Source organism: Rattus norvegicus, chromosome X (assembly GCF_021556685.1).
Source record: "Rattus norvegicus strain SHRSP/BbbUtx chromosome X, alternate assembly SHRSP_T2T, whole genome shotgun sequence".
Classification (NCBI taxonomy): Eukaryota; Metazoa; Chordata; class Mammalia; order Rodentia; family Muridae; genus Rattus; species Rattus norvegicus.
The window spans coordinates 151,854,363-151,926,451 of NC_141554.1; positions in this window are offsets into that span (position 1 = coordinate 151,854,363).

Below are 72,089 nucleotides of genomic sequence, written 5' to 3' on the forward strand. Positions count from 1 at the left end.
TGAGAAGTACTCCATTGTGTAGATGTACCACATTTTCTGTATTCATTCCTCTGACGAAGGGCATCAGGATCTTTTCAGCTTCAGGCTATTATAAATAAAGCTGCTATGAACATAGTGGAGTATGTGTCTTTGCTGTATGTTGGAGCATCTTTTGGGTATATGCCCAAGAGAGGTATAGCTGGATCCTCAGGCAGTTCAATGTCCAATTTTCTGAGGAACCTCCAGACTGATTTCCAGAATGGTTGTACCAGTCTCCAATCCCACCAACAATGGAGGAGCATTCCTCTTTCTCCACATCCTCGCCAGCATCTGCTGTCACCTGAGTTTTTGATCTTAGCCATTCTCACTGGTGTGAGGTGAAATCTCAGGGTTGTTTTGATTTGCATTTCCCTGATGACTAAGGATGTTGAACATTTCATTAACTGCTTTTGGGCCATTCAATAATCCTCAGCTGAGAGTGGTTTGTTTAGCTCTGTACTCCATTTTTTAATAGGGTGATTTGGCTCTCTGGAGTCTAACTTCTTGAGTTCTTTGTATATTTTGGATATAAGCCCTCTATCAGATGTAGAATTGGTAAAGATCTTTTCCTAATCTGTTGGTTGCTGTTTTGTCCCAATGACAGTGTCTTTTGCTTTACAAAAGCTTTGCAGTTTTATGAGGTCCCATTTGTCAAGTCTTGATCTTAGAGCATAAGCCATTGGTGTTTTGTTCAGGAATTTTTCCTCAATGCCCATGTGTTCGAGACTCTTCCCCACTTTTTCTTATATTACTTTGAGTGTATCTGGTTTGATATTGAGGCCCTTGATCCACTTGGACTCAAGCATTTTACATGGTGACAAGAATGGAATGATTTGCATTCTTCTACATACTGACTTCCAGGTGAACCAGCACCTTTTGCTGAAAATGCTATCTTTCTTCCATTGGATGGTTTAGCACCTTTGTCAAAGATCAAGTGACTATAGGTGTGTGGGTTCATTTCTTGGTCTTCAATTCTGTTCCACTGATATATCTGCCTGTCTCTGTACCAATACCATACAATTTTTATCACTATTGCTCTGCAATACTGCTTGAGTTCAGGTATGGTGATTACCCCAGAAGTTCTTTTATTGTTGAGAATAGTTTTCGCTATCCTGGGTTTTTTGTTATTCCAAATGAATTTGCAAATTGCTCTGTCTATCTCTATAAAGAATTGAGTAGGTATTTTGATGGGGATTGAATTGAATCTGTAGGTTTCTTTTGGCAAATTGGCCATCTTTACTATTTTAATCCTGCCAACCCATGAGCATGAAAGATCTTTCCATTTTCTGAGATCTTCCTCAATTTCTTTCATCAGAAATTTGAAGTTCTTGTCATACAGATCTTTCACTTGCTTTGTTAAAGTCACACCAAGATATTTTATGTTATTTGGGACTATTGTGAAGGGTGTCACTTCCTTAATTTCTTTCTAAACCTGTTTATCCTTTGAGTAGAGGAAGGCAACGATTGAGTTAATTTTATACGAGGACACTTTGCTGAAGTTGTTTATCAGGTTAAGTAGTTCTCTGGTGGAACTTTTGGGCTTGCTTAAGTATACTATCATATCATCTGCAAATAGTGGTATTTTGATTTCTTACCTTCCAATTTGTATCCCTTTGACCTCCTTTTGCTGTCTGATTGCTCTGAATAGGATTTTGTAGTGAGCCATATTGGATTTGGGCCTGGATAGCTCAAAGTGGCTATGTGACTCTTGGCCACACATACTCTATGAGAGCCTCTCCCATGTATTTATGGCACAGGAAGAAAAGACCAAGTAGTAAACACTCAGTGTCTCCACTGCATGACCTCTGCTGAGCCCGGCAGATGCATGTGGAACCAACACACCTGGACCACACCTGGATGGTGGTCAATTTACTTCTGCCTTTTTCTTCCTCAGCCTTTATCCTTGAAATTTGGGCTGGTCTTCTCGGATTTCTCCTTAATTAATTCAGGTCTCTAGTAGGTCTTTTGTTACCGAAGTCATGAGCCAGGGTTTCCCACTGTGCTTCCCAGATATTTTCTACCTGGGGAACTTGGGTATATAAGTGGTGAATAAAGCTACAGGAGGGGCTCTCTCTCGCTTCCTCTCCTGGCTTTACACGAATAACCTGTGTGTGTGTGCTTCTTTCATCCCAAAGGCTTTCGCCCGATTCTCAGTACCAGCTCGGTGCTGGCACCAACAGGATTTCGAGAACTATATTGAATAAGTAGGGAGAAATTGGGAAGCCTTTTCTAGTCCCTGATTTTAGTGGAATTTCTTCAAGTTTCCATTTAGTTTGATGTTAGCTACTCATTTGCTGTATATTGCTTTTACTATGTTTAGATATGGGCCTTGAGTTCCAGATCTTTCCAGGACTTTTATCATGAGGGGGTGCTGAGTTTTGTCAAATGCTTCCTCAGCATCTAATGAAAATATCATGTGGTTTTTATCTCTCATTTTGTTTATATAGTGGATTACATAATTGGATGGATTTTCATATATTAAACCATCCCTGCATGCTTGGGATGAAGCCTACTTGATCATGATGAATGATTGTTTTGATGTGTTCTTGAATTCAGATTGCAAGAATTTTATTGAGTATTTTTGTGTCAGCATTCATAAGGGAAATTGGTCTGAAGTTCTCTTTCTTTGTTCGGTCTTTGTGTGGTTTTGGTATAAGAGTCATTGTGGTTTCATAGAAGGAATTTGGTAGTTCTCTGTCTGTTTCAATTTTGTGGAATAGTTTGAAAAGTATTGGTATGAGGTCTTCTATGAAGATCTGATAGAATCCTGCACTGAACCCATCTGAACCTGGGCTCTTTTTGGTTGGGAGACTTTTAATAACTGCTTCTATCCCTATAGGAGTTATGGGGTTGTTTAGATGATTTATTTGTTCCTGATTTGACTTAATAGTATATGATGCTGTAGAAGGAGTTAATAGGGGGAAAATCTTGGTGATTGTAGGATCATGTTTAATCCTTGTTTTTTTAAAACAGGTGTCTCTTCTAATATATATTTTCTTTGTGTAAAAATAGATGTCTTATATATTTTGATAATTTTATACATTTTTACTGCTGCATATGGGTTAATTTTCAGAAAGATTATCATGACTACACGCTAAAGTTCATTGTTTTGTATAAATAAGCCTGTTTTGCCCAAATTGCATGACCTAGCTCTCCACAGTGTGGGATGTCCTCATGCAGGAAAGAGGCGTGTGTGTGTGTGTGTGTGTGTGTGTGTGTGTGTGTGTGTGTATGAGAGAGAGAGGGAGAGAAAGGAAGAGAGAAAGAGAGAAAGAGAGAAAAAGATTGCAATTTAAAATAGCCCTGAAAAATGAACAGAATACTTCATTTACTTTTAAATTATTTTTCAAAGTGTAATGTACACTAGTAGTGTAAAAAGAAAATACAGTTCTCTTCATTTTTTGTCAAATAATGGTTATACATTTAAGAATTTGTTGCTTCGATAGGTGAAATATTTTGTGTTTAGTTTCAACATCTTTACTTTTATTAACTGTAAGTAGATCATTTCTTTAAATTCTGACATGTAATTTCTATTTGGTAAACTGTTGAACCAAATAGTTTACCATTTATTCTACTACTGATATTTTTTATTGTTTTCCCTCTAAACTGTTGAATCTTTGATTGTGTACTTTAGAAGATGAAAGTATAGAGCTGTTTTTAAAGATTTTCTATGCTCATATATGAACTGATAAATGCTGCCTCCTGAGCTTATTTTGCCTAATACTGTTTTCTCGAAATAATTTTTACCATGTATGAGTTTTTGAATTTAAGAGGTTATAGGTGGTACTTTTTAATCATAAAAATTATGACACACATAAATGCATATATATGCATAAAAGAAAATCTCTCTCCCCTTTCTCTCTCCTTCTCCCCCAGTTTTCTTATAGCTTGGGATCAGAGAGAGAAAAGTGAATGTTATAATGGATGATCAGTTCTCTGTCTTAAGCATTAAGCACTACTGGTATTTAGAGTTTACAAAGATAACACAAGTTGTACGTATCTGACAGTTGAGAAGAATTTCAAAATACTAGAAAAATTCCACCATTTATATTTCATTATATGAATCCGTTTGTTTTATTGAGGTTGTAGATAAATTTTGATCCAGCTACATGGCTTCTCTGGCAAGTTATCACATCCAAAGACCTAGGTCAATATGATCTATCTGGAATGTACAGGACCCCCTGGATTACAGCATGATTCGGCTGGAACACAGATTCTCCCTTACTATACACTTTTCTTCCCTAAAAATGAAGGTAAGGTTAGTTTATAGAAGAAAGAAGCCATGTCTTAAAGAGACATTTAACTGAGGAGCAGACAATAATATATAGGAGAAAGGTTTGACAGAATGAGTCAGAGGTAAGATATGCCCAATGCCTAGGAGAACAGCACTGAAAAGAGAGGCTACTTAAGAAAAGTGAATGAGAGAAAATGTGTTGCATGTGTGTATTTCAGTGCTTTCATGACAGTTTTATAGAAACAGGTTGTAAGTAGATCAAGATAGACAAAGGTGAAGACAAAATGAGAAGGAACCAGAAGATTAGAACATATTGCCAAAGTTCATATGGGGGCAAGAAGAGCAATTCAGTCAGAAGCTGAGAGAAGCTAGATTGAATCAATCAGCTTGAAAGAGTAGATTATATGAAGGCTAGACACAGCTTGGCTTTGGCTCTAATATCACCTATTCATCTGTGGAAATAAATGTGATATTTGCAATGTATATTGATTTTTTTTATTTCCATGTATACAAATGAGGAAATTGCACTGTGCTTCATAACTAAATCTGGCCTTTTTTAACTTGTGGATTCTAGATGTCTAATGATCGAAAATATTAGAAAAGTCAGAAAAAAATAAAAAATGTGAATTTCATAATAATTTTTTCATGAATAAAATCCTTTTTATGTGCGAGTGCTGCTTGTGTTGGCTAACCATTAATTTTATAAAAACTGTGTATTTGTACTTTCACAGGTCTACTTCATTTGGCTGCCACCAAGAAATATTTGACATTTACTATTTTGTGTTAACCACATTATGTGCCACCTTATGAAACTTCATTTTTTCCAGAGCCCTAATATTTTATTATCAATGATGCTATGACTAACCTTGACCTACACGTATATTTCCACTGAATTCATTGAGATACCTGTGCCTGATCTACCACTAATGTCATTTCTGCATTGTCTAACAACATAACTCCTGGTTTCTCTCAAGGTCAGAATAATCTTCTCTCAGTTCTCTTCTGGAATGCTTTATTTAATTAATCTCTCCCAAATTTGTAGCATAGTTATTTTGGAATTCCAATCTAATATTTTTGTGGAATACCTTTCTAAATAATAAAATTCTCATATAGATGATGAATCCTGTGGGATGGGGACATGTTCTTAAATTGATAAACAATATCCTAAATTTAATAACACTGGTATACTGAGATATTTGTATCATTGATATATTCTTATATTTAACTTTTTAAAGTAGACATGATGTATAATTTTTATAGATGAATATTGTGAAGCATAAGATATTAAATGTTGGGTGAAAATCCATACCTTATAGAACTATCAGATTAGTTTTATTCCAAAACCCATGTTCTTTTTTAAAAGTAAGCAAAATAGATCACATATTTCATGGAGAACAATAACAAATACTGGGCAATATTTTTTACAATAAAATATTATAAGATTACTTTCTAACATGATTTCATGTAATATCACTGCCAGGATTGTGTCTGAACACACAATTTCTGATCCATTGTTTTGAAGAAAACAACTACTCCATAGGTAACTCAAAATCAAAGAGTAATTCATTTCATAGAAAATTGAATTCAGGTTATTGTTTCTTGTTCATCCGGCTATATCTGTATTTTTCTCTGAAAATAATAGTGAAATTCATGTTTTCAACACTTTTTCTCTCAGATTAAGTAAGCTGTAGACCTGGAAAAATAATGTTTTTACAAAATTTTATTGATTTTTATTTAGTGCATACATGTGTTCACATTTGTCCATAAACTTATGGAATGTTGAAAGTGTGGAGCTTAGTAGAAACTTGTGGGAGTGGGTCCTCATCTTCTAACATGCAGTTTTATATGGACTGATGTCAAGTCATCAGGTTTACATGTTTAGCATTTTTCCTGTAGAACCATCTTGTTAGTTCCTTGAAACATGGTTTTCTGAGCTTACACATAGTTCTTTAGCTATTTTAACCAAAAATTTAACCACCTGGTTACTGAGCTGTAATCCAGTCATGCCCTCTTTCTATAAACCAACACTTGGAAGGTTGAAGAAGCAGAGGTTGGAGGTCAAAACCAATATTAATCAATATTTCATCTATCATTTAAACAATTAATGAATGGATCTTTATGTATTATCAGCTTTAAGATGAAAGTCTTGTAAAAGTTAAAGATTCTTAGAAAGTAGAGTCAAAACTAATAACTTAAAATTCCTACAGAAAAGGATTAAAGAAGAATATTTGCTAAACTTTCAATGATGACACCAACTGCATTTTTTCAAGTTTTATTGAATAGATTTGCCATTCAGATGGTGGGTAATTTAGAACTGGGTTAAAAAAAAAACACCAATAGGTTAGTTGTTAGGGACAGGACTTACACAATTTAACTGGGGAAAAAAATCTATATTTTCAAGTTATAAAAGGCTAATTTTTTTACCTGTCAGAGACCATCTAGATAGGCTAACATCATGCAGGTGGCTTTCCTGTTAATGGCCCACAATTTTTGCATGGTTGCTATGAGTGTCTGAATTGCAGGGCCTTCAGAAATTTCATCCCAAGCTTGCTTCTTGCAGTTGATATGCCTTTTCTCATACTATTACATGCTGTAGTGATTGCTGGGCATTAGCCTAGCACACCCCCTATTAAACAGTTTTCTTTCAGATCAACATAAGATGAACTTCCATGTTTACATGAATTAATGATTTTAAAGAATTCCTAATTTATTCAAATAATTTTAGGAAAAAAGTTCTAAGAGATCATTTTAGTTGGTTTGCAGGAAAGATAAAATATAGGATTAAGTGTAGTTAGAATCTAGCATAGCATGTGCCTATTCATAATAGAATAGTAAGTAAAGACTGCATAATAAAGAATATAGCAAGATACAAATCTGTGATCAAAGAAAAACATTCATTCTAGGCCAGATCAAGAATGAAGCCACAGGTATACACCATGTGATAATTTAATGTATTCTCAACTTTAAGACTAAGGCTGTGTAACACTGTTGCTTTGAACTTATAATGAGGTTATAGAATCAAACACTGCTTTAAACTTAATAACATTATTCTGTGACTTCTTTTCTGTGTAATATTTTATCTATGAGGTAATTTCCTAGGATTTTTTGTCTATAGAAATGCCAGAGGAGGCACTTCCTGTTTCCAGCTGGGGCCTGACCCTTGCTAATCTCCTGCCACAGCTCCCTGTTCCCAGATCCCTTGGGAAAGAGAGTTCACCTCCCAGACAGGTGGGCACTCCTGAGACTGCAGGGCAGGAGAGACTGCCAGCATTGCCACACCTGCCAACATCCCTGGCACAAGAGGAAACTGTATAGGGCCTCTGGGAACAGGAAGATAGGGGCACTCAACACTGCGGACTGGACATCGCCCGGATCTGAAGGGACCCAGTCAAACAGCTCCCTGCACCCAAATCCCATAGGAGGGAGAGCTAGACCTTCACAGGGGCAGATATGCCTGGGAAGCCAGAAGAGACTATTCTCTGCCCATATTTCTGACTCTAGAGGAAAACACCTAGCACCATCTGGGCCCCCTGTGCAAGGGTCCCGAGCGAAGGTGGGACAGGCCCTTCTGGTTGCTGCACTCACGGAGAGCTGAAACCTGGCTTTGAGAAGCGACTCTAGGTTTGAGACCAGAGGTAAGACCAACTTTTCTGCTGCAAGTGACCTGCATGGTGGACTCAGGACTCACAAAGGCAAAATTCCTCTGGGACCAGGCACTTCCGGTTTCTATCTGGGGCCTGGACCTCACTGATCCCAGCCCACAGCTCCCTGGTTCAAAACCCCATGGGAGAGAGAGCACACTTCCCAGACAGGTGGGCACTCCTGAGACTGCAGGGTAGGAGAGACCTACAGTACTGCCCACCCCTACCCATATCCCTGGCCCAAGAGGAAACTGTATAGGGCCTCTGGGAACAGGAAGATAGGGGCACTCAATGCTGTGGTCCAGACACCACCTGGATATGAAGGGACCAGGTCAAACAGCTCACAGCACCCAATCCCATAGGAGGGAGAGCTAGACCTTCAGAGGGGCAGACACACCTGGGAAGCCAGAAGAGACTATTCTCTGCCCACATTTCTGACTCTAGAGGAAAATGCCTAGCGCCATCTGGGCCCCCTGTGCACAGGGTCCCTAGGAAAGGTGGGGCAGGCCCTTCTGGTTGGTGCCCTCACAGAGAGTTGAAACATGACTCTGAGAAGCGACTCCAGGCCTGAGACCAGAGGTAAGACCAACTTTTCTGCAACAAGTGACCTGCCTGGTAGACTCAGGACACACTCTCACAGGAACACCTGAAGACCAGTAGACAGGAACGACTATAAGCCTGAAAGCAGAACACTCTGTTCCCATAACTGACTGAAAGAAAACAGGAAAAACAGGTCTACAGCACTCCTGACAGACAGGCCTATAGGATGGTCTAGCCACTGTCAGAAATAGCAGAACAAGGTAACACCAGAGACAACCTGATGGCGAGAGGCAAGCACAGGAATCTAAGCAACAGAAACAAAGAGGACAGGGAATCAATGGAGTACATCTCTCCCACTAAAGGAAACACTGAATATCCAAACACACCAGAAAAGCAAGATTTAGAATTAAAATCACATTTGAACATGATGATTGAGGACTTCAAGAAAGACATAAAGAACTCCCTTAGAGAAACACAGGAAAACATAAATAAACAAGCAGAAGCCTATAGAGAAGAATCAAAAAATCCCTGAAAGAATTCCAGGAAAACACAAACAGGTGAAGGAATTAAAAATAGAAATGGAAGCAATAAAGAAAGCACAAAGAGAGACAACCCTGGATATAGAAAACCAAAGGAAGAGACAAGGAGCCATAGATAAAAGCATCACCAACAGAATGCAAGAGATAGAAGAGAAAATCTCAGGAGCAGAAGATTCCATAGAAATCATCGACACAACTGTCAAAAATAATGTAAAATGGAAAAAGCTACTGGCCCAAAACATACAGGAAATCCAGAACACAATGAGAAGATTGAACCTAAGGATAATAGGTATAGAAGAGAGTGAAGACTCCAACTCAAAGGACCAGTAAATATCTTCAACAAAATCATAGAAGAAAACTTCCATAACCTAAAAAAAGAAATGCCCATAAACATACAAGAAGCCTACAGAACTCTAAATGCCAACCAACCAGAGCTTCCAGGACTAAGCCACTACCCAAAGACTATACATGGACTGACCCTGGGCTCCAACCTCATAGGAAGCAATGAATAGCCTAGTAAGGGCACCAGTGGAAGGGGAAGCCCTTGGTCCTGCCAAGACTGAAACCCCAGTGAATGGGATTGTTGGGGGGAGGGAGGATGGGGAGGGGAACACCGATATAGAAGGGGAGGGGGAGGGGTTAGGGGAATTTTGGCCATGAAACCAGGAAGGGGAATAACTCAAGTTAATAAAGATGGGGGGGTTAAAAAGTTATTACTGAAAAAAATAATAAAAAAATAAAAAATAAAAAAATAAAAAAAGGCTCTGAGTGCCTGCAGAAACAGGAGAGAGCCTATATCAGTAGTTTGAAAGCACACCTAAATGCTCTAGAACAAAGAGAAGCAAACATACCCACGATGAGTACAAGTCAGGAAATAATCAAAGTCAGAGCTGAAATCAGCCCAGTAGAAACAAAAAGGACTATACAAAGAATCAACAGAACTAAAAATTGGTTCCTTGAGAAAGTCAACAAGATAGATAAACCCTTAGCCAGACTAACCAGAGGACACGGAGAATGTGTCCAAATTAACAAAATCAGAAATGAAAAGGGCGACATAACAAAAGAGTGAGAGGAAATTCAAAACATCATCACATCCTACTACAACAGCCTATATGCAACAAAACTTGAAAATCTGGAGGAATTGGACAATTTGCTAGACAGATACCAGGTACTGAAGTTAAATCAGGAACAAATAAACCATTTAAACAACCGCAAAACTCTCAAAGAAATAGAAGCAGTCATTGAAAGTCTCCCAACCAAAAAGAGCCCAGGTCCAGATGGGTTCAGTGCTGAATTCTATCAGACCTTCATAGAAGACCTCATACCAATACTATCCAAACGATTCCAAGAAATTGAAACAGATGGAGCAATACAGAATTCCTTCTATGAAGCCACAATTACTCTTGTACTTAAACCACACAAAGACCTAACAAAGAAAGAGAACTTCAGACCAATTTCCCTTATGAATATCAATGCAAAGATACTCAATAAAATTCTGGCAAATGGAATACAAGAGCACCTCAAAACAATCATCCATCATGATCAAGTAGGCTTCATTCCTGGGATGCAGGGATGGTTTAATATATGGAAAACCATCAACATAATCCACTATATAAACAAACTGAAAGATAAAAACCACATGATCATTTCATTAGATTCTGAGAAATCATTGACAAAATTCAACACCCCTTCATGATAAAAGTCCTGGAAAGAACAGGAATACAAGGCCCATACCTACACATAGTAAAAGCCATATACAGCAAACCAGTAGCTAATATTAAACTAAAAGGAGAGAAACTTGAAGCAATCCCACTAAAATCAGGGACTAGGCAAGGCTGCCCACTCTCTCTCTCTCCTTATTTAATATAGTTCTTGAAATCCTAGCCAGAGCAATCAGACAAAAAAAGGAGATCAAAGGGATACAGATTGGAAAGGAAGTAGTAAAAATATTATTATTTGCAGACGATATGATCCCAAAAGTTCCACCAGAGAACTAATAAACCTGATAAACACCTTCAGCAAAATAGCTAGGCATAAAATTAACTCAAAAAAAAATGAGTAGCCTTCCTGTACACAAAAGAGAAACAAGCAGAGAAGAAATGAGGGAAATGACACACTTCATAATAGTTCCAAGTAATATAAAATACCTCGCTGTGACTTTAACCAGGCAAGTGAAAGATCTGTATGATAAGAGCTTCAAGCTTCTGAAGAAAGAAATTGAACAAGATCTCTGAAGATGGAAAGGTCTCCCATGCTCATGGATTGACAAGATTAATATAGTAAATATGGCCATTTTACCAAAAGCGACCTACAGATTCAATGCAATCCCCATAAAAATTACAACCCAATTCTTCATAGAGTTTGACAAAACAATTTGCAAATTCATCTTGAATAACAAAAAACCCAGGGTAGCTAAAACTATCCTCAACAATAAAAAGACTTCTGGGGGAATCACTATCCCTGAACTGAAACAGTATCACAGAGCAATAGTGATAAAAACTGCATGGTATTGGTACAGAGACAGACAGATAGACCAGTGGAATAGAATTGAAGACCCAGGATTGAACCCACACACCTATGGTCACTTGATGCTTGACAAAGGAGCCAAACCATCCAATGGAAGAAAGATAGCATTTTCAGCAAATGGTGCTGGTTCATCTGGAAGTCAGTATGTAGAAGAATGCAGATCAATCTATTCTCATCACCCTATACAAAGTTTAAGTCCAAGTGGATCAAGGACCTCCAGATCAAACCAGATACACTCAAACTAACAGAAGAAAAAGTGGGAAAGAATCTCGAACACATGGGCACTGGAGAAAATTTCCTGAACAAAACACCAATGGCTTATGCTCTAAGATCAAGAATTGACAAATGGAATCTCATAAAACTACAAAGCTTTTGTAGGCAAAGGACACTGTTGTTAGGACAAAATGGCAACCAACAGATTGGGAAAAGATCTTTACCAATCCTACAACTGATAGAGGGGTAATGTCTAAAATATACAAGGAACTCACGAAGTTTGACTGCAGGGACACAAATAACCCTATTAAAAATGGGGCTCAGAGCTAAACAAAGAATTCACAGCTGAGGAATGCCGAATGGCTGAGAAACACCTAAAAAAATGTTCAAATCTTTAGTCATAAGGGAAATGCAAATCAAAACAACCCTGAGATTCTACCTCTTACCAGTCAGAATTGCTAAGATCAAAAATTAGGTGACAGCAGATGCTGGCAAGGATGTGGAGAAAGAGGAACACTCCTCCATTGTTGGTGGGATTGCAGACTGGTACAATCATTCTGGAATTCAGTCTGAAGGTTCCTCAGAAAAGTGGACATTGAACTACCTTAGGACCCAGCTATACCTCTCTTGGACATATACCCAAAAGATGCCCCAACATATAACAAAGACACATGCTCCACTATATTCATAGTAGCCTTATTTATAATAAGGAGAATCTAGAAAGAACCCAGATGCCCTTCAACAGAGGAATGGATACAGAAAATGAGGTACATCTACACAGTGGAATACTACTCAGCTATGAAAAACAATGCCTTTATGAAATTCATAGGCAAATGGATGGAACTGGAAAATATCATCCTGAATGAGGTAACCAAATCACAGAAAAACACACATGGTATGCACTTATTGATAAGTGGATATTAGCCCAAATGCTCAAATTACCTTAGATGCACAGAACACATGAAAGTCAAGAAGAATGAGCAAAATGTGAATGCTTCACTCCTTTTTAAAAGGGGAACAAGAATACCCTTGGGAGGGATTAGGGAGGCAAAGTTTAGAACAGGGGCTGAAGGAACACCCATTCATAGCCTGCCTCACATGTGGCCCATACATATAAAGCCACCAATCTAGATAAGATGGATGAAGCAAAGAAGTGCAGGCTGACACTAACGGATGTAGAACTCTCCTGGGAGACATAGCCAGAATATGGCAAATACATAGGCGAATGACAAGAGCAAACCACTGAACTGAGAATGGAACCCTTGTTGAAGGAATCAGAGATAGAACTGAAAGAGCTTGAAGGGGCTTGAGTCCCCATATGAACAACAATGCCAACCAATCAGAGCTTCCAGGAACTAAGCCACTACCCAAAGACTATACATGGACTGACTGTGGGTTCCAACTGCATAAGTAGCAATGAATAGCCTAGTAAGAGCACCAGTGGAAGGGGAAGCCCTTGGTCCTCCCCAATCTGAACCCCCAGTGAACCTGATTGTTGGGGGGAGGGCGGTAATGGGGGGAGGTTGGGTGGGGATCACCCATATAGAAGGGGAGTGTGAGGTCTTAGCGGGGGTTTTAGCCGGGAAACTGGGAAAAGGAATAACAATTGAAATGTAAATAAGAAATACCCAAGTTAATAAAAAGCAGGAAAAAAAAAAAAGAAATTCCAGAGCAATGAAATAAAGTGTTGCCTTGGGTGGGGAGCTCTGTGCCATCCATCCAAATGTATATGTATGTTTATACATGCTTAAGTATATGTGTAGGTATGTATGAACACTTGTGGAGTAGATTAGACAGGTATTAGGGCCTGATTAGTGTGTGTGTGTGTGTGTGTGTGTGTGTGTGTGTGTGTGTGTGCGTGTGTATGTATGTGTGAATGTTTGTGATACTGATTTTTCTTTGTCTTCTCTCTACCTCTTGCCTGACCCGTGAGAGACTTCCCAGCAAGAGACAAAGAAACACTAACAATTAATCCTTTACTTAATTCCATAGTGTTGCCAATGGAATAAATTATCAAATGTACATCTGTCTGCTTATCTATATGTATGTATACTTAAGGGTTAAAAGTGTTCAAAATTTCTTGGTGAGCATTCCTGCCAGCCCCAGATAATTAAATTTTGTTCCATTAGTAGTATTGAACCCATACCATAAATCACCCATCACTGTCACTGTGCCCCATCTGCCATCAGTTATGACCCCAATCACCAATGCTGCTCCCCCATTTGCTGCCCTCCTTGGAAAACACTATGGATGACAACATGGTCCCCGGCAGTTGCCTGTAAAACACAAAGATCAGAATTAAAATATATTATAAACAATTTTAGTTTATCATTAACATTTTCCAATAGAAATATGACTAAAATTACATTATTTTTTCGAGCTTTTAGACAACTAAGATCATTTTTAATGTTATGATTATAATTAGACATATAAGAATTTGAAGCATTCATTGAGACTGAATATTTATAAAATATATATCCAAACACCAACAAAACTGAAAAGTATGAAAAAAAAAAACTACCTTCAGTTAGCATTTCAAAAAGAAGCCATTTTACAAATGACATAGTATATGTCTCAGTAAGTTCAGTGTAACTACAGCCAAACAGAAACAAGAGAAAAGATGTGTTCTAATTCTTCTCTAATCAGCAATTGTTGAAACTGAAGTGGAGAAGAAAAGGAGATGGCTTGACATGTTTAATTCCGTAAGTCCTAAAATAAACCAAAACGAGGAACTGAAATTTAAGGATATCCCAGATTGCAGACCCATGCTAGAAACATGGGCTGGCTCAGGCACAGACTACGCTAATAATGTAGTGAATGACTTCAGAGCTTACTATCCTCATTTGCTAAATGGGATTATCTCCCAGGAGATTTCAAATTTAAAAACATCTCACAGAAAATTTCATGACCTTACTCTTTTGGATGATATTTGTATTTTCATACTATCTTTAAAGTACTTTAATGAAAGAAAATTTAAAAAAAGCTTCCTTCTCAGTTGGAGTTGGTGAAGACCCTGGTTGAGTATCCTCAAAATCAGGACTATTTTACCATTTTTCTCAGAAGTGGGACAAAGTTCAGAATATGCCATTTGGCCAAGCTTGAAATTCCAAGGATCTGCAAATGGAACAGGTGCAAATGTAACTGGTGATAATTGATGGCTAATTATGCAAGCAATAACACACCCCAGGGTACAGACTTGTCTGCCAATACATACAAGCCTTAGGTGTGAGTCTATTAGTAGGCAATACACAACTAGGAAATGGTATTGTAGAGAGAAACTACCTTTGAAATCAAAAGCCAGTTGGAAAAATATCATATAAATTTCTTCATTTTCCTTCAAAAATAGACATTAATGAAGAAAATTAATGTGTGAGAATGTATAAAGTAACAGTAAGAAAATGCTTTCTTATAAAACACCAATTATCATTTTTTTCCTTTTTGCAAAGCAGGGATCTCTTTATATAGTCTTATTGTCCTGGAACTCACTATGTAGTACAGGTTGGATTTGAACTGACAGACCTCCATCAGTCTTTGCCTGCCAAGTGATTTTTATTAAAGTCATGTACTACTGAGAAAGGTTAAACCGTCAATTATATTTGACAATTATGTGATAAATTATGTCCTTGTCATTGAAGATGGACTTTGGCCCCAAAATTGGTAGTTAATGGTCACTAGAAAAATATGTCTCTTAGATGAGAAGAAATTGGTAGGAAAATAGTAATTTTTAGTAGAGATATTCTTTTATTTCAGTAGTTAGTATATTATGTATTCATAAATTGTAAGAAATAAAAGAGTTTTCCTTTCTAAATATTTTGTAGAAGAACTAGTAACATATACACAAGAATTATTGGACCTCAGTTCTTCTTATGAGTAACATTTCCCCCCTCCCCACATCCAGGATACTTGTTTACTCACTCAGCAGACAGGGATGGTATTGGTCAGATCTTGCAATTCCTCTGTTCTTGCTGTTCTAAGGCCTTACATCCCAGTCAAGTGAACAGTCTATCCTCTTAACAGCAGACTATAGAGAATATTTCATAGTACTTTTATACTCTATCTTCTTCCTCTCTTAGTCCTTCTTTTGTTTCTCCCTTAGTCACACTGACTTCTTTCTTGGTTTTTAAAAGTAATTTTTTTATAATACTTCAACTATGTTATTCTGTCTCTTCCCTGTGACAGAACACTCGTCTCTGAAGTAATATATGTCTTGATCCATTATTTATACCCAGATAGGTACTTAACTGATACCTCTGTGAAAATTTCACTGAAAGTTTTATCATCCACTCTATATTGAACTTTTTACCCACTCTGTGTTTCTTACTACTGGAGAACCAAGATATTAAGATGCCACTCCAGCATGTTTCAAAAAATCTCTGAGCTTGGCACAAAATGGAGGAACCCCTTTTTCAGAGGGGCTTTCCTTTATCTGCTTAATCTTACTTGGAAAGTGTCTCTGAAGTAAGAGTGACCCTGTGAAGAAGTCTCTGACTCAGCACATAAGTCCTGATCTAGCTTTCTGTTCTTATGATAATTAAGTACTGTGGTGATTATTCCAGGTTGTCAACTTGATTACATCTGGAATGAAATACAATCCAGAAATGAAAGACAGAACTATGACCCAGACCTTGTGGTTACAAGATACAGGCTTCTGATCCCTATCTTGACATGAAGATCTTGAAACATAGTGACCATGAAAAGCTTAGGCCCAGGTAAGGTAGTACATGCTTTTAATCCTAGGAGACTGAGGTAAGTAGATATCTGAGTTAAAGGTCAGTCTAGGCCAAAGCAATTTCCAGATCCAGGCATGGTGGTACAACCTTTAAGCTGTGCCACACCTTTTGCTGGAGGTCTACATAAGGATGTTGGAAGAAGGAAGATTTATCAACTATTTGTACTTACTTGCTAGCACGTGTGTTGGGACCTACTTCTTCAGGATTCCAGCTTATACAGAATACCAGCTGAAACAACCTCACAGCACTGAGCAACTACTATATTCTTAGACTTCCTATTCACAGTTGCCTATGGTTGGGTTAGTTGGACTGTAAATAATTACAATAAATGCCCTTTATAGAGATGTTCCATAAGTTTTGTGACTCTGGGGAACCCTGACTTATCCAAGTACTGTGTTATGACCAATCAGCCCTTTCCATGCATACCTCTAAGAGTCTTTACATACCCTACCCCAGGAACAATAAAATAGAGCTCTCTGAATGAAGCTACCTCCAAAAGTCCTCCTATCATATTTAGAGCTGTTGAAACTCTGCTTGCCACTTCTGTTTCCTTTGACCTCTTGGGTTGGTGGCCAACAATTCCCCGAGGAAAAGGGAGCCCCACACCTTAATCTTTCCTTATTTAAGTGTCCTCTGTGTTCCTTAGTACCTGCCTTGAAATCATATTATGTTATTCAGTGTTTGGTTTATTTACCCTTTGCTTGACAAGACTGTGAATTACAGCAGGACATGGCTTCTTATCTATTTTGTTCTGTGATAAAATGCAAAGCAATGCCTAGTTAATAGCACTTGATTATGGAATATTTGTTTAATTAATGCACAGAGCCTAGTACATAGAATTTCATAAATAAATCTTTGTGGAAATATAGTAAAAAATGTTTTATCATCTGAGGTTGTAGCAGAAGAGGTGATCAAATTCGAACACTAATAATGTGAGTCCTAAATTATATTTTTTCAAACTCTCTTATGTTTGTCAGGATCATGGGATTCACCAGGATGTTTGAAGATAAATTGTATATGAAAGTGCAGATTAAACCAACTTTGGTTTGGCTGCCGCCACCAAAAATGTGATGTACATTTCATGTATAAGATTACTAAATAACTAAGCTCATATTTTTATTTTATTATGAATGTTTCATGAATTTTACATGGCACCCATATAATTTTTATTGCACACTAGAGACACAGAAGTGATTATTAGAAATGCAAAAACAACAAAAAAAATGTGACTTTATGTTACTTTTGAACTAAAAATATTTAATTAATACTCTTCTCTTAGTGAAATCTCATGTCATTACAGTGGACTACAGAATCCTACTCAGAATAAAGAAACCAGGTAACTATGTATCCAGATTAAAACCTTGAGTTATCATTGGTCACAGTTTTGAAATATAATGGTTCTTTCCAACTAGACCATGCATTATGATGATATTAATCAAAATGTGCTGGTATTATTACCACTAATAAATAGCATATGCATTATTTTGTTGTATACATATTTGAGGTAACTATTTGGTATCTGAGCCCCACTAAATTAATCACATGAAACATTTTCTGATTCATAGATTTGCTTTACAAATAGATGTTGCTCTACCAGTTCAAGATGCAATCTCATGAAGAACAGTGGCAGTAGTTTCTGAAAACAAAATATTATACTCTTCTGCAACATTGATGTACTTTTGGTCTCTGACATTCATATGATTTTAATTATTGATTTCTTAGAGAATATTGAGATAATTTTTTACACCTAGTAGACAATGTCCTAGAGATATATTCAGGAAATTAAAGTAAATTAAAATTTTCTTAATGCTATATTGGGAAATAAATTTACTTTCAATTTATCACTTGTCAAAGTCTGTATAAAAGGGAAGTTTTCTTTGATTGCTATAAAACACAAATACTGTTTAATCTTGCCATGGAACATTCCAAGATAATTGCAGCTGCAGGAAGGCAGCACAGGTGGTGGCTTTCTTCGAAAATAATGTACAATTTCATGAACAAGCATTTGGCAACTGTCTCTGCCAGGTTCCATTCCATACTAAATGACAATCAGAAATGCAAAAGCACTGGCAGAAAGTACAATATTCAACAATAGAATAGGAAATTCTTATTTAACAGAAGACACACCTTAGGCTTTTCTGTGTTATTCCGCTGTGCTTTATTTTCCCCTCCTATGGACTCATCTTTGAAAGTTGATAACAGGAAAAAGTGAACTGAATGCTAAGAGTCTGTCACAGATCACAAAAATGCATAATTTATGCCCATATATATTGATAATCTAATTTCAGAGAGTGACATGAAATAAATGCTATTATCACATCTATGAAGGCTTTCATATTTAACAGAATTCTCAGAAAATTATAAGGTATATTTTATCTTCTGGAAGAGATTCTCTGTTAATTTATTTGACTGAATTTATATCATTAAAATCAAGTGGGAATAGAGATAACCAAAAATTTATCTTAATATATAAATTATAATTTCCATCCTATGGTAATAAACTAGTTTAACAGAGCTTATATATTTGTCATGTTATGAATTTGATCACATATATATGATCTACACAAAGACCCAACTATACCACACCTGGGCATATACCCAAAATATGCTCTACCATACCACAAGGACACATGCTCTACTATGTTCATAGCAGTCTTATTTGTAATAGCCAGAAGCTGGAAACAATCATGATGTCCTTCAACAGAAGAATGGATACAGAAATATGGTTAATTTACACAATGGAACACTCCTCAGCTATTAAAAATGAGGACTTCATGAATTTTGCAAAGAAGTGGATGGAACTAGTAAATATCATCCTGAGTGAGGTAACTCAGACACAAAAGAACAAACATGGTATGTACTCACTGACTAGTAGGTATTAGACAAAAAGCTCAAAATAATCCTTGATACAATTTACAAACAATGTGATGCATAATAAGAAGGAAGGCCCAAGTGTGGATGTTTCAATTATACTTAGAAAGGGGAAAATAATTATGAGAGGCAGAAGGAGTGAGGGTCATGGGTAGAAGAGAGAAGGGGGAGGAGAAAGGAGTGGCAGGATCCAGTATGGTGGGAGACAGGACAATCCACTGGAAGTAGACTTCTTTATAATATATTTTGGTTATGGTTTCCTTTCCCCACCTTCTAGATGCTCAGCTCTTCCCAAGCAATCAATTTTATCTTTCTATCATTAAAGGACTATCTTTTGTGACACTAATCAATCATGCCAACTAGGAGAATATGTTTTAAACTTAGTGAATTCTATTGGCGTGTCTTTTTCTTTATTTACTTTTGGAAGGAGATGTCTTCATGGATAAACTCTGAACCAATTGACCATTATTTGAATGTTCAATGAAGTTGTTTATCAAATTTAATATTTGCAGGTATATCTGCTGATTACCCTAATTTTAAAACTCAAAAAGAATTTGGAATGACAAATTTCTCAGACTCCTGACTGTTTTTGTCTATATATCTAATCCTAGTCCCATCTGCTACATTTTTAAATTCATTAGTCTTTCTGTGTGTTCAACCCTCAAATATTGAGACTGTAATTAACACAATGATGCAAATTTTGATGACATGGGAATGATCTATTAAATGGAACAAATCCACCCCACCTATGCAAAGCCATATTCAGCAGTGAAGGAAATAATAAAGTTTGTTCAATGAAAAAAGCAATTAATGAATAGTGATAATAATTAGAAGAGCTGGCTCTAGGCATATTCATGAGGAGGAGAAAATATGCATTGAATTTAATTTATTGGAAAATATTATCAAAAAGTAATAAACATATTTCAAAAGTAAAATATTAACTAATTAACTGAAAGTTTAAAAGTTAGACATGTCCAGTACAGTTGAGCCATAAGTTTCATAAATCATCAGTTGTGCAGATTATTAGTGATTATTTCAGCTGTCTTCTATCCACTTTTCCCATACATCAGCTTTCCTGTTAGAAACAAAATGCTCTATTAATTCTGTTCCTCAAATAAACACAAACCTGTTTAACCTTAGTAAATCATACTGGATGGAGTCATTTTCTCTAGAACACATTGAAAATGGATAATGTACTTTCAACTACAAACTGTCATTTCACCAACTTCAATAAAGGTAAGGAATTGTATTTATTAATAATGCTGACAGAATGAATGATTGTTGGATTTTCTGCTATAGAGTTGTCATAAATTTTAATCAATTTAGTGATACATTTGTCAAATATTATTGTGGCCATTCAATACTACATTTGCCTAAATTGTGTCTAATTTTCAAAAGTCCAAACTAGTCATTGACCATATTAACTGGTCAGTGATTACAAATATAGAAATATCAGTTGTTTTATATGAATTTGTCCTTGGAGAATAAAGTAATTTATTTCAAGCATTGTCTGCCTAGAAATTTGATTAATAAAAACAATTACACATAACTGCCTTTCAAGTTACAACCCTGGTCTTATTTGAAGTAATAATTTGAATTTATGTATCTCCTATCAACATTTATTCTAGAATTTTCCAAACTTAATTAAGTGACTTTTTATGTTTTCCTCTTTGCTTTATGCACCTAAACCTAGGGTTAATTCACTTTCTATCTAGTGCAGCCGAAGTCTTAAACAATGATTGTTCAAATACATTGCTCATCAATTTAGCAGCAACTATGTTCTAAATGTTCTGTTTATATATCAAAACATGTTATCAGGAGATTCACAGCAATGTGATGAATGCTATTATACACACACACACACACACACACACACAAACACACACACACACACACACACACACACACACACACATGACCACCTTGGGAGATGTGCAAATCAGTGGTATAGAAAAGATAGCCTAGAAATGCATCTGATCACAACCACTAATTTGTCTTCTTCAGGAACCCAAGAGGGCAAAATAGAATAAAAAAGCATCATCTTTCACATGAATAGATCTAGGAAAGTTGATCATCATGAGACAAAAACATAAAATCTATAAATGTCTATCATTAATGCAAACAACGCAGAGGAAAAATTATATTTAAAACTTAAAAGATACAAATTGTAGAAAAGGGACTGTAGAAATAGCTCAGAAGTAGAGAGAAATGACCACTCTTCTAGAGAATGTGAGTTTGACTTGCAACACTTACATGGTGGCCCACAACTGTTATTTCAGGGTATCATATTACTTCTTTTAACCTCTATGGGTACCAGGCACACATGTGGTATATACACTTACCCACAGGTGAAACACTCATACATGTAAAGTAAAATAAATTCTATAAGGAAATCTTAAAGAGATTCACTTTGAGATTAAGTCTACTTACATTTTAGATAATAAAAACATGATATCTTAGATGGTAATTATATCCAGAAATTATTTGGAGAAAATAGTCATATGTTAACATAATTCTACCCTTCTCAAAATAATTTATGTTTATGTAAAAATATATTTTGTTTTTATATTAACAGGAAGATTACACTGAAATAGGATGCATGATTGCAAATGTGGAAATATATTATTATTGGACATGTTCTTGAAAAGATTTAGGAGGGAGAAAAAACAAGGACTCAAATAAACTGGGAAGATGACTGACTGCGGTAGCTTGACTGTACTCCACAGCACTGAAGGAGGACCTCGAATAAAGCTGAAAAAAAATGTTATCACTTGAGGATTGGGATTTCTATTCATAAAGTATTTTAAACTCTTTGATGGAGACATTATATTATAAAATATCTTTTACGATCAAATTAATTCTGTTTTAAAAGTCAAGTGTTATGGTTTTTATCTGAAGTATCAGACAGATTCTCAAGGTATGATTTCTTGTTCCTCAACTGATGGCTATTTTGGGAGAGAATGGAACCTTTGGTAGGTAAAACAAGGCTAGTGGCAATAGGTAATTATGCCCATTCTTTGAGTATTATACAACAGCCCTAATGATAGAGGTTTTTGTTTTCCTGGTTTCATATAATGTGAACATCCATTGTCTCATGTTTTTCCCACCTTCTACCATGCTTTCTCTGGTATCATAATGGCAATTAAATTATGAGCCCAAATATATGTCTTACCTCAAATTGCTTCTATTATGAATTGTGAGCATAGTGAATGCAGGAATAAAGCATCTAATGGATCTGGTAGCCCTTGCTTGCATTAGTATTCACTCTTGTCCTACATGCTTCACTCTTGACATTTTTGAACAAGGATTTCCTTCTTAATTTGTTTATGAAACTCTCATAAATATATGAAATGCTTTGTGATTATGTGTGTTTCCATCATCCTTCCTTCTCCCTCTTACCACTGTCAAATACCACCCCCATCCTGGTGGGTTCATTCATGTGCCTGTAAGTAGAGACAACAAATATTTCTCTTCCAAAATCTATCAGTTGCCAATTGTTTTCCAGGTATGTTTAGGAATCTGTGAACTTTTCCCTCAGCAATAGCTAACTGTTGATAAGACCAGTCTTATATAGTTCCAGTGCTGGTAACATAAGCTGATCTAACTTCAACTATGCATAAAACAGAGAAAGCTGTGACCCAATGCTAAAGTATAGTGAAGGTTTACCTTTATATAATAGCTCTTGTAACTTAATCCCTTTCAACAGATGTTCATTAAGTTATCTATGTGTATAGAGTACAATACTCACTCATGAATTTTTGACTAGCATATAATGGCATGCTCATTGTTTTTCTTCTTACTACGTGCTTACTTTTTTATGCAGCATGATGCTTTTCTGCAAGATAATAAATGGAGGCAGTGCATACCTGGACAGATGAAAGGGAAAAATTATAGTTAAATGCATCAACACCATATTTTTATATACCTCTTATTAATATAACTGTAAGTTTCAAATCTTTCCATTTGTTAACAAATTGTATTTAATTAGAGAAAATTATCCCAAATCAAAGGGATAATTGCAAACTAAGAACACAATGAAAGGCAAAGGGATTATAATCATGTCAGGATTTAATTTGTTGTCACAGGTTGATATTGTAAAAAGATACATTATAAACACATTTCAATGCTTTGGGGAAAATATATATGCTATAACCAAAGAGGGATGAGGAAAATGTTCTCTAGTGAATGTATTTTATTTTAAATACAAGCTTCATTGTGCTAATAACTTATTTTCCTGGCCTAGTTGTTTTGCCAACTAAAATTATAAATAGTGTACAGTAGAGACAAAGGAGAGAAAGTAAGAGGAAAACCATAAAGGCATTAAAGATCTGCTCTTTCAGTGCTTGCATTATGATGCTCTCCAATATGCTATTACAATTTCAATAGACATCAAGGAGGATTGCATTATCATCAACATGAGCAGTCACAATGGCTCTTTCAAATCCATTATTATCTCGAATGTCAGAGTCTTTAATGTGTTCATTTTCATTTCTGAGCCATCTCACAACTAAACTGCTTTTATTTTTTAGACTACACGTTCAGTATTATGTCAAGTTGAACAAGTGCAATCCTTGTATCCCTGGGAGGAACACAAAATCTCTTTTTCAGGTCTCATCGATAAAGGAGTGTAGAAACAGGCATAAAAGGGAACCTGAAGATAATTTATAGGAATCAGAGAATCAAAGGTTATACTGCACAATAACAGAAACAATATTTAGGTATAGGTAACTGCTGGCAGAAGGAAGTGGAGGAGAAAGAAGAGGTTGAGCTCTGTGAGTTTGAAATAAGAAAGCAGATAGTTTCCTCTACAAAATTCTATTAGGGTGTTCAGCAAATGGTGGGATTTGGGGAACACAAGATTACATATCTCACATAAACACAGTTATTACTGTCATTTCCTTAACTGTACATTTTGGTTTAGCATGTTTCCAAAATGATTTAAAACAGAATTTTATCTTTGGTGAAGGAGAGCAATTCACAGAAATCCCTACTTTCTCATGTCATGTAAAGCACCTGTTCTCTTTATAAAAACAAGTGATCACATATACCATATCACTTGTAGAGATTGTTAAAGACCATTGACCATGCTCTCTGTTTCAGATGATATGGGTATATTGGCATTCTGATATTTCTCATGGTGTCTGGGAATGAGCTAAGAGAACCCTTTTTAATTTATATACCTCCTAACTAATAATATACTCTATAATCTACAGTTCTAAATGTCAACTAACAGATATTCTGGCAATGTGTCACATGACCTACCCAAATTTTTAATTATACTAAAATGGAGAAACTGAAAAAAAAACCTAGAAAATGGGAAGATCCTCACAGTGTCCATGAATATGCAGGATTAATGTGGTAAACATAACAAGCTATTCTATTTTATTTTCCCTTTGATGAAAATAATTTGAATAGGCAATGGTTTATTTTCTTTCAGGTTTCAGTATATCATTAAGAGAAGTCAAGGAAGGAACTAAATAACAGACCATGGAAGAATGCTGCTTACTACCTTGCTTCCTCTGGCTTTTTCAGCTTGTTTTTTGTGTAGTACAAGCCTACTTGCCTAGAGATATACCTTTCATAGTGGGATGAATACTTTAGGATCAATCAATAGTCAAGAAAATGCCATATATACACGCTATACATTTTAGTCACAGGGCTAGGAGAAATTAATTTGGTATTAACTTGGAAATTTCCTCTTTGCTGTTTAGCTTTCACAGTATTGAAATGTACTGTAAAGCCTGTAAGGGAATAAAGATCAACAGAATTACTAAGTTGTACACACTACAACTTAAACTAATAACCATCCTGGCATAATATGCTTATCAGTCCACTAGTACTCTGATGTTATGTGGATAAAAACAGCTTCCTCATTCATCTCTCTAAGTGGAAACCTATGACAGATACAATAACCCTGGCCAAGAACCCATGACTCAGGAGGTCATAAACTATAGAAAGAGTCTACCCTATTATTCTATTAAATGAACATAACATCACATTTTTTATAAATATTACTTCTATCCTGAGACTAGTGAATGTCTAATAGCTCATAAAGAAGCATTTTATGCACCAAGTAGAAGTTCAACACAGAGATTCAGAATTGCTTCAAGTATAGAGAATAAGGGACTGGTATGCTCAGTCCTAACTAGAATACCTAGATCATAAATCTTCCTACAAAATGCTCAAGGAGAGCAGAAAAGTGGTCAAAAAGATTTTTCAAGCCAGAAAATGTTTTCTGAACATGACAAGGTCTTTAGACTCATGGTCACAGTATCTGGTTACCTGTCTAAGACTTGTTCAAGATAAAAACTTCTAGACATTCCTGCATGGATTAAGGAGGGAGTTCATGGAACCCTGCTTCTAAATGAGGAGGTACTGGAAGGTGATGGCTGCTGAGGAAGAGAGACTCAGTGGATGTTTTCACTCCCACACACATTTATGTAGCACTAACTTTGGATTCAGTAGGGGATAAAAAGAACTAGAACACATAAAATTATTAAAGAGATTTTGATGTTCAGAAGAAGTTACAGTAGAAAAGGGCAGTGTTATTTGAGATACATTGAACTCTTGTATGAAATTACCACAAAAAAAGTAATAAAAAAGATGGAAGAAAAGCAACAGCTGCTGACAAAGGAAGAAACAAAAGGGAACCCTAATGACAAGATGTAAACTAGTTCAACAAATATGAAAGACAGTGTGAAAGTTCACTGAAACATTTTAAGTAGATAAATCATATCCACATAAAATATGAAAATATGTGGAAGGCCAAGCCTTACAACTCATGGGTACATATACAAAGGAATCTAAATTAGCATACAGCAAACTCATTAGCTTATCCATATTTGTTGTGATACTATATACAATAGCAAGCCAGAAACTCAGCCTCCATGTCCATCTACAGATATGGATTGATTATATGTGCTATATAAACACAGTCACAGAGAAGGATGAAATAATGTCATGTATTGTAAAATGGATAGATTTGTATTAAGAAAAGTGAGAAAAACAAATATATTTTCTTATACTTGAATGTGAGATAATGTGTGCTTGTGTGTATATGTGTGTATGTGTGTATGTGTGTATGTGTGTATGTGTGTACGTGTATATATATGCTTGTATGTGTGAAAGAATGAAAGAGAGAGAAAATGTAGAAAGATAGACAGACAGAGACAGAAAGGCAATAAGAGAGGAAAAATTATTTTGCAAGTGGAAAGGATTAATAAAAAAAATCAGTGGGACTGGGGAGTGTAATGAGGAGGGAATGTAAACTAGGAATATACAGGGACAAAACTGCCATTATGAAATCCATAGTTTTTTATAAGGAATACACGCTACTATAAATATTTTGGTATGACTCTAATCAAACAAATAAAAGATCTGTATTACAAGAACTTCAAGTCTTTGAAGAAAGAAAACAAAGAAGACTTCAGAAGATGGAAAGATCTCCCATGCTCATGGATCAGCAGGAATTTAACATAGTAAAAATGGCCAGCTTATATAAAACAATCTACAGAGATTGATGCAAAATCAATCAAAATTCCAATGCAATTTTTCGGAGATTTAGAAAGAGCAATTTCCAAATTCATTTAGAACAAAAAAAAAAACAGGATAGTGAAAACTATTCTCAACAATTAAAAAAAAACATGTGGGAGAATCACCATCCTTGAACTCAAGCTATAATTACAGAGCAATAGTGATAAAAACTGTATGGTATTGGTACAGAGACCGGAAGGTAGATCAGTGGAATAGAATTGAAGAGCCAGAAATAGACCCACACATCTATGGTCACTTGATATTTGACAAAGGAGCTGAGACCATCCAGTCGGAAAAAAGACAACATATTCAACAAATGGTATCAGTTGAAGTGGCAGTCAGAATGTAGAAGAATGCAAATCAATCCATTATTATTTCCTTGTACAAAGCTCAAGTGGATCAGAGACCTCCACATAAAACAAGATACATTGAATCTATTAGAAGAAAAAGTGGGAAAGAGTCTCAAAGACTTTGGCACAGGGGAAAATTTCCTGAACAGAAAACAAATGGCCCAGACTCTAAGAATAACTATAGAGAAATGGGATCTCATAAGATTGAAAAGTTTCTGTAAGTCAAAGGACACTCCTATCAGGGCAAAAAGGCAGCCTAGAGATTGTGAAACAATCTTTACCAATCTTATATCCAGTAGAGGGCTAATAACCAATATATACAAAGAACCCAAGAAGTTCCAAATAACTATATTTAAAAATGGGGTACAGAGGTAAACAAAGAATCCTCAACTGAGGAATATTGAATGGCCAAGAAGCACCCAAAGAAATGATCAATATCCTTAGTCATCAGGGAAATGCAAATCCAAAGGATCCTGAGATTCCACCTCACACCAGTGAGAATGGCTAAGATCAAAATCTCAAGTGACAGTACATGCTGGCTAGGATATGGAGAAAGAGAACCATTCCTCAATTGCTGGTAGGATTGAAAACTGGTACAATCACTCTAAAAATCATGTTTCTCAGAAAACTGGAAATAGTGCTACTTGAGTACCCAGCTATACCACTACAGGACATATATCCAACAGATGCTCCAATATATAACAAGAATACTATGTTTATAGCAGACTTATTTATATTAGCCAGTAGCTGCAAAGAACTCAGATGTCAACAGAAGAATGGATACAAAAAAAAATGTGGTACATGTACACAGTGGAGTACTACTCAGCTATCAAAAAAATGACTTCATGAAATTCTTAGGCAAATGGATAGAATTAGAAAATATCCTGAGTGTGGTAACCCAGATAAAATGGACACACATGGTATGTACTCTCTGATAGTAGATACTACCCAAAGCTCGCAATGCCCATCAAATAACCCACAGACCATCTGGAGCTTAGGAGGAAGGAAGACCAGGATATGGATGCCTCAGACTTGCATAGATGGGGCGAACAGGATAATCTGATGATTGGCAAGTTGAGGGAGCGGGGATCCAAGAGAGAGACAAGAGGAGGAGGGGAAAACAGGAAGGAAGGTTCAGGTACTGGAGGGGAAACGAGTGAAGTACAGAGGGTCAAGAAATCAAATAAAAATATGTAGCAGTGGGGTGTAGCCACTGGAGGGACCCAGATGCTAGGAAAGGGAGAGGATCCCAGTACTCAACAGGAATGACTTTAGCCAAAATGTAGAGCGAAGGGGAGATAGAACCTATAGAGACCACCTCTAGTATATAGGCAGGGGCTCCAGTAGAGGGATGGTTCTACCTACCCATCTCAAAGTTTTTAACTCAGAAATGTTCCTGTCCAAAGGAATGACAGGGTCAAAAAATGGAGCAGAGATTGAAGGAAGGGCAATCTTTGGACTGCCTGACCGGGATTCCATCTTGTCTGCAAACACCAAACCTAACACTTCTGCTGTTGCCAAGAGGTGCTTGCTGACAGGAACCTGCTGTTCCCTGGGAGGTTCTACCAGTACCTGACCAATGAAGATGAAGATGCTAGCAGCCAACCATCATACTGAGCTCAGGAACACTGGTGAGGTAGCTGGCATAAGGACTAGAGGAGCAGAGGAGTATTGCAACCCCATAGGAAGAACAATGTCAGCTGACTTGACTACCCAGTCCTCCCAAGGACTAGACCAACATCCACAGAGTGTACAGGGAAGCATCCATGGTTCCAGATACATATGTAGCAGAGGATGGCTTTATCTGACAACAGTGTGAGAGGAGGTCCTTGTTCCTGTGGAGATTTGATATCCCAGCATAGGGGGATGCTGAAGTGGTGGGGCAGGAGTGGGTAGGTAGGTGGGAGAGCACCCTTATAGTGGCAAAGGGGGAGGGGAGAGATAGCACATTGGGTAGAGAGGTTGCAGAGGGGTAACTGGGAAGGGGTATGTCATTTGAGATGTAAACAAATGGAATGATTAATAAAAAATAAAATAAAGAATAAATGAAATAAAAAGTCCTATCACTGAATTTCTAAAAATGCCTTTTAAAGTAATGTTTTTAATGCTAGTGTGTTATATTTATCAGTTGATTACTTGATCATATGTTTTATTATTTACTTGTTTGCTTTTGTGCTTTGTTTTTTTATAGAACCATTTCATTTATTTTTCTTTCTTTGATTATCTTTAAAACAAGCCATGATTTATGGTATGGAATACATTGAGGAACTGTGTTTTTCAGTTTGCTTAAAACCAGAATTGAACAATATCTGTCTTTCATTATGTGGGGGAGGATAGAAAATTGTTTCAATTCTTCCTCTGAATGGCAAATTTCAGAGCATTTATGTGTTAGTCACCCATCCCCAATTAGTTCAACATCCTGTCTCTTGTCACTCAGAAAGGCTTAACATTTAAATCTCATTCTTCCATTTCAAAAATTTGTATGTTTTAATTTTATTTTTCCATAGATAACTAACTTCTCAAGAATAGGGCCAATATTTATTTATTGTACATTTTAAAATTTAAATATTATAATTTTTAATATAGCATAATGTATTAAGATTAATGAAACTATAAGAACTAATGTTATAGCCAAGTCAGATGCACATGCCTATGCATGCCTGCTTGAAATATTGAACCATAAGATAAGTTATGTGATAAGTCATGAAGCTATAAAATACTAGTAATTAATAAAGTGTTGTGGTAGAATTATATAATACAAGTGGTCTTGGTTAAGCTAAATAAATTGGAAAACAAACCCCAGAATCATTACTTTTAAAAGGGATAATTAGAGAAAAGGGATCTTGATTTCTGATTAGGGGAAAGAAAGTAATTAGAATGTATTATATATACATATACATACATATATTTGAACACACATATATATACATATGCATTTATATTTTATATTTATGTTTATATGTGTCTATGAATCTGTTAACTCAACAAAATTTATTTTAAAAGAAATAAAGTCATTAGGAGATTACCATGTTATTTAATCTATGGGAATAGATTTTTTAAAGTTCTAAATAATTTTTCTTGAAACATTATAAAGGATTCCAATATAATGCCTAGATAAAAATGGAAAACTCCTAGTCTCATTGATTAAATTTTAAAATGGGAAAACTACTTTATAAAAGAGGATCAGGTTTATTGAATAATAAGTGGAAAAGCTAACTAAGGTGGTATAAAACATAGCAAAATCACTGTTAGAAAAATAACTTACTCAATTGTAATAAGCAAGCTTTAATTTTACTTTTTTGCCACTAACTTACTATGTCTTAAGGTAGCCATTTCAAGCTAAATGTTAGACTTCATCATTTGTGAAATGATGATAACATGGCAATTGCTTTAGTGTTTCATTTTCAAGCATTACATGAGATAATATATCCAAAGTTTTAGTAAATCAAACGGCAGCACCACAGCATAACCATTGTTATTCATTAACACCCAATAGAATGATCTTGCTCCAGTCATCTACAGCTTTTATCTTTGTTTTGTCAGTAGAATCATTTATTAAATGAAATCTTTTTTCAAGGCCATCAAGTGTAAATGACAAATAAGAAATGGTGACTAAAGTAAATACAAAGACCCAGTTACAATACAGCAATATGTTTTTACTTTATTTTAGACTCATCGTATTTTAATTTTTTTCTCAGTTTGGCAGCCATGTATTACATATCTTGAGGTTATATTTGCAAGAAATAAAAATATTATAGAAATGCACATTTTGTTATGGTAGATTTTACTTCTTTCTTTTCAAGCTAAGATAAACTTGGAGGATCTATGCTATCACGTGAATTTGAAAATAAGACTTGAAAGAAAGCTGGAATATAAAAATAGCCATCCTAACTAGAAAGCCAAACTGCTGTGCTCTTTGTACTACAGGAACTTGACACTCTAATCAGAATTAACCTCGTCTGTTCCTTGTGTACATGCTTTCCATTTTGAATCATTTTGCTTTGTGTAACATTGCTACTTCTTAGCTTTAAAAAACAGTCCCTTCTTGACATTTTGCTATTTCATTTTGAGGTTAGAGCTCAAATTCACAAATTTCCCATATAAGAATTATTTTCTTTTGATTATAAACATGAAGCATTACATTGAAAAATAAAGAAGTAGAATAAGCAGAATATTAATATTATCTTAATGTTTTGGGTCAAATTCTTCTTTTTGCTAAATAGACATAGTCATTTTTCTATATACTCTAGCTATATATTATTGGCATTTGACATGAATATTGTTTTGATCTTCAGAGACAAGACAGAATGAGGATACAAGTAAGGGCCCGGCTCCTGGAGGACCCATCTATTACTGAGGGAATAATAGATATCAATGAGTGCTGTGAAAGGAAGACTCACATTTCTTTCGGTATATAGCCACTGTTCAGTTGCTTTGCCCTATTGGCTGATTCCTTTCTTATATGCACAGGGCCAACACTAATTTAACTTAGTGGCTTGTAAGCAAAAACAATCATGAAACTAAAGTTGAGAGTGAAATGTGTAGAAAGAGTTGCAAGAACCAGGGGGGAAAGTAAGAGGTGAAAACAGTTGAGATTCTCTCTCTGTCTCTGTCTCTCTCTGTCTCTCCCTGTCTGTCTCCTCTCTCTCTCTCTCTCTCTCTCTCTCTCTCTCTCTCTCTCTTTCTCTCTCTCTCTCTGTATGTGTGTATGTATGCAAAAATTTCCACTAATAAAATTTTGTCATGAGTATTTGAGCACATTTATAGTGCTAGGCCTGAAATATGAAATATTTCATGTATAGTAAGGCTCATAGTTAATCTGTTAAACAATTAAACAACTGGCTTCCATGACTTGCCTGGAAGTTAGATATTGTACTATACAGGCTCAGCTCTGAGTAATACAATTAACAATTTCCTTTCAACCTGGACAGTCTACATAGCACCTTTATGGCATTATGTAAGCTACGTAGTAAGGAATGAGTTTCCTAGTCAGTCAAGAATAATTTCCATAGGTGTTGACAATGAAGTGACTTCAACAATGCACCTGTACAAAATAAATCCAGTCAAATTTATGACGTGAATAACAAAGAGACCCAGAGGCTTTCTGTTAGTGTACTCGTTGAATATTTGCTGAACAAGAGTTACTCTCTGGAATATGGCTGCTAGTTGGTTTTATTAGATGGGCCAAAACCATGCACATACTAGGAAGCACTAATTGAATTTAGAGTGTTATAAATAACAAAAATTCAATTAAGAAAATAAAATAGGGAGGGAGAATGTCTTGGAATCACCAAGAAGAGATGCAGGGAGATAATGCTCAATGCATATGATCAAAATACATTGCATGAATACAGAAAATGTCAATGAGCTGGGCACTGGAAATCCAAGCACTTGGGAGGTAGAAGCCAGTAAGTCTCTGTGAGTTTGAAGTCAACCTGGTTTACAGGGTAAGTTCCAGTACGGACTGGGTAACACAGACAAACCTAGTCTCAAAAAAAAAAAAAACAAAAAACATAAAACAAAAAGCATAAAACAAAAAGAACACCCAAAAAGAAAAAAAAGAGAAATAACGAATAAGGGAAAAAAAGGAAAGTAAGGAAAGCAATATTTTCATAACCAAACAAGTAAATAAATACAAATGTTTTTGGAAAACACTGTGTGCCTAAATAATTGCAAAGTTTCACTGCATTATTTCATCCTGTATAACTCTATAGCATAGATGTAGTAGATTTTTCTCATGTGTTTTTAACATCTCACTGTCAAAAGACTTGGGGATTGTGATGGTTTGCAAATGTATGCAATCAGACAACAAAAGGAGGTCAAGGGGATACAGATCGGAAAAGAAGAAGTCAAAATATCACTATTTGCAGATGATATGATAGTTTATTTAAGTGATCCCAAAAGTTCCACCAGAGAACTACTAAAGCTGACAACTTCAGCAAAGTGGCTGGGTATAAAATTAACTCAAATAAATCAGTAGCCTTCCTCTACACAAAAGAGAAACAAGCCGAGAAAGAAATTAGGGAAACGACACCCTTCATAATAGACCCAAATAATATAAAGTACCTCGGTGTGACTTTAACCAAGCCAGTAAAAGATTTGTACAATAAGAACTTCAAGACTCTGAAGAAAGAAATTGAAGAAGACCTCAGAAGATGGAAAGATCTCCCATGCTCATGGATTGGCAGGATTAATCTAGTAAAAATGGCCATTTTACCAAAAGCGATCTATAGATTCAATGCAATCCCCATCAAAATGCCAATCCAATTCTTCAAAGAGTTGGACAGAACAATTTGCAAATTCACCCGGAATAACAAAAAAACCAGGATAGCTAAAACTATCCTCAACAATAAAAGGACGTCAGGGGGAATCACTATCCCTGAACTCAAGCAGTATTACAGAGCAATAGTGATAAAAACTGCATGGTGTTGGTACAGAGACAGACAGATAGACCAAGGGAACAGAATTGAAGACCCACAAATGAACCCACACACCTATGGGCACTTGATTTTTGACAAAGGAGCCAAAACTATCAAATGGAAAAAAGACAGCATTTTCAGCAAATGGTGCTGGTTCAACTGGAGGTCAACATGCAGAAGAATGCAGATCGATCCATGCTTATCACCCTGTACAAAGCTTAAGTCCAAGTGGATGAAGGACCTCCACATCAAACCAGATACACTCAAACTAATAGAAGAAAAGCTAGGGAAGCATCTGGAACACATGGGCACTGGAAAAAATTTCCTGAACAAAACACCAATGGCTTATGCTCTAAGATCAAGAATCGACAAATGGGATCTCATAAAACTGCAAAGCTTCTGTAAGGCAAAGGACACTGTGGTTAGGACAAAACGGCAACCAACAGATTGGGAAAAGATCTTTACCAATCCTACAACAGATAGAGGCCTTATATCCAAAATATACAAAGAACTCAAGAAGTTAGACCGCAGGGAGACAAATAACCCTATTAAAAAATGAGGTTCAGAGCTAAACAAAGAATTCACAGCTGAGGAATGCCGAATGGCTGAGAAACACCTAAAGAAATGTTCAACATCTTTACTCATAAGGGAAATGCAAATCAAAACAACCCTGAGATTTCACCTCACACCAGTGAGAATGGCTAAGATCAAAAACTCAGGTGACAGCAGATGCTGGCGAGGATGCGGAGAAAGAGGAGCACTCCTCCATTGTTGGTGGGATTGCAGACTGGTACAACCATTCTGGAAATCAGTCTGGAGGTTCCTCAGAAAATTGGACATTGAAGTGCCTGAGGATCCAGCTATACCTCTCTTGGGCATATACCCAAAAGATGCCCCAACATATAACAAAGGCACATGCTCCACTATGTTCATCGCAGTCTTATTTATAATAGCCAGAAGCTGGAAAGCACCCAGATGTCCTTCAACAGAGGAATGGATACAGAAAATGTGGTACATCCACACAATGGAATATTACTCAGCTATCAAAACAATGCCTTTATGAAATTCGTAGGCAAATGGTTGGAACTGGAAAATATCATCCTGAATGAGGTAAACCAATCACAGAAAAACACACATGGTATGCATTCATTAATAAGTGGCTATTAGCCCAAATGCTTGAATTACCCTCGATGCCTAGAACACAGGAAACTCAAGACGGATGATCAAAATCTGAATGCTTCACTCCTTCTTTAAAAGGGGAACAAGAATACCCTTGGCAGGGAATAGAGAGGCAAAGATTAAAACAGACACAGAAGGAACACCCATTCAGAGCCTGCCCCACATGTGGCCCATGCATATACAGCCATCCAATTAGACAAGATGGATGAAGCAAAGAAGTGCAGGCCGACAGGAGCTGGATGTAGATCTCTCCTGAGAGACACAGCCAGAATACAGCAAATACAGAGACGTATGCCAGCAGCAAACCACTGAATTGAGAATAGGACCCCCGTTGAAGGAATCAGAGAAAGAACAGGAAGAGCTTGAAGCGGCTCGAGACCCCATATGTACAACAATTCCAAGCAACCAGAGCTTCCAGGGACTAAGCCACTACCTAAAGACTATACATGGACTGACCCTGGACTCTGACCTCATAGGTAGCAATGAATATCCTAGTACAAAAAAAGCACCAGTGGAAGGGGAAGCCCTGGGTCCTGCTAAGACTGAACCCCCAGTGAACTAGATTGTTGGGGGGAGGGCAACAAGGGGTGAGGGTGGGGAGGGGAACACCCATGAAAAGGGGAGGGGGGAGGGGTATGATTGCCGGGAAACCGGGAAAGGGAATATCACTCGAAACGTATATAAGAAATACTCAAGTTAATAAAAAGAATAAAAAAATAAAAAAAATAAAAAATATATAAAAAAGCAAATGCGTGGCCTAGGGAGTGACACTATTTGAAGGTGTGGCCTTGTTGGAGGAAGTGTGTCACTGTAGGGGTGGGCTTGGAGACCCTCCTCCTAGATCTTCCTAGGATGCTGAGTCTGTCCTGGCTTCCTTCTGATGAAGATGTAGACCTCAGCTCCTCCTGCACCATGCCTGCCAGGATGCTGCCATGCTCCCACCTTGATAATAATGAATTGAACTTCTAAACCTGTAAGCCAGCCCCAATTAAATGTCCTTTATAAAACTCATGTTGGTCATGGTGTCTGTTCACAGCAATAAGACCCTAACTAAGACAAGGATCATAATAAAAGAGAGGGGAGAAAGATGATTTCTAGGGGAGGAAGAATGCATTTTTTTTTCAGGGAAGAGGTCCTAAATAGGCACCGATACTCCAGTTGATGGTCCCACACCCATGCATACAGACAGTACTCAGTAGACTGAGTGAGTGTGAAAAACCAGTACATGAATTAAATATGGGAGGACAAATGATGGTGTTGGGGAATCATATAGAATGAATTAAAGATGAGTGGATTTGATCAAATATGTACTTATGAAGATTAAAATATTAAAAGTTAACATACAAGTTGAATAATATGAGCAACATTTATTGATGTTAAATCACTAATTCTGCAAAATTTAACATAAAGGTGGGTGGGTAAGAAAACTTATGTTCAAAGAAATTTTAAAATTCTATTGTCATTTTTTCATGTGAATATATATGTAGTTGTGTACATTAATATATGATTTTTAATGGAAATTTTCTCAGGATTCAGCATGTGTGTGTTTGCATGACCAATCATCATGAACAGGATTTAGTGTCATTACAACACAGATGCATTTGAGGAAGCAAGTTTATATTTAGAATATCTCCTGAAACTAGTGATAGTGGTAAAAGTTAGTAACATCATACCACTGAATGTTTATGCATCCTCATTAATGCAATGAAGGAATATGCAGAGCTCTAGAGTTTTATTTTCATAAACAAAAAGATTATATGCTTTGATAGATGTGTTATAAAATAGTGGCTTAGAGCATAATTCTTGTATTCATTCTTAATCCTATTTGATGCCTGCATTTGCCAACCCATACCTGTGTGATATTATGCTGTATTACTATAATGTTCTATGCCTCGGGATCCCTGTAGATTGAGGATATTAAGAGTGTCTCTCTTCAAGGATTGTTGTGAGAGTTAAATGAAAGCAGTATAAATCATATACTTTGTATCTATTAAAGGTAATGAATGTAAAACCTTGTGATCATTAATAACTATTTTATTTAATATATTTTTCCATGACGTATTGATGGAAAAATGTCAACAAAATAATTTCCATCCATGAAAGTTTGGTCATTCTGATATTCTTTTCCTCCCTCATTCCCTCATTTCCTCATTTCTGTGTTTCTGCTCATCTCTTAGTCTTCAGAGATGTATATTAGTATATTTTTTAGAAAAGGAAAAGGGCAATAAGGCCAAGAATAAATTAGTTTCTTAAGGATTCCTAGTCAGTGGCTAAGCAGATAAAATTTTGAAGCAGCATTTCCTTTTGAAGAAAAAAGGCTAAAATAATGCGTTCATGTTCATGTGGGCAGGAAAGAGCAAGATCTCTAGTAGCATAGAGAAGCAAGTGATAAGCATGATGCTTTGAGTTCACATATTCTTACCCATAGAGACAACCAACACTATCTATATTCCTTAAAATGAATTTGAGCAATGACATTAATATTATTTGTTTCATTTTTTATTATAAAATAGATAAATAATAGCTGTCAATATCAGTTCCGTGAACATTAAAATAGCAAATCCTGTGAGGGAGAAAGCTGGACCCTCACAAGTGAGAACTCAGAGGATACTACTCTCTGCCCACATTCTAGACTCAAGAGGAAATCACCTAGTGCCATCTGTGCCCCCTGGGAATAGGGACCTAGGAGCAGTCAGGGGCAGGACCCTTTGGATTTGTGCCTGTGGTAAGAGCTGAAAGCCAGTCACCAGGAGTGCCTACATACCTGAGAGCAGAAGTGAGACCAACTTTTTTGCTCCAAGCTACCTGCCTGGTGGACTCAGGACACAAAAAAGCACAAGTTCCCTTGAACAAGGCACTTCCTGTTTCTGGCTGTGCCCAGAACTGAACTGAACTGATCCAACAGCTCCATGCACCCAAATCCCTTGGTAGAGAGAGCTGAACAACCAGAAGTTCAGACAATCCTGAGACCACAGGACAGACTGCCACTTCTTCTCACCTCTGCCTATATCCCTAGCATACGAGGAAACTGCATAGTGCCTTTGGATACAGGAATATAGGAACAGTCACTGGCTGGAACCTGCTGGCTTCTGCCTGTGCCCAGATCTGAAATGAACTGGTCACATAGCTCCCTGCACTCAAATCCCCTGGGGGAGAGAGCTGGAACCTCAGAGAAGTGCAGACACTCCTGAGAACTCAGAGGAGAATACTCTCTGCCCACATTCCCCACCCAAGAGGAAATTGAATTGCCTAGTGTTATCTGTACCTCTTGTGCACAGGGACCTAGGAGCAGTCAGGGGAATGACCCTTCAAGTTTCTGCATGCACCAAGAGCTGAAAGCCAGTCTCCTGGAGTGCCTATACACCTGAGAGCATAGCTCTCTGTTCCAGATCCAGATGAAAGAAAAGCGGTCCACAGGAGTGCTGATTCACAGGCCTATAGGAGGGTCCAGCCACTGTCAGAGACATCAAGACAAGCTAACACCACAGACAACCTGATAGCAAGAGGCAAGCAAAGGAACCTAAGCAACAGAAACCAAGACTACTTGGCAACATTAGAGCTTAGTTCTCCCACCAAAGCAAATACAGGATATCCAAACACACCAGAAATCCAAGATATAGATTTAAAATCACATTTTATGATAATGATGGCGGACTTTAAGAAGGACATAAATAACTCCCTTAAAGAAATACAGGACAACACAAGTAAACAAGTAGAAGTCCTTAAAGAGGAAACACAAAAATCCCTTAAAGAATTACAGGAAAACACAACCAAACAGGTGAAGGAATTGAACAAAACTGTCCAGGATATAAAAATGGAAATAGAAACAATAAAAAAACACAAAGAGAGACAACCCTGGAGATAGAAAACCTAGGGAAGAGACCTGGAGTCATAAAGGCAAGCATCACCAACAGAATACAAGAGGTAGAAGAGGGAATCATAGAGGCAGAAGATATCATAGACATCGACACAACCATCAAAGATAATGTGAAATACAAAAAGGCCATAGCCTAAAACATCCAGGAAATCCAGGACACAATATCAAACCTAAGAATAATAGCTATAGAAATGAGTAATGTAAAATACAAAAAGGCCCTAGCCTAAAACATCCAGGAAATCCAGGACACAATATCAAACCTAAGGATAATAGCTATAGAAATGAGTGAAGACGCCCAAGTTAAAGGGCCAGTAAATATCTTCAACAAACTATAGAGGAAAACTTCCCTAACCTAAAGAAAGAGATGCCCATGAACATAAAAGAAGCCTACAGAACTCCAAATAAATTGGACCAGAAAAGAAATTCCTCCCATCACATAATACTCAAAACTCCAAATGCACAAAACAAAGAAAGAATATTAAAAGCAGTAAGGGGAAAAGGTCAAATAACATATAAAAACAGACCTTTTAGAATTACACCAGAGTTCTTAACAGAGGCTATGAAAGACAGAAGATCCTGGACAGATGTCATACAGACCATAAGAGAACACACGTGCCAGCCCAGGTTACTATATCCAGCCAAACTCTCAATTAACATGGATGTAGAAACCAAGATATTTCATGACAAAACCAATTTACACAATATCTTTCTACAAATCCAGCCCTACAAAGGATAATAACTCCAACACAAGGAGGGAAACTACATCCTAGAAAAAGCAAGAAAGTAATCTCCTTGCAAAGAAACCAAAAGAAGAGAGACACACAAACATAATTCCACTTCTAACAACAAAAATAAAATGAAGCAACAATCACTATTCCTTAATAGCTCTCAACATCAATGGACTCAGTTTCCCAATAAAAAGATATAGACTTAAAGACTGGATACGTAAAGAGGACTCAGCATTTTGCTGCATACAGGAAACACACCTCAGAGTAAAAGGCTGGAATACAATTTTCCAAGCAAATGGCCCCAAGAAACAAGCCGAATTAGCCATTTTTTATATTGAATAAAACAGTCTTTCAACCAACAGTTATCAAAAAAGGATAAGGAAGGACAGTTCATGTTCATCAAAGGAAAAATCCACCAAGATGAACTCTCAATCCTAAATATCTATGCTCCAAATACAAGGGCACCTACATTCCTAAAAGAAACCTTACTAAAGCTCAAATCACATATTGCACCTCACACAATAATAGTAGGAGATTTCAACACCCCACTCTCATCAATGGAAAGATCACAGAGACAGAAATTAAGCAGACACACAGAGAAACTAATATGAGTTAGTTATGAATCAAATGGATTTGTGATTACAGTATACAAACTATTTGTCATGTAAATACATGAATAAATGTGTGTGTGTGTGTGTGTGTGTGTGTAGTTTCGTTTCTTATCACTCACCTCTGATGATCATTGCTTCATTCTTCTCAGCAAAGTTCTATTCAGACCAGCACATGAGGAACGTGGTTTGTGTGTGTTCTGGGTGGTCAATATTCATATTTCTAGTGAATTAGTTAAAGAAATATATCTTGTTGCAGCCATTTGGAATTTCAATCTTCTTGCATAAAAATTCTTACCACACTGGTCAGCAGTAATGTGTATACTAATATGAATTCATTGGGGATTCTGTTTTAAAAAACATGTAATTGGGGTATGTTTGTATGTGTGTGTGTTTATGAAGAGATGCAAATACATGTATACATTTAGAAATCAGTATTCTATATTAAATATCTTCTTCAACTGCCTCTCTATTTTTCTCTTATTGAACTTGGAGAATTGCTAATCTAGCTACAGACACCTAGTTAGCAAGCACTAGTGATCACCTTGTCTCTGTCTCCACAGTGCTAAGATTCTATAGTTTTTATCTTTGTGCTGAGGAACCAAACTTAGGAATTAATTCTTGGTTCATACTTGAGTCACATGCATATTATTGACTGAATCATCTTCTCAGGTTCACATTGGATACATTTTAAATCAGCTTGAGTGTATGCTAATTACAATTTTGATTACTGGTTTAATAAGATAAGGTATTTTTCTTTTTTCTTATTTTTTACTATTTATGTATTTGTGTATTTATTTATTTATTTATTGGACTTTTTATTTACATTTCAAATGTTATCCCCTTTCCAATTTTCACATCCATAAATTCCCTATTCCATCCCCTCCCTCTTCTTCTATGAGGGTGTTCCCCCACTCAACATCCACCCCTTCCTTACTCCACTCCCTGACATTCTCCTACATTGGGGGTCCAGCCTTGGCAGGACCAAGGTCTTCTCCTCCCCTTTGTGCCCAACAAGGGCATCCTCTGCTACATACACAGCTTGAGCCATGGGTCTGTCCATATGTACTCTTTGGATGGTGGTTTAGTCCATGGAAGCTCTGGTTGTTCGGTATTGTTTTTTAATTAGTGTTCACCAAATCTTTCATAAGTGCCCATATTTTAGGATTTTAGAATTTTTGGATTGTCTGTCTCTTTTAAACCTTACCTACATAGTGATGACAAAGGACTCAAAGACAATGTATAAAAATGACAACTCTGATTTCCAGTACAACTTAATTCTCTTAATCAAATGACTGGCTGGATGTTATCCCTGCACCATAATTCACTAACATAATACGGAGGCTAATGAAACTAACATCATTTGGAATTATTAGTCTAGTATTTTGCACAGATGAAAGAGTTTGTTGATGTTTGTGACAGTAGAAATTGATGCTGGGTAAAGGGTAAAGGTTGAACTAGAGAGTTAAGCACATGTAACTTTTGTAATGGGAAATATCTGTATACATCGTGAGACTAAATTGTAAGACATACTACAGTCTGATTTAAAACACTGGGGATGAAGAGTGGAAAGAAAGACCATAGAACAAAGTAACTGTAAACTTGTTGGATATTTATGAGAATGTCATTTTTTCTATTACGTGACAGAACAAGTATTAAATGAAAGAGAAAGTGAAATGTAAATAAATAAAATAATATAATTGTAAACTAGTTGAAATATTATTGTTTATACTTTCACAACATTTAACATGATCCATGTACAGTCAGTCCAAGTACCTCAACATGTAATGCAACTACATTACAAAAATAATGTTTTCAAACTTAGCAGTTTTCTCACCAAATGGATGCAATCTGGCAAAAAAAATATTTTAAATGTATTTCAGTCCCTAAATGTGAGTAGAAAATAAGGAGAAATCTTGTGATGGGTGTTCTGCTTCTGGGCCTGCTAGTTTTGAACACTGCATCGATGATGTTATATATACACAGCTATAATAGTCCCAAGTGCTATAGCATTTCCATACCTGTGTTGTGTTTCTGTGAAATCAGCTTGTTTCACACTTCCATATTAGAAGTAGCCTCAAATAGAGGTAGACTGGGGAATATGAAATTGTCCTGGAGGGGCTGGGGATTTAGCTCAGTGGTAGAGCACTTACCTAGGAAGCGCAAGGCCCCGGGTTCGGTCCCCAGCTCCGAAAAAAAGAACCAAAAAAAAATTGTCCTGGGATATAACAAACTATTTGATATGCATGTGTTAACTGAAAAAGATTTTTCACATATATCTTTTAGTAGTTTGCCATTCTTTTTTGGACAGTGCAGTTAATTTAGTATAAACAACATCATTAGTTCAAATGACGCACCATGAGGAAATGCTACATTACTAGGAACAGAAGGGTATGTATCTTAACGGAAATGCATTAGTAAATCCTGTGAGAGTCCTTGCGGTTGAATATAGCTCACTTACAATTAATTTTAATAGACCCTCTTGACTTTATAATGTTGTTTAATTATAATTAACCTACTTTGCATATGAGGGTCTCTGGTTTGCATTACTGGATTTAATAAATGTGTATTATTAAATCATTATGGGTGAAGTTGAAAAGGTGAAGAATTTCATCTGTTCTCCGGTGTACCTTATTAATTCAAAAAATATGTCTGAAAAAGACTTGTGGGACATTATTAATTTTCAGGAGTTGCTTGACAAAGAGATTCTGTTGCTTACCTATTTCTTTGCTTTCACAAAACAAATGATAGAAATACCTTAATAGAAAAGAGGTTTATCTTGATTCACTGTTTCATTGCAGAAAACATGGTTGATTACCACAGTCAAGCAAGGTATTTTCACATTTTAGAGGACTGGGTAACCAGGATATAATTCATAAAGTTTTGCTCTGTTGCTCTGTATTACAACTAGGTTTTATGTTGTAATGGTTACATAACAAATCAAAACTGTGCCACTGTCTGGGAACCAAGTATCCAAACACATGTGTATGGAATCACTTTAAATTCAAACTACAACAGTAACATAAAATATATCAAAATTATTGTTTATTCAGGATGATTCTGTATCACATAACATGGAAAAGAAAATGTAGAAAAAGATTGACACACAGTAAACTTCAAAAACAGCATTCATGCCAAATACAAAGCAGGTGTAAATAATTGCTCATAAACATTTCAAACACTTTATATCCAAAATACAAAGAGGTCATGATCTGGAGTTTAGAACATATTGAGGGATTCATGGATAAATATGTGGATATTATCTGTGTCTCTAATATGAGACAATAAAATGTACTAATGAAATTTACTTAAACGAAGAGTAAAATCTTAAGATGTTCTTTGTATTTGATTAGAAAAAAGTAGAGTATGAGAGATGAATTGAATTTAGGCTGGAATACAATACATCAGTAAACTCAAAGAAATGTATGACATGGAAGAGTATAGGAGCATAGTTCACAGGAAGGGGTTTTCTACACTGCTCCTCTCAAAATATAGCACTAGAATACAAGCTATCTTAATTCTCTGTATAATTGGCAACTCTACAGTAAAGAATCCCATGACATATAACACAGTATATAATATGTATTTTCCATCATCTTTATTTCTATTGTGTGAGACAGAGATCTTGGAGAACTTGCTGTTGAATATTTCTACACTTTACATAAATATATAACAATGTATCTTAATCTAAAAGTTCATAATTATTTCTTGCTATTTGAATCACTAATGTGTGAAACAAAAATAATAGACTCAGTGTATCAATTTATTAAAAAATGAAAAAGATCAAGTAACAAATTTAATTAATGAAGTAAGGGAGTGATCAGCTAGAGAAGACATGGTACAAACCAGAGAGTTAATTTGGTTGTATTTCAGTATATATTTATCTTTCAAAGCTATTTAGTTTGTAAGTATATGGGCAAAGATTTGTGAATGTGAGTGCAGGAGCTCATGGAGACATAGAGAGGACCTTGAATCCTTGGAACTGGAACAATTCTGAGCTACTTCACTTGCATGCTGAGCACTGAACTTCAGTCCTAGGACAGAGCAGCTAGTGTTTTTAATCACTGAGATGTCTCTGCAGGTTAAATATTTTATTTCTGAGATCTCACTGAATGCCAAGCAGTGCATTAAACCCTGTGAATATTTAAGAATGAAACTACATGTTAAATCATACTTATGTAATTCCATTATATGGGTAAGCATCAGCCAGGAAACAAGTAAACATATTGGTCAAATATTGAAAAGGAATAGAAAATGATCTTTAAAATTGGTGAGACATGTGTTGGTGAATCATCAGTGCAACTTTCACAATAGCTCTGCAGAATCATTCCTTTATATAGTGAAAGTTCAGAAGATACTTGACTGTAATACCTCATAGATGGATCAGTGAACTTCTAGTTTAGGTCCAGTGTAGAGAATGTAGTATGCAAGTTCAAGAAACTACAAAATGCTTGTGGGTCTGGTACTGAATGAAATCAAGGATTGATCTGGACTCTATTTATACAGTAGAATAATAGAATAGTGGGAGCAGAGCATAAAAATTTACGATAGGCTATAGAGGTATGAACAAGCATGAGAATTGTGAAGGAATACAGAAGCATGTTTTGAAAGGAATGAGAAGTAGTTTATTCTGGAACCGTATTGAAGAAGTACAACATGGCAACACAGATTCCATGTTTTAAAGTAGAAGTAATTTCATATACTTAGAATTTTATATAACAAAGGAATTAATAAACCAAAATATTTTAAAATGCATTTGATACATTAAAAAGGCAGTTACAGAAAGTTGAAAGAGGCTTTTCTAGAGGCCTAAGGTTCTATATGATAACATTTTTAGGTTTGGGGTAGTTGGAAGCTAGTGGGTCTGTTAACAGAGTACAAAGAGTTTATTTTTAATCTATTAGACACAGGATGTTATTCTAGCACAGAGGTGGGCAATGTTCTGGATATATTTTAAAAGAGAAACAGCACTATTTGCTGATGGGTTGGAAGTATGAGTGGGAGAAGGACATGGATTAAAGATAATGCAATATTTGCTTCACTTCTTTGTACAGCAGGTAGAATTAGTATGGAAAATTGATTATTAATGTGTCTTTAGGTAGCAGTTTCTAGGGAAACTGGAAGTTAAAAGAACAAATAAATCAACAAAGGAGTCTGAAAAGCCATGGAGGAAATTACAGTGCCAGGAGAGTGGTGTCCTGAAAAATCAATTGCATAAATTATTTCAAAGAAAGAATGATCAAGTAGCTGACTTAAGAGAACTTAAATCTGATCAATGTATTTTTCTGTTCAAAAAATAAAAGGACAAAGAAACATTCAGTAGCTCAAGGGTGTTTTTAACAGAAAGGAAGTTATATGTTGTGTGCCCTTCACTTTTGAAAAGGTTATCTATTCAGAAATATTTTATGCTGATAGAAGTGATATCACACATAAATGAACAGTTCTTCATTCAGGGACATTAGGAACTCATGAGAGAAATGGAACAGTCATACCAGAGGCATAACTGAAAGCTTGGAGTCCCCTCCATAGGTGCTGTCCACAATGGATGACAATTACATGGATCTGGGCAAATTGTCATGAAAGCCAGTGGAGACTTTCAAGAGTATAGTGCAAAGTCTAAATGAAGGAGGAAGGCAAGATAAAAAGCAAAGGCCTTTGGGTAGTAGGAATCATGGCTAATTCATACCGTAGAATTAGCAGTATGATAATGCCCAGTTTCAAAGCAATGGAAATAGCTAGATTTGCTGTAAGGAGTCTGCTCCCTGACTTTGATCAAATTTTAGCAGAAGTATGCAATTTGCCACAGTAAAGAATCTTAGAATTGAAAAAGATCCCAATAAGAGCTGAATGCTTCCAATCCATCTACAAAGCAGGTTACCAGTCTAGAAAACAATCTACCTTTTGAACAAATCAGTTTATTTGAAAATTGATGACTGAAATTAATATGGATATGAATACAGAATTAAAAATTCTAAATATTTCAAAATTACAAGTATGCAAAATGGTATTTCACAGGAAATCAAAGGAGAAATGATTTTTGTGTTTGCATTTCTGATTTAACCATATCAATAAAATTATGTTATGTGCTTGTTATTACATGATAAATCCAGTAAGCAGAGCTGCACAAGCCTATACTTCGCTCCTGCAAGTTGTAAGTCATGTGAGAAAACCCACAAATTTTATTAAAGCATGTTTTGTGAGCTACAGTGATGCCTGTGAATCATTTTTTGTTACAACAGCACAAGTAGGTGACATACTTGGATATAGAGGAAATGTCTCTTTTTGTATTTAATCTTCAAAGAGCACCTAAGATGTCTGTGACTCACTTCAATACAACCTTTAAAATTGAGTATAAAGTAGGAATTTCTTTTTTATTAAAAACAGATGAAAAGTAATGAATGTATTTAGTCAAATGTTCCTTCATGCCTTCTCTGAAAATGAATTTAGTAATCACTTGTTTTCTTCCACTAATCCCACAACTTACAAACTGTCTAATATCCTGTTCCTTAACAAGCTAGAAAATAATTAAATACCACTCCCACGATTACCATGGCCAACTTAAGCACATACCTCTTACCTACCTAAAAATGACACTTTCCAAAATTTACAAATTGTTAGGTTGCCATTGGTAAGTAACTCAATAATAGCTCAATTTTCTATCAATGTTCAAATAGAAGCATGGCTATAAAAAACAAGCAAAATAATGTGTATCTCTTTTCATTAAATTCATCACTGGTAATGGCATATTCTCATGTGAAGGCATTGACAGCTGCAGCCTAAGTACATACGTGGTCACAGACTACTCAAACCTACTTTGTATTTCAAAACTTCCAAAAAACAAGAAAACTTTACCAAAGTACTTCTCCTCAAAAGCAAAAAATCTGCTGATTGAATTTTTACTTTAAACATCTTGTTTGCTTAAGTTTTCTGTCAAGCTTCAAGTTGTCATTGACACTAATCAATACAGAGATTTTTCTACCAAAAGGCAACTTTCCCTGGTGTAGACTCATCTTATGCCTCACAGCAAAATTTCAAATACATTTTCAAATGTAAAATATTCACTGGTTTTCATAGATGCTAAGGAAACCTCAAAAGCATTTCATTGCTAAGCTTAGCTAATGTGGGAATAAATCAGATTGCTAAGTGACTCAAACGTTTTTCTGCAAACTGGGACGTGTGAATAGAATCAGATTGTAGCCTGAAATAATAATAATAATAATAATAATAATAATAATAATAATTAAAAGAGTAGACTTGTGCAGTTGAAAAGTGGTGGTGTCAGGTAAGAAAACTGTCAACTGAATCAACGAGTAGATTTAGCTGTAATGTTCTTATTCTGATATGTTCAAAATGAGTAGACTAGGGGAAAATTTGTGGAATTCACGAGTATCAGCTAACCTACATTATGTGTGCCTGTAAAACTCCATATTTTCTGACCAAATAATGACTTCTGTGTTAGAGTCAATGTTTTGTACATTTGACCAATTATAGAATAACCAATTATATCCACTTTGGTCTTTTTATGGCCGTGAACAAAATATCATTGGTCAAAACAGAACTGTTGAATAGAGAATGGCAGAAAACTCCTTGTTTGTTCCCATTATAATTATGACCCATTTAGTTCCACAAATTAGGTACATAATCTGTAATAATTCTACTTCATCACTTCTATTCATCTTGCTTGTAATTAGGTCAATTTGCATAATCTGAACATTTTCTGGATTATACAACCTGGGGAAGTAATTCCTGCTTCACCAAATTTTTGAAGAGAAATAGTTCCTTACTAGTTATGTGAGTTTGATAGGGAGATCTTTGAGACTTTATTCATTCATCCATTCACTCATTCATTTACTTATTTACATTATGGTTAATATCTGTTCTCACCATACACATATGTTATGCTTTGATTATATAATTGTCCATTTTTCTAAATTGTTCACATTTCAATTGTACATAATTAGTCTATAATAATACACTTAGAAGACAATATAGGATTTGTTTAATATACATCAGAAAACAAAACATTTTACATATTATATGATGTAAATGAATAAAGTTCAACATCCTGAATTGAAGAAACAGATATTTAGGTAAATGCCTTTTTAGCAAATTAAACATCTCCTTTGGGAAAAATAACTACCAAGTGCTACTATGGGGATGATAGATAAGTTTAACTAGGTAGGCTAATATACTCTTGTGTTTTACAGCTTATCATATTTAACATTTGATTGAAAGTGGTTTCACACAATTTTCAATAAGGACATAGATTGTGGTAAAAATAAAAAAAAATGGGCAGAACCAGTTCCCAAGCATTCTCTCTCCGTGTGGATCTGTAGGAGTTGCAAGCTCAGGCTATCTCTCTGCCAGCCGATTTCACACACTTGTCCGCTTGGAAGGTTGATACCATGCCTGAAGCACACATTGCATTCCGCAGGCAGGCTAACTCCAGTCATTCTAAAGCCTAGCATGGCTTCCAGAATAGAGACATGTCTCTCTGCCCACCAGGAACTTTGATCACATCCCCTAACGCCTGGTGAAATCAAAGTTCCAGAGACTTGTAATTTAACAATTAGATTTATATGTTAAATTCTCAATCCACAATACACCCACTCAATAAACTTAAAATCCCCACATAGATAAGATAAATTTGCCAACAGAAATTGATCTCAGCTTCCTTGACAATTCAAGACCTCCTGAATCTGGGTCATCCTTCCCTGTCTCCATCTTGATTTGCCTCCTCTATCACAAAATCTTTGTCCCCACTTTGTATTTTTACTGTCCAATCATGGCCTTGGTCTAACTTGTCTGCCTTTACCTGCATGGCATCAACCTACAGACATACTATTGAAGTATAGCAAGACTTAAAAATATGAAACTTGACGTTAAAGCGTTAAATGAAATATCGTTTGAGGCCCTTAGGAAAGTTATAGAATTCTGTAAGTTATCATGCTCTGTAAATTTGTGACCTTAGTATTAGAAATACTAATTTGTGACAGTTGACAATATACTGTCTAATAAAGCTAATGTCTTTGTTTTCTGGAATTTTTCATAGAAAATCCTAAGAATAATTTTTTTCAAGAAAACAGCAATAAAAATGACAAAATGTCCTTCTGGGTGTGTCAATTAGCATAGACTATTTCAGTCCATATATTATCATTTCAAGGTTATACTTTTTTTAAAATCTCAAACTAAAAATATATGTAGGTTTCTTAGTGATAAGATCTTCACTGTGCAAAGCATACAAATTTATCAGTCAATATGATTCATAGCATTAAATATACCTCACGTTTTTCACTGAAGCAATAGTCCATACGTTTCAATGTGACAGTGGTTTCTTTCACTAGATATCTAACAGATATTAGTTAATTACCCTGGATTTAAACAAGATTTATCAACTTCAAAATTTGTGCTACCTAAATAATACTGGGTGTTTTTTTTTTTAAATTTAGGATAGAAAAAATTGCAAAGGAACAGGAACAGCAAGAAAAGTGCTATTTAGCATGCTTTATCAGTGGTTAGACAGTAACCTCATTCTATGTTCCACTTGTTAAATATGTCATATCAATAGTAGTGTAGTGATAAGATAATAAATTGTTCAACGCTTTTACATTATGAAGTCTTTTTCTACCCATATGTTATATAATATCCTAGGTACATAGATAAGTCATATCTCCTAGTTAACCACTTTTGTACCGCTTTAGAAAACAAACATATGTTTTAGTACAACATAATGATCATGTATATTTTGTAATGATCATGTATATTTGTTGTGACTGATGTCCAAAATCTTGACTCTATCAATAGATATAACTCTAGAGTTTTGATGCTACAAAGTTTTTCTAAATCTTAACAAATTTATACATTGTTACCACAGTAAAAACTGCCTTGCTTATTCATAAAAGATAGTAACAACTATCAGGACAAGTGAATCTTTCATCCACTTTGCAGCATTATTTTGTCTTATTTGAAATTTATATAGGAAACTAATGTCTACATCTATGATCTACAATCGTCAGTGTTCAACAGAATTTCCAAACCAGGTAAAACACACAGAGTTGTTTCCTGAGAAGTTTTTCACCCAAAAATTACAAAGCAAAATTCAGTAATTAACATTTAACATGTTCTCAGGTGGTAATCATTGTGCCTGTCTATGGATAATATTTTAAGAGCTACTGACATAAGAAGTCAAACAAAATGATAAAATGCCTGAGTTTTCCAATAAGGATAGTGCCTATTTCTATGAGTGATTTTCTTATAACCCCTTGCCTAATATGAGTGAAGAATTACTCCTTTACTTTCCCCAATGCTGCAAATCTCCTGTGGGAAAGTGATTTATGGTCTCAAGCATCTTTTCTCTGTCTCTCTAGAGTCATGTTTATATACACAAGGGGCCATAGAAGCTGTTCAGCTACATTAAATTTACTGTATGCGGGATGTGAATCTTTCCAGTATAGAAACTGAAACAACACACTAAATATTGGGTGGTTTAACAAATAGAAAGGTATTATTTCAAGGTTTAAAAGACGAAAATATACATGATCATTATGTTGATAAATTTGTTGATAGATTTGCTAAGCACTGGATGCAAGAATTACTTTTATGCTTGTTTTCCTAGATCACTCCTACCTCTCCTTTCCAAGGTAAGGATAATTCTGTCTGTTTATGTCTGTGTGCATTTTCTTTTGTTTTGTAATTGAACTAGAAATATTAGATGCCATTCTAATTAATTTGCAAAGACAGATTTCAAATACAGGTTCATTTTCAGGCACTAATGATGATTCTATATACTGATTCTTTTAAAAAGAAAAAGCTCAACATATTCTATGATGCCAGAACCCTTAATATTTAGGCTGTTTTCAAGTTGCTGGTTGTTTAAAGAGACATTTTCACTAATACAGGGAAGAAAATACTACTCCATTCCCTCCTAGAAATAAATAATATGTACAGCTATCTTGCATGAATGGTAGCACTTATGATAAGCATTTCTCATTCCAATTCTTTTATAAAAAAATTATCTGGCCATTATAAGTTCTATTTTCCCACATGATCAATGAAACTATAGCATCCAAGACAATAATGACAAGAATGAAAATAACAATAACAATGGCAAAATTTAGATTATATAGCTTAATATTATGAAGTATCAATATCACTTATTACACAATGATATGGCATTTATTTATTCAAGCTTTCACTTTTTGTTCCTTTATAAGTAATTATAATTTGTAAGTATAACTGTCACAATTTTCCTTAGATGCATATAATATAACTAGACAATTATATTAGTCAGGGATCTCTAAAGTCACAGAACATATGAAATGACTCTTTTTATAGAGAGTTAGAGATGGACACAAACACGTAGATGGAGTATGCATACATACATACACACACACATACATACATACATTATATATACAGACAGGAGACAGATAGATAAAGATTTATTAGAATGACTTACAGGCTGTACTCCAGCTAATACAACTATATCTGTGAAGTGAAAGTCCAAAAATCTAGATTCTCAGTTCCATAAGGTTGGATGTCTCAGCTGATCTTCTGTATACACTGGAATCCTGAAGAAGCAGCCACCAATGCCAGTGAAGGAATGGATTGCTAGCAAGGCAAGGGCAAACAAACAAAGAACAATGCTTCCCTTTTCTATGTTCTTACATAGACTTCCAACAAAGATATGGTACATATGAAAATTATGTGTTCCCATGCAAAGATTTAAATTTAAGTTGTATTTATGGTGGTTTGGATCAAAAGAGTCTACATAGGCCATAGTATTAGGTGTGGCTTTGTAAGAGGAAATGTATCACTGAGGGTGGTCTTTGAAGTCTCAAATATTCAAGCCAAACTCACTTGGTAGATCCAGATGTAATATTCTCAGCTATCTCTCAAGCATCATGTTTTCCTGTATTTTACCATGCTTCATACCATGACAATAATAGTCTAAACCTGTGAAATATAAGCCAGCCCCAATTAAACTGATTTTGATAACTGTTAGATGGTAATGGTGTCTCTTTCATGAAATAAAACCCTAAGACACTGTGTGTCTTCCTAAATCAATACCCAAAGCATGCCCATCTTCCAGCCTTAAGATCCAGATCAAACGTGTGTATCTTACTACCTCAAATGTCCAGAGAGTCCTTCACTTCAAACCAAGAAGAAAATCTCTCACAAGTATGACCTTCATTTCAAGATCATAGTTTATTCCAGTTATTATCTATTTGATAACCATACTACCACCACATCAAAATTATTATTGTTTACATCATGAATAAGAATCACTCAAAAAGGAAATTGTTGCTTTTATTAGGTGAGTAACATGAGATCCACATGAAATTGTGACTACTAGAAAAAATTCTTTGGTCTGCTCTAAAATAAAGTAGATTAGCATTTGTTTCAGGGACAATAGACCAGAAGAGACAGATCAGGAGAAAATTTTATTGGCAAAAAAACCTATAAAATAGAAGAACCACAGTGTTTAATGGGGACTAAATACATACTACATATCTTCAAAAGAGGAGATATAAAAAGACATGTAGGGAATTATAAAAGAAAATCACAAGCTAAAAGTAAACAATCATTTTAGATGGAAAATGGAACAAAGTTAAGGCTGTCCCATAGCCCTCCATACCCAAATCTTGCCTGGTGTAAGCTGGTCTCCAAGGAATACTCTCACTCCTAAACCCACAGGTGAGATCACCACTTTCAATCCAATAACTGTCCAAAAAGGAACCCACAAGGAACACACAAGACACAGGAACCATGGAGCAGCCTGAAACAGGATCCTTACTGTCCCCATCTCTGCCAGAACTAAGGCTGTCACATAGCCTTCTGTACCCAAATCCAGCCTAGAATGAGCTGGTCTCCCAGGAATGCTCTCAATCCTAAGGTCACAGGCTCACAGGCCCATAGGAGGGACAAGTCCCAGTCAGAGGCAACAAGACTCACTAACACTAGATATAACCAGACATCGAGAGGCAAGTGCAAGAACCTAAGCAATGCTTCTGGTTCCCCACTGTGTCAGCCAGAACCAGTGGACTTGATCCCAAAAAGCCTGTACCCCAGTTGCAGCATAACTCCCCAGGTATTTAGACACATCCAGCTACAGCCCCAAGACCCAGTATACAGGTATACCTGTGTCTCAGGGAAGCAGATTCCCTACCCAATTAGAGACCTATCCTCCTCCCAGTTCCCACCTGTGCCTGTGAGGAACAGCCCTGGCATGATTCTTTTCCCACACAGCCCACACAAAAGTTACAGTTTGAATTCCCAGGATCACATGATCACAAGCTCACAGGAAGGACAGGCTCCAGTAAAAGACAGGGAGGCCAGATAACACCAGAGATAACCAGATGGCAAGAGACAAACATAAGAACATAAGCAATAGAAACCAATGTGACTTGGCAACATTAGAACCTAGTTCTACCATCAAGAAAGTTCTGGATACCCCAACACACCCTTAAAATAGGATTCAGATTCAAATTCTCATTTGATTAAGATGATAGAGGACCTTAAGAAGGACATAAATAACTCCCTTAAAATAATACAGGAGAACACAAGTAAACAAGTGGAAGCCCTTAAAGAAGAAACACATAAATCCCTTTAAAAAATATTGGAGAACACAATCAAACAGGTGAAGGAATTGAACAAAAATCTACAGGATATAAAATTGGAAATAATATCATTAAAGAAAACTCAAAGGGAGAGAGCCCTGGAGATGGAAGACATAGGAGAATGAACAGGAGCCACAGATGCATGCATCAACAACAGAATACAAGAAAAGAATAAAAGAATCTCGGTGGCCGAAGATCTAATAGAAGGCATAGACACAACAGTCAAGGAAAATTCAAAAATCAAAAAGATCCTATCTCAAAGCATTCAGGAAATCCAGGACACACAAAAATTCCAAATATGAGAATATTAGGGATAGAAGAGAATGAAGATTCCCAAATCAAATGGCCAGCAAAAATCTTCAACAAAAATATAGAAGAAAACTTTCCTAACCTAAAGAAAGAAATGCCCATAAACATACAAGAAGCCTATGGAACACCAAACGGATGGGACAAGGAAATAAATCCCTGTCATCATATAATAATTAAAACACCAACAGCTCAGAACAAAGAAATAATATTGAAAGTGGTAAGGGAAAATGGTCAAGTAACATATAAAGGCAGATCTATCAGAATCACACCAGACTTCTCACCAGAGACTATGAAAGTCAGAAGATCCTCGGCAAATGTTATACAAACCCTAACATAACAAAAATAACAGTGCAGGCTACAATACACAGGAAAACCCATAATTACCATAAATGGAGAAACCAAAGTATTCCAAGACAACACAAAATTTAAACAATATCTTTCCACTAGTACAGCCAGGCAGAGGAAAACAAAAGGGAAAGGCCAACAGAAGGAAGGAAATTATACCTATGCAAAAGCAAGAAATTAATCTTTTCACACTAAACACAAAAGAAGAGAAACACACAAATATAATTTCACCTCTAACAACAAAATAATCAGCACTAACTATGATTGGTCCCTAATATCGCTCAACATCAGTGAACTCAATTCCCCAATTAAAAGGCATAGGTCAACAGACTGGATACATAAACAGGATCCAGCATTTTTCTGCATACAGGAAATACACCTCAGAGTCAACGACTGATATTCCCTCAAAATGAAACGATGGGAAAAAAATTCCAAGAAAATGATCCCAAGAAACAAGCTGGAGTAGCTATTCTAATATCCAACAAAATAGACTTTCAACCAAAGTTATCAAAAAAGCAGGTGGAGGATACTACATACACATCAAAGGAAAAATCTAACATGATTAACACTCAATTCTGAACATCCATGCCCCAAATGCAAGGGCACCAACATTTGTAAAAGAAACGCTACTAAAGCTCAAAGCACACATTGAAACTTATACTAAAATGGACTTATCATGGAAACAGAAATTTAACAGAGACACAATGAAACAAAAAATATTATGAGCCAAATTGATTTAAAAGATTTCTTCAGAATGTTTACCCTAAAACAAGAGAATATATGTTCTTCTAAGCACCTCATGGAACCTTCGGAAAAATCAACACACACAAAAAAATAAACCTCAACTAATACAAGGATATTGAATTAATCCCATGTATTCTATCAGACCACCATGGACTAAAGTTTGTCTTCAATAGCAACAAAAACAACCAAAGCCGACATACACATGGAAGCTGAATAACTACTCAATGATAATTTGATCAGGGAAGAAATAAAGAAAGTAAATACTTTTTAGAACACAATATTTTACACTCCAGAGAGCCAAATAATCATATTTAAACATGGGATACAGAGCTAAACGAAGAAGTCTCAATCAAGGAATGTCAAATGGCCAAGAAGCACCTAAAGAAATGTTCAATATCCTTATTCGTCAGGGAAACGCAAATTAAAACAACATTGAGTTTCCACCTCACACAAATCAATGTGGCTAAGATCAAAAACTCAGGTGACAGCAGATGTTGGTGAGGAGTGGAGAAAGAGGGACACTCCTCCATTGTGGGTGGGATTGCAATCTGGTACAGCCACTCTGGAAATCAGTCTGGAGGTTCCTCAGAAAATTGGACATAATACTAGCTGAGGACCCAGCTATACTACTCCTGAGCATACATCCAAAATATACTCCAACATATAACAAGGACACGTGCCCACTGTGTTCACAGCAGCCTTATTTATATTATTAGTCCAAGGCTGGAAAGAACCCAGATGTCCCTCAACAGCGGAATGGATACAGAGAACGTGCTACATTTACACAATGGAGCTATTTACACTAGTCACCTATTAAAAACAATAACTAAATGAAATTATTAGTCAAATGGATGGAACTAGAAAATATCAAACTGAGTAAGGTAACACAGTCACAAAAGAACACACATGGTATACACTCACTGATAAATGGATATTAGCCCAGAATCTTGGAACATCTAAGAAAAAATTCACAGATCATAGAAGTTGAAGAAAAAGGAAGACCAAAATGTGGATGCTTCAGTCCTTCTTAGAAGGGAGAATAAAATACTCACAGGAGGAAATACAGGGACAAAGAGTGGAACAGGAACTGAAGAAAAAACCACCCGAGACTGCTCCACCTCGGGATCCATCCTATATGCAGCCATCAAATCCAGTCACTATTGCTGATGTCAAGAATGCTTGCTGACAGGAGCCAGATATGGATGCCTTCTGAGAGGCTGTGCCAGAGCCTTACTGATATGGATGAAGCTAAACATCAGATCAAGCTTGTGGACCCCAATGGAGGAGTTAGAGAAAGGACTGAGGTCAATGAGGGTGTTTGCACCCTCATAGGAAGAACAACAATATCAACCAACCAGACCCCCTATAGCTTCCAGGGACTAAACCACCAACCAGAGTGTACACATGAAGGGACCCATGGGTCCAGCCACATGTGTAGCAGAGGATGACATTGTCTGCCATCAATAGGAGAAACCCTTGGTCCTGTGAATGCTCATTTCCTCAGTGTAGGGGAATGCTAGGGTTTTGAGGTGGGAGTTGGTGGGTGAGAGTGGGAGCATCCTCATAGAAGCAGGGGAAAGTTGAATGGGAGAGTGGAAAACTGGAAAAGGGGATAATATTTGAAATGTAAATAAATAAATAAAATATCCAATAAAAATGTAAAAGAGGGAAAATGGAAGAAATGAATCATTTGGAAGACTATAATTATTTAGTCCAACTCTTAGACTATTTGTTATATCAATATTGATGTTCTATAGGATATTGAGATACTCATTAACGTTTGTCATTGGTATAAATTAAATAATAAATCTAGGTTATAAATTTTAGCCACTAGATGAATGAGGATTTTGAGTTAAGAACTGTAATGCAATAGGAAATTATATCTCTAATAACATGTTTTTTTGGGAAAGGATACAGTACAATGGTTTTGAAATGAAAGTATATTTGATGTATGAATTAGTCAAGATTCTCTAAAGAAAAAATTACTAGATTCCATATACATTCATAATCCTATATTCATGGATTTATTTTTGGGTTGTATTACAGGATATGGTCTAGTTAGTCGAAAAATGACTGCCTCACACTAGAGAGTCCAAGAATCTGAGTTTTTTTAGTCCACAAGATTGGATATGTCAGGAGTCCTAATCTGTTGCCACAGGATTTCTAGAGAGCTCCTGGCCTAAAGAAGCTGGCTTTAATATCAGTGAAGAAATTTTGTAGCAACAACTTGCCAACAAGAATGAAGACAAGCTTAACAAAAGCAAAGTTTCTGTCTGCTATTAGAAATTGCCACCCAGATATTCTGATTAAGGAAGTCCCTCACAGGAGGTTCCATGAGCTTGTCTTTGCATGTGTATTCATGATGACCACCTAAACTAAATAATAACATTTGTGAGGGCAACCAAGAAATACAATATACCTACATCATTAGGTGTAAAGTGGAGAACAATTTGGGAAGAAATCAAAATGGAACATTTTCTTTTTTATTTTCATCTGGCTTTTTAATTTATTTTTTGTTAGAGTTTTTAAATTTACATTTCAAATGTTATTCCCTTTCCTGGTTCACTGTCCATAAGCCCCCTCTCCCATCCTCCTTCTAAACTGAAACATTTTTACTGGAAATTTATAACTTATGGATAAAAGATTCATTGAACTATTTTCTTGAATGCCTTTAGTTTTGAACTTTGTCCACTCTCAGCACGCCGACTCCACCTAAACCAATCTCTTGGAGCTATTTGTTTGTCAGACAATTCATTGATGCTTGCTCATGCAATTTGATTTTGATAGAGCAATGTTCCTTGATGTCTTCTCTATTTCCATTTCAAAATAAATAAAATTCATTTAGGCTTCACTGACTTATTTAGGTAGGAAGAAAGAAAGAGAGAGTCAAGTCAACATTACTAAATATTCTACTACAATTCCAATTATTTTGCTCCTCCCAGTGAGAAAAATGTGTCAGGAACATTTGTCTTAGTGCCAACTTGGAAGTCCAAGCCACAGTCAGAGGATATTTTATTTTTTGTATACCTCTTATTGTAGAAAGTGTACACCTTAAGGAGAAGTTATTTGTTTATACACAAGGCATCTTTTCTGGAACAACCTGAGTAGAGTGTGTGTGGTGTGGTGTGTGTGTGTGTGTGTGTGTGTGTGTGTGTGTGTGTGTGTGTGGTGTGTGTGGTGGTGTGTGGTGTGTGTGTGTCTGTGTGTGTGTGTGGTGTGTGTGTGGTGGTGTGTGGTGTGTGTGTGTGTGTGGTGTGTGTGTGTGTGGTGTGTGGTGTGTGTGTGTGTGTGTGTGTGTGTGTGTGTGTGTGTTTATAGATTCAGGTGGGATTTAGACTTTTGAGTTGCTTTTGTTGTGGAAGTATATTAAATGTTGTTTTTCATTGGAATAGTGTCTCTCTCCTACTTAACGAGCAAATGGTGGAATAGCATTTGTAACAGGTCTCTAAACTATAGCACAACTGACAGTACGATGAAAGAACCATTCCAGGTATAAAATTCAGCAAACAGACAATACGTACAATCCTTCAAAACAGAAGCAAAGACCTATTCAATAAAAGTCCATAGTTCTTGGGAAGTCACTAACTTTGATATTTGAATTCTACTGTTCTTCCTCTTGGTAATTATCCTTGCTACCTGAGGTATGTTATCCCAGCATGTAGTTTGTGCTTAAAACTAAGTCTGAGAAAGGACAGGAGCTGTATTGGAATCCCAAATGGCCAGGGTTGTCACTTATAGTATAATATAGACTTTCTGATGCCTTAAACCTGTTCCTTCTCTGGTGAATACCTTAAAATACTATCATATACTAAATACTGTATTTGGGATTGATAATATGGTATACATTCTGTAGTTTAATTACAATAAATTCTTTATCTTATTGAGCCTGACACATACTCAGACTAACCATATTGGCTTGTTTACTTCCATTAGAGATCTAAATTATTTTTAGCTTTCCTTATATATTTGTTTTAATTACAAGTGAACTTTCTCATTTGTTTAATTTTATTCCAATTTACATTGGAGACAAGATTGCTTAAATAAAATTGCTTACTGAAACATGAGTTCATAAAACATTTGAGTTCATGTCTCTTGGAAAAATTGTATAAAAACAAAACTGAAACTTTTAGGTTATTATTTTATAGGGCTATAGGAAGTCTTATGCAGACACATCTGCATGATGTGAAGTCATGTATCTCTTATTTCACCACATCATTATCATAATATGAAAATAAGCATAATCATAATATTTTATTACCCCAATACTGTTTCTTTTCTTCCCATTTATTTGTCTGTCAGGGAATAGGAGATAAAATGCACATGGACATCAGAAAACAATTTGTAGGATTCCATTCTCTCGTTCAACCATGAGAATTCCTGGAAGTCAATTAACATTGTTAGTTTTGGTGACATTTTCCCATTGTTGTGTCAGTGTGTGTGTGTGTGTGTGTGTGTGTGTGTGTGTGTGTGTGTGTGTGTGTGAAAGAGAGGGAGAGAGAGAGAGAGAGAAGTATAGACAAAGTATATATTTGAAAATGTCCTGTAATTTTTACTTGAAATAAATTTATTTATATGACCATGGTTTTATTATAAAAACGTTTCATTCTTTTGGGGTGTATGATCCTTTACTAACTAGAAGCTTCTACCTATGTGTGTTTTACCTTGGCATCATCTACTATCTCACCCAAAAATATACAAACTAGACATAGAACTGAATTGAATAATGAGACTCTCTTAAATATTGGAAAGCCTAACATTTTGGTGATGTGGTGCTTTGATAACAAGTGACATTTTATTAGGATGCTTCATTACCCACAGTGTGAAGGATATGTAACTATTAACTCATTGTCCAGTTAGTTGGTCAAAGAAAAATATTCCCTAACATAATATGAAAGCCTAATTAATCAATTAAAAAGACTGGTTGTTTAATTTCTTCTTCATTTTCCAGAATGTGGCAATGAGCTTTAGTAGATTAAAATGTTGGTAGAACAAATTTTTATTATATCAGTCAATAGAAAATATTATATACCTATTCTTCAGTCTCATGTTCTAAGGTCTTCCCTTCTGCAGTTTGCATTTACTGTTTTTGAGTATTTACCTGAGTTGTTGCTGGCTTTTCTTTCAACTTGTTCCTCTCCCAGTCTGTTTATCACTTAATCTTCTCAAAGACTTCTACTCTGTTGTAGAATGGACCATCCTGCCTGGCAATATTGCCACTTTCTGAACATCAGCCCTGTTTATCCTGCATATCTTTGCACTTTGGCTCTGCCTATTCTAACTTTTGTTGTCTTGAGACATTAATATTCCCTCCATTTAAAACTGAATTTTGCTTTAAAAATAAAATAAAGCAGCATAATTTTATTTTAAAACTTAAGTAATTTTGAAGTTCATTACTTTTTCTTAATTTTTTACTTGAAATCTATCATGATATAATAATACTGAGCAACAAGAGGCTGGATGAAAATAACTGTTGCAGTACCTACTAGGCATATGTATACTTACAAAATTTACCGAATGTTTACAGGGCTTGGTTTCCCCTTTTGAAGATACAGTTTAGATGCTGAAGAGAGACCTCATCATTTTCTTACAGCTCTTTCAGTGTACAATCAGCAGTGCACAACTGTGTACCACTCCAGCTCCTAGGGGATCCAATGCCCCCTTCTGACATTCCCAAGTGCCGCAAATACAGGATCAGACATACAGACATAAGTGCATATATAGAAATAAAATAAATCTCCAAATGCAATGAAACTACTTAAACCACAGAATTATAGTAAAACTTAGCTTTGATCATACAGGCAAAGTATATCAAACATTTCCATAGTATATGAGAAAAATACTACTGATACTGCTATTCTTATCCGTTCTTTTTGTTTCTATTCTTTGTCAAATTGTTATTTTTGCTTTCTTTCTTCTTTTTCAACATTTCTCATCCGATTCTAGGATATTTGGAATCAAAGGAGGACTTATTTCAGTCTATAATTTGCTAAAGCTTTGCAATTGAGCACTGGAACATTCATACTCAAGAAAAGACAATTGTTTGACAACATTCTTTAAGATGGTAGATAATAAAATATATTTTCTACATGTGAAATAACCTTAATAATGATTGAAAATCATTTGGGTATCAAGAAAAATAAAAAAATGAGATGAAGGCAGAAGATGGTAGTGCAAACCTTTAATTTCAGCACTTGGAAGAAAGAGGCAGGTGAATCTCTGAGTTTGAGGCTAGCCCGATATAAACAGCATGTTCCAGGAGAGCCAGAAGTACATAATAGATGGAACTTTGTGTGAAAGTAATTTTTCTTCATGAACTGTAATTATTGTCTCCGAGGCTTACTGCTGAAATGACGTACCCTTTCCTGTTCCTTCTGAACTCCGACTGGCTGCTTCATCTCAGCCGTTCTGGCTCAAGCTCCTCTATGAGCTCTTTGATTCAAATTAGTTTTTTTTTTTTTTGGATTCTCATGGAATTCCTCTGCTTACTCTCAAACTAACTCTAGTAATTAGTTCTAATTTGAACTCAACTGCACTGCACAAACTGCACTGATTGAACTGACTCAATTCCTGTCTCTGTCTATATTGCTCTTAAGTAACCTCCCTTTCCTGTCTGTTATTTAAGTAGAACATATCTTATCTCTGAATCATTCTGTCAAATCTTTGTCTACCCCTCAATTTAACAGAACTTTCAAACATGGCTGCTTCCTTTAACAAACTAACTCTGCCTTCATTATTTTGGATTAAAGGTGGGTACTAAAGGGCATGTCTGTATTCCAGCCAGATAATACTACAATGCAGAGCATGTTGGCATTCTGGCCAGATTAGATAGACCTAGAAGGTCTTCCTTGGATGTATTCCCTTATCCAGAGCAGCCATGTTGCTGTATTGAAATCCTCTATAACCTGTCTCAAAAACAAACAAGCAACAACATAGATAAAACAATGAAAATAACGAAGAAATGGTACTGAAATGTTGGGACGTCCGTCAAAAACAGCAGAGACATTTAACTTTCTTCAGCCACATCTAGCAAGAAAAATGACTCAAACTGTATAACACATTCTGACTTACATTTGATGAGTATTAGAAAATGCAACCTGATTTTAGAGAATGATGATTGCACTCCAAATCTGGCCCTGCTATTAAGATGTTAATACTTTCCACATACTCTTCTTTCTGGTTATTTCTTTTTTAGTTATAAAAACATAGTTTTTAGAACACTTCAATATTTTCCAATGCTACTTCTCCATACTTTGGGAAATGACCATGATTTGGTTGCATATTTCACTTTGATAAAACGGTTTGATGATAGAAAAGATGGTAAATTTGATTTATACCAACCCTTGAAATTAAATACATTTAAAATATATGAATATGTCTATAGCCCCACATTGGAAAAGGTTGCTACCATCTCATTAATATTACCCATACACGTTCTGTACAAGGATTAAAAGTTCATACCATTTAAAATTTCCTCATTCAAACATACATATTAAAACATATTACATTCTATATGCCAAGAAAAATTATTATAAGACATCCTTGCCCTTAGAAATTATAATTTTTGAGAGAGATAAAATAAAACAAAATATTTCAGTGGAAATATGTAGAAAAGTCACAGCAACAACAAAACCAAAGTCTATGGTGTCAAACTTTCTCATCTGAAATATTCCTTGCAATGCTTTGAATATTTACTTATCCATCAAAGCTCATTTTTAATTAATCCCCAATGCAATATTGTAAAGTAGTCCAGATTTTGCAAGATCATTAAGTTGTATTGAGACTATCCTCTGGAGTGGAATGAAAGGCTAGGAGTGGGTAAAAAAAATCTTTTTCATTTCATCAGGACATATCATTTAAGCATTGAATTTGCAGGGGAAAACTAATTCACTTTAGGTTTTATTCATTTAACTTTTCCGAAATTTATAGATAGGTGCATGTAAAAAATAAAGGGTAAGGTGATAGGATGGGGCAGAATAAAAATTCAATGAAAGAAAATATAAAAGCTCCAAAACCTGGATTTCATAAATACAAAATAGACTGCTTTTATCCAATTGGAAGGAAATATCACTTTGGATATAAAATTTTCAAGTAGTCATGTTTAATCAAAAATTAATTAATATTAGTTCATCTGAAAAATGTTTACCTGTGAGCCAATGAAATGTTGTAATACCATAGTCCCTAAGATAATTCTGTAAACATTGAAAATACTTTAAGGACGGATGATTGAAATTACAATCTCATGAACTATATCCACTAATAATAATACTTAGTAGAACTTAATTAAGTAAATATATTTCTGAAACTCATTGAGTGCTTTCCGCTATATAGAAAATTTACAAGCAGTTTTCCATTGAGCTATTTTTAAGAGAAAATGATAACTTTATATCATTTATTTGGGTCACTTTCATAGTCAATTAAATGTATTTGTTATGTCCGTGCTATTATTATTCTTCTAAAAGCAATAATGATTAATTTGAATTTTATCAAATAATGGTTTCATCTCAAGGAAGACTTTTTAATTTTCAAAGAAATACAAAGAATACTCATGAACACTAATTATATATAATTGCATATTTTATATACATTTGAATTTTCTGAAAATATAACAAAGGTTTGAAAAATGTGAAACAAGCCAACAGTAGATAATAATTCTGTTTGTAGAGCAAAGATACAGGATAGGACTGCTGTGCTCTGAGCTTGGGATTCCGAAGTATTCATTATGAGCCTACAGTCCAAAATTTTACTGTATTTTTACCATGTGTAGTTTCATTTCTCTTTAAAAGATTTTATAGATCTAATACTCATTATGAATGACTTTATTTATTTGAATTTATTTATATGAATTTATATTTGTTTGACTTTATATGAATTTATTTGGAAAAATATGATTATGTCATCAAGTAAGAAAATGAATCATTTACATGGATTCTAGCTCATTTAGACCACATTTTTATAAGCAGAAGATATTTGAGACAACACAGTTGGTAGAGTAGAAATAAGAAACAAATCCTTGTTTCTAAGTGGTCTATAACATAAAAAGCAAGAAAATAGCTCATTAGTGAGGTGTGTGACTGGGAGAATACACCAATGTTTTGTAGGCAAAAAGATACCTAGAGAGAGCCAGAGAGCCTTCACCTTGGAACTGAGAATGGAAAAGTGTGTAAAGCTCTTATCCTACAATGCATCCAGTGAATGTGGCAGAAAGAAAAATAAATATAATAGGAAATTTGAAAATACGTGGTAGAGAAAATTGTTGCAGAAATAGATTTAGAATAGAAATATTCTTAGCTTAGCTAAGCTTAATAGCTTAATAGCTTAATACCTAAGTTTAGCTTAGCTGACCTATGAGCTATCTAGTATACATAGTAGATACTTATCAATATGAAAGTGTCATGCTTTAATAATGAAAACATTTGGATAATATCATATCAAGTGTGCTGCTCTGAGAAGCAAGTTTCTACATTTTTCCTTTTCTTTGCAATTAACCACAGCTAATGTTATTTTATCACAACTACCATCTACCCTGCCTTAGTGTTACCATGACTGTAAGGAGACATCATGACCAAAAGCAACCAGGGAAAGAAAGTATGAATTTTACTTCCAGTCTTATATAATATTCCAGTCCTTTATATCATTAAAGGTAATCAAGATAAGAACTAAAATGGGACAGGAACCTGGAGGCAGAAGCTGATGTAGAGGCCATGGAGGAATGCTGCTTATTTACTTGTGCCCCATGGCTTGTAGAGCCTGCTTTCTTATGGAAACCAGCACAGGAATAGCATCATCCACAATGGGCTGGGGCCTCTTCCATCAATTGTCAATTAATAAAATGCTTTATAGGCTTATCTATAGTCTGATCTTATGGGGTCATTTTGTCAATTAAGGCTCCCTCTTCTCTCATTACTCTAGCTTATGTTAAGTTGAAATAAAACTGGTCAGTACAACTGACCTCTTGTCAACTTGACACATAAACATATCATTTTTCATTTAAAAGGTATTCTTTCTCAACTTTTTCCAAGATATCACAATATAAAACGTAAATATCTGTACATGTCCCAAAGTCTCTACATATTGAAGCACAGTAAAGGTTCAATCTATTTTTAATATTCAAGCTCTTTAAAAAAAACTGTTTTAAAAGTTCAAGTCACCCAACTGTGGGCTACTATAAAATCAAAATAAATTAAAAAAATTTAAATATTTTTATTGGATATTTTATGTATTTATATTTCAAATGTTATCCCCTTTCCCGCCTCTCCAATCCCCCATCCCCCATTTCCCTGCTTCAATGAAGATGCTCCCATTCCTACCTCAACACCCTGGCACTTCCCCTAGGGAAACAAGCCATCAGAGGACCAAGGGCTTCTCCCTATTTATGCCAGACAATGCTGTCTTCTGCTACATATGTGACTGGAGCATTGGGTCCTTTTATGTGTACTTATTGGTTTAGTCCCTGGGAGCTCTGGGGTCTCTGGTAAGTTGATGTTGTTCTTTGTATAGGTTGCAAACCCCTTCAGCTTCTTTAGTCCTTTCTCTAACCACACCATCAGGGTCTCCGTGCTCAGCCTGGAGGTTAGCTGCAAGCATCCTCATCTGTATCAGTAAGGCTCTGGACAAAACCTCTCAGACATCCATATTAGGCTCCTGTCAGCAAGCACTTCTTGGCATCAGCAATAGTGACTTGGTTTGATGGCTGTATATGGGATGGATCATTTCAAGAGCAAAGAAGCAGAGCACAGTCACAATCAGATCAAAGCAAATTAAAAAACTCCAAGAGTGCGAATAATGTAATTTGCCATGATGGAATTCCATTGAAATATGGATACTGAAAAATATATAGAGTTGGATTTAGATGAAAGGTAGGCACTGTAGTTCCAGAAGCCAACGGTGGCATTCTAGTTCTCTCTTGAAGGTAGCATCTGCATGGACATTAATGTTGCTTTTTTTTAATATAATATAATAACCTATCTTGCTTCTGAGTTACTTTGCAGGTGTAGCTAGCCAGCCTCTCTCAGTTCCTCTGAGGCCAGAAACTGCAGTCTCTGGTTGTTTAACACCTCAGGGTGCTAAGTAAAGTAGCCTTTGTTCTTATCTCAGATTGCTAGTGAAAGTCCCTGGCAGGAAGCAAAAGGAGACACTTCAAAAAGTGATTTCAATTTTTATTTCTAAGTTCTTCTCTAAATGTTCTCTCAAAAAAATATTCTCTCCTCCAAAATTCCTCCCTCTGCACTTTTTCCTCAATACTTACACATCCTCTACAGGTCAGTTACCATTGAAATTTTGTACAGATAAACAAGTCAATATTTATTTATTTATTTATTTATTTATTTATTTATCTTCTTGTCCTTGCACCTATGATAAATCATTAGTTCCCTTTTACGACCTTTGGTTAATTGTTTTGCATTTTCTTGGAATGTGTTCTAAGTTGTAAATGCCTGCTTTTTTATCTCAGAAGCAATTACCTGAAGACACATGAAGACTGTCAAAGTTCTAACTGCTGTTTTTATATCAGAGAGGGTTTTCATAGCAGTCCAGCAATAAAGAGCTTAATAATTATTACTAGTATTATTTCTGGAATTCTTATAGAATAATCATTAAGAATTAAGAAACCATCTATTTGTCTATAGGGCATCACTACCAGACAGTATGTATTTGTTGAACTTCAAAAGTATGCTCCAAAGTATAGGCTAATATCTAGTGATTGTTATGTACATTTAATAATAACAGCGAAAGCATATTAGTAGCTGGAATCTTTGTAAAGTTTCTAACTTAAAAATAACTCCTGGAGCTAATGACAGAAAATGAATACCTAGTTAGATTACTAGTGTTAAAAGAAACACATGTAAACATCTGTTTATAAAGTTCTCATTTAATTTATGATTTGAATTTATGTTCAAACCTATGGTGAACTTTTGAAATAGATACCGTGTAATGTGTTCTCCAAAAACAAGATACAAAAACCTAGAAATTATGGCATTAGAACGCAAAAGGAGAGAGTCAATTTAGGAGGAAGAAGAGAACAGTGAGCAGAACATAGAAAGGAAGAGAGACAAAGGAAGAATGAAGAGAAAGCAGGGAGATCAGACAGGCTTCTCCTAACCAGGGAAAAGAACGAGGTTTTTCTTAACAGCAAGGCAACCTTGGTCTTAATAACAAGAACAAGGTTTTTTCTCAGAAACTTGGGTTTAATTCATGTAGCAATAAAAAGGTAGATTTTCCTTTCTTTATGCAATAAAACTTATTTTTGATCCAGAATGAGTGAGTTATTTGTACACTGACACTTGGGATTTTGTTCCATATGCATATGTAAATATGGATATGTGTGTAAGTATGTAAATATGAGATAAATAAAAGGACCCAACAGGTGTAAATGATGGTTGGTATATGAGTATGTGTGCATAAATGTGCATATAAATACATATGTATTTATGCATATTTGCTTGTGTTAAGGTTTTCTGTTTGCAAATGTGACTCTCTTTACCTTCTAAAAGTTGCTCCAAACTTCCCTCTAGCTATCAAGAGGCAAGGTTTCTGGACAAGAGAGAAAGATGCCCTAGCAATTAATCCTTTACTTAATCCCAAGCTGTTAAGCAACAGGCCTGTAGCTTCTGGCATCAGTTATTTAGAACAAAAACAGGTAAATGCTATTTAAGGGCTGGAGAGATGTCTTCGTGGTTAAGAGAACTGACTGCTCTTCCAGATGTCCTGAGTTCAAATCTCAGCAACCACGTGGTGGCTCACAACCATTTGTAATGAGATTTTATGCCCTCTTCTGGTGTGTCTGTAAACAGCTACAGTGTATTCAGATAAATAAAATTAAATAAATAAATAAACCGTAAAAAAAGAAAACAACCTTAACTTCTCCGAAGACCAAGTATTTCCTCACACCCATGCCTCCCCACCACCATCCCTCCTCACCCTGCCCCTCCCCAGCCCCCACCTCTCCTTATCCCCACCAATGCTCTTCTCCCTCTATGCTTTAGAGAGGACCCAGTTCTAGGCTAAGCTCTAGACAAAAATACAAGTTAAAATTATACAGTAAAGCAAAAGGAATAAAACAGCATGGACAGCATGGTATTGCTACAAAGCAGACACATAGATAAATAGAACAGAATAAAAGATATACAAATTAAATACATATACAGCCCGTGCTCTGTTTCTCTGCAAAAATGCCAAAATTATACCAGGGAGGGGAAAGGAGAACCTCTTTCACCAAGGATGTTAGGAAAGTGTGATATCTATCTCTAGATAGAAGACTGATATTAGAGCCTTGTCTGTCATAATGAAGAAAAATGTCGTCTGATACGGATTAAATAGATTTTTGTAAGAAAAGACCTCAAACTCTGAAATTTTTAGAGGAAAATAAAGAGAAAGTATTTCAAGATACCAACAAAGGCAATGACTTTCTTAATTAGAGTCCAATATCCCAGGAAATAATAACAAGTACTGACAAAAGGAGTTATATCAAATTTAAAAGCTCCTAAACAGTGAGAGAAAGACCAAAGAGTACATAAATACTTTAGAAGGACAGGGTAATTCGTTATGCAAGAGGAAAGCAAAATGTACAGTACATAAAGAATTCAGAAACTAAAGACACTAAAAGAATATTATTCATTCAGATGAACAAATGAGTAGGACAGCTATTTCTCTACATAAGTATAGGCCTAGAGAGGTGGGTCAGTAATAAAAAGTGCTTGGTTACAAGCTTAATGATCTGAGGTAGATCTCTGGAATCCATATACTTCAAGGACAGAACCAACTCCAGAAAGTTGATCTGTGCTTCTCAACACAGACAATAAGTAAATAAATAAATAAATAGATAAACAGATAGATAATGTAATATTTTAGGAGTACAGATTATCACTAAATGCATTATAAATATTCTATAGCTTTATCAATATTTAAAATTAAAATTGATATTAATAAAATTTGATCTTACTCCACAATAATATCTATAAGTAGGAAATCAAGTGATAGCAAATGCTTGAGTGTATGTTCACAGAAGAACGCATTATTCACTGCTAGTAGGGTTGTAAATTACTACACCCATTGTAGAAATCAAAAGGAGTTTTCTTAAAAAGAAAACAACACAGGAAACATGTCTATCATGTCTTCCAGATACATTCAGTCTGCCACAGAGATAGTTGTTCATATGTGTTTATTGCAGAAAAATTCATAAATAATAACATAAAAATCACTATAGGTATCCATCAGCAAATGAGTGAAAAATGTAATTCTCTCTCTATCTCTTTCTGTCACTCCCTGCCTCTCTCTCTCTCTGCCTTTCTCTCTCTCTGTCTCTCTCTGTCTCTGTCTCTGTCTCTGTCTCTGTCTCTCTCTCTCTCTCTCACACACACACACACACACACACACACACAAAGAATAGAATTTTACTGCTCAAATGAAAATGTTTAGAACTGATGATAACTAACTTTAGAAATTAAGGCTCATATTTTATTTCTCAAAATTTTACTCTTTGAATGTATAAAAAATGTAAAGCTAAAACTCATTATTGTATGATATTCATAAATACTCAGGAAATGTTTATATAAAAATTAAAACTAAAATCTTGTGAAATTAGAATTGTGAATCAAACTATAACATCAAAAACATGTCTCAGGTGATAAAATTTGGAAGCATTGTTAAAATAATAAAAGCAATTACAGCACATCTGGGCATCTTTATACAGGCCTGTAAACTCAGAACTTCAAAGGTGAAGTAGAAAGCTTGAGAATTCAAGGTTAATCTGTGTCCAAAACAAATTTCAAACCAGTCTTCATTATGTTTCATAGAAAGAAAAAGGATGAATGGAAGGAAATAATTATAACTTAGTAGTATCATTTTGAATGTGAAATTTCTCTTACTGTAGCACCATGTAGTCAAGTAGTTGCTAACCTATGGCTTTATTGTAAATATTTGAAAAGAGATAGATATACACAGAGGAAAAGTTGATGAAACATAGGGAATAGCAGGACATCATCGGGTCAAATATACCTAGTTTTTAAAAGACTTTAGATGGAACCAATTTTAGCAGTACCTCAAATTTTCACTTCAAAATGAGGCTATAAAATATGTTGCAATCCATCAAATTGCCAATAGTTCATCACATTATTCCTAGAAAACTGGTAAAATGGTGAATTCTAGTACACCCAGGGGGAATAAAGTAACAAGAGTATAAATTTTTAAGGTAATGAAATGTGCTGAAATGTACTTTGAAATTTATTTTGTAAAGACAAAATGCCAAGCAAGTTCAGAGTGTGTGTGTGTGTGTGTGTGTGTGTGTGTGTATGTATATATATATATATATATATATATATATATATGTATATATATATATATATATATAGAACTACACATATATACATATATAACATAAATTTCAATTACTTTAATGATATATATATGTCATATATTTTTATTTATTATATTCAAAGCATGTATTTTTAAAAAAAAACTTTTTATTAGATATATTTCTTTACTTACATTTCAAGTGTTATTCCCCTTCCCGGTTTTCTGTCCATAAGCCCCTATCCCCTCTCCACCCCCTCCCCCATATGGGTATTCCCCCATACATTCCCCTTACTGCCTTCCCATATTCCCCTTCACTGGGGGTCCAACCTTGGCATGACCAAGGGCTTCCCCCTTCCACTGGTGCCCCGACAAGGCTATTCTCTGCTACATATGCAGTTGGAGCCCTAGGTCAGTCCATGTATAGTTTTTCGGGAGTGATTTAGTCCCTGGAAGCTCTGGTTCAATGGTATTGTTGTTTTTATAGGGTTGCAAGCTCCTTCTACTCTTTCAATTAATTAGAGGAATTAGAGGAATTCCCCAGTTGGGTGGTTTGCTGCTAGCTTTGACCTCTGTATTGGACATGCTCTGGATGTGTCTCTCAGGAAAGGTCTATATTCGGTCAATTTCAGCATGCATTTTTTAGCTTCATCAAACTTACCTACTTTTGGTAGCTGTATATATATGGGCCACATGTGGGGCAGGCTGTGAATGGCTGTTCCTTGAGTCGATGCTCTAAACTTTCCTTCCACATCTATGGATATTTTTTCCCCTTTTAAGAAGGAGTGGGAGCATCCGCATTTTGATCATCCTTCTTCTTGAGTTTCCTGTGGTCTCTGGATTGCATCTTGGGCAATTCGATCTTTTTGACTAATATCCACTTATCAATGAGTGCATACCAAGTGAAGTGTGTTTTTCTGTGATTGAGTTATCTCACTCAGGATGAAATTTTCTGGCTCATTCCATTTGCCTATGAATATCATGAAGTCATTGTTATTGATACCTGAGTAGTACTCCATTGTGTAGATATACCACATTTTCTGAATCCATTCCTCTGTTGAAGGGCATCTGGGTTCTTTCCAGCTTCTGGCTATTATAAATAAGGCTGCTGTGAACATAGTAGAGCATGTGTCCTTGTTGTATATCAGAGTATCTTTTGGGTATAAGCCCAGGAGAAATATAGTTGGGTCCTCAGGTAGTGGAATATCCAATTTTCTGAGGAACCTCCAGATTGATTTCCAGAGTGGTTGTACCAGCTTGCAATCCCATCAACAATGGTGGAGTATTCCTTTTTCTCCACATCCTTGCCAGCATCTGCTGTCACCTGAGGTTTTTGTTTTTGTTTTTGTTTTTGTTTTTTGTTTTTTGTTTTTTTTTTTTTATCTTAGCCATTCTGACTGGTGTGAGGTGAAATCTCTCGGTTGTTTTGATTTGCATTTCCTTGATGACTAAAGATGTTGAACATTTCTTTAGGTGCTTTTTGGCCATTCGATAATCCTCAGCTGAAAATGTTTTGTTTAGCTCTGTACCCCATTTTAATAGGGTGATTTGGCTTTCTGGAGTCTAACTTCTTGAGTTCTTTGTATATTTTGGATATTAGCCCTCTATCAGATGTAGGATTAGTAAAGATCTTTTCCCAATCTGTTGGTTGCCGTTTTGTCCTAATGACAGTGTCTTTTGCCTTACAGAAGCTTTGCAGTTTTATGAGGTCCCATTTGTCGATTCTTGTTCTTAGAGCATAAGCCATTGGTGTTCAGGAAATTTTCCCCAGTGCCCATGTT